The sequence below is a fragment of the Megascapheus bottae genome, chromosome 30, assembly GCF_031878675.1.
Source record: "Megascapheus bottae isolate mThoBot1 chromosome 30, mThoBot2.hap1, whole genome shotgun sequence".
Classification (NCBI taxonomy): Eukaryota; Metazoa; Chordata; class Mammalia; order Rodentia; family Geomyidae; genus Megascapheus; species Megascapheus bottae.
Window position 1 is genome coordinate 2,777,261 of NC_143538.1, and position 60,948 is coordinate 2,838,208.

Here is a 60,948-nt window from a genome sequence, read left to right on the forward strand (position 1 = left end):
CACTGGAAGCAGTGGTGGCCTTCTACCTTCAGGATAAGGACACACAATAGTGGTGGATAAGACAGAGCAAGGCCGCTCTCACGAATCTGGTGTTCCAGCTATTTGTGGAACTGCCTGGCCTCTCAGGGCCCCTGCCTCCCCTCAGACGGGACAGTCCCCTTTCCGAGGTGGCCTTGGGACACCCCCAGAATGTAATTAGGACGGTCCAGATAGAAGCTGTCAAGCAAGCACTTTCATGAAGAGACAATCTGGATTTAATTAGAGTGAGGATTCCATTAACCCATTATTCAATCAATGGAAAGGCCCTCTAACCTGGAAATTTGGAATGCAAATGGAGGCACACACAGTTGGAGAGTTTTTTGTTTTTTGTTTTTTAATATCCCAGAGTCCAGGGGTCAGAGTACAGCTCGCCCAGCCTCTTCTCGGTAATTACTGCAAAAAGCTCTGAGATACCTGGAGCCTAATCACAGTGCCAGGAAAACACATTAGACTGTACATTAATTACGTTGGTTGCTGAAAATATGGGGGGTGGGGCAGGGAAAATGACTGCGGAAGGGATCAGGGCCTGGAGACGGGGATGGGAAAAACAAAACAGGTCTGCCTATTTTTTGTTTTGTTCTGTTTTGTTTTTGTTTTTAAAAAAGCAAAGCAGAGAAGTATCACCTGAAACCCAGATGGTCCAGGGAAGAACAGTGCTGACAGAGGGGTGAATGGTTAGAAGAGGATTCTGGAAAGCTGCTGAGCCCAGCTCCTGCAGGAGCCCCATCAGGGAGATACAGCCTCCGCCTCACAGATGCCCCCATGGGCCACAGGAGACCACCCCAATCCTCACGCTTCACCTGGCCTTAGGAATCAATGAGCAGGATGCCATCACGGAGGGCGGAGAGACACCTTGATCAAAGCCTACCTGAGGCCCTCCCACGTGAGGTCACACTGGTAACTGGCTTGGTGCCACTCACACACCCCATCACTTCTGGTCACTCTCCCGCGTTCTTTTGTCTCCTATAATTTAGGAGGAAATGTCTGCTTATCCCCAGGGTCCCCACCCACTTGCTGACTCCGGTCCCAGCTTCATACCACTTCCTGCCACTTTGTCATTCTGAACTCAGTTCTGGTGTGACTTCTCTTGAGGAGCTAACCCAGCTCTCCCTCTCTCCGGGCAGCGGGCAAAGGTCCCCTCCACCATGTTGATCTTGAATGGCCTTGGGTAAGGATCAGATCCTCAATTAGCCTTCCACCTCCATCTCCCCCTGCCACCCCCTTGGGTGTGACCGTCAATAGCTATTGAGGTATTTCCTCAGACTAGTCTAGACCTAGGAAATACAAGTGTGTACAAGGCCACACAGCTCCGCACCCCCCCCCCCCCCACACACACACCAGAACCTCACATTCTGTGTCTTTTAGATCAGGCTCATCAGGCTTATTGGACCACTGAGGGAAATGAGCTATTAGTGTTGGGGGCCAAGAGAACGATAAAGTATCCTGGAGAGGACATGTGCCTGGGTGGGCGCCAGTGGCTCACATCAGTCATGCCAGCTACAAAGGAGGCAGAGATCTGGTTCAAAGCCAGCCCAGGCGGGAAAAATCTATGAGACTCTTCTCTCCAAGGAACCACACCAGAAAACCAGAAATGGCACTGTGGCTCAAGGTAGTAGAGTGCTGGCCTCGAGCAAAAGAGCTCAAGGGTAACAGCCCAGACCCAGAGTTCAAGCCCCATGACCAACAGAAAGAAAGAAAGAGAGAGACAGAGAGACAGAGAGAGAGAGAGAGAGAGAGAGAGAGAGAGAGAGAGAGAGAGAGAGAGAGAGAGAGAGAGAGAGAGAGAAGGAGGGAGGGGAAGGGAAGGGGAAGGGAAGGGAAAGGAAGGGGCAGAACCTGTAGTCTGGATGTGGAGTGGGGAAAATATGGGGTCTGTGCTTTTGCAAACGGTGAGGGAAGGGGACCAACCCAGCAAGTCTCTGTTCACTCATAGTTTTGCAAGAAGATTCTGCCGGGCAGGTTGATAGCTGTGGGGAAGACGCAAAGCAGAGTGCATGCCCGGGGCTGGGGTGTAGCTCAATGGCAAAGCACTTGCCTAGTGAGTGCAACATCTTGGGTTCGATCCCCAGTACCAAAAAAAAAAATACAGTTAAAAACAAACAGAGCACATGCCCAGCTGCACCTCTACCCGGTGAGGGAGGACTGCCTCTGGGATGTGGCATGTCCTTGTCACACTTCAGCCACGGTGCACAGATAGGCCCCAGGGAAAGGGAGGGAGGAGGAGAGGCTTTCTCATTCTAGGCCTGCTTGGTCCCTTTGGGTGTGTGAAGCCCTCCCTTCCCCTAGCATCTCCTTAGCCAGCACCCAGAGGCACCAAACAGCTTCCCTGTCGGGTCTGTGTGGACTGATTTGAGTGTGGGTCTCATTCAACAGTTTTTAAGTACTGGGAAGGTAGAATGCCCTTGTGTGTGTGTGTGTGTGTGTGTGTGTGTGTGTGTGTGTACCTGAGCACTGTCCCTGAGCCTTTTCTCTCAGGGCTGGAAAATCTACCACTGAGCCACAGCTCCACATCTGGCTTTTTGCTGGTTACTGAGGAGATAAGAGTCTCATGGACTTTCCTGCCCGGGCTGGCTTTGAGTGATGATTTTCAGATCTCAGCCTCCTGAGGAGCTGGGTGAGCCACTGGCACCTGGCCCGTTTTTATTACTTTTCACTGTGTATTATGAAACACTTCCAACATTAAAAGGTAGAGAGAAGAGTAAAAATGAACCTAGCACCCTTACCGCTTAGCTTGGGCAATCATGAATATTAATCCTTGCCAATCTGATCTCATAAATCTCCCAGATGCTTTACATTTTTTTTGGCTGCAGTATTATAAAGCAAATCCCAGACATCATTTCATCTCATCCATAAATATTTCAGTATTAGCTGCTGACTTTTTAAAATGACCATAATGCCACTATCACATCTAAGAAAATTAATACACAATTCCTCTATATCTTTTTTTTTTTGGTCAGTTGTGGGCTTGAATTCAGGGCCTAGGCATAGTCCATAGCTTTTTTTTTTTTTTTTTTTTGCTCAAGGCTGGCACTCTACTACATGAACCATAGCTCCATTTCCAGCTTTTTGATAGTTAATTTGAGTATAATAGTCTCATGGACTTTCCTGCACAGATTGGCTTTAAACCATGATCTTCAGATCTCAGCCTCCTGAACAGCTAGGATTACAGGTGTGAGCCACCAGACTCTGGTTTGTTTTCTTTCTCTTTTGTTTTGGCAGTTCCAAGGGCTTGAACTTGTGCTCTGTGCTTGCTAGACAGGTACTCTACTTCTTCAGCCCTGTTGTTGATGATGGCAGGATGGTGGGGAAGAGAAGAGTTGGTGCAGATAATCACAAAACCATTTCCCAAAGGGAGCTGTTGTTTGAGAAGAGTTTCTACTTACTTTGCTTCCTCCTCTTCCTCCTCCTCCCCCTCCCCCTACTCCTCCTCCATCATCTTCTTTTTCCTAGCAATTTTGCTATTTTCTCTCATTCTTGAGTTAGCGTCACAAGATAAGTCAATGCCAGCGTCTGGACTAGTAGGAGTCGGCAGTAATATTTAGAGTTCTATTTTGTGATTTTTATGGGAGCTACTGAAAAGGTCGAGAACATAGCTTTAAATGTCAATGGCCTGAGGGCCCAATTACGGGGAGGGAGGGGGAGGAGGGAGGGGGAGGGGGGGGAGGAAGGAGGGAAGGCATTCTTGGGAGAGGAGCTTTCACATCCTGCAGAAAGGTATAGGAGGAGGGAAGTGGCAAGGGCTGGTGCCAGGCATTCAGGGGACAAGGTCTTGGCACAGCCCAGCAGGAAGGCAGTTTCTTTTTCTCCCCTTTGTGTGTGTATGTGCGCCAGTACTGGGGCTTGAACTCAAGGCCTAGGTGTTATCCCTGAGCTTTTTCTGCTCTTAGACTGGTGCTTTTCCCCTTGAGCCACACACCTCCACTTCTGGCTTTTTGGTAGTTAATAAAGAGAAGAGCCTCATGAACTTTCCTGCCTGAGCTGGCTTTGAACCACCATCATCTCAGATCTTGGCCTCCTGAGTAGGTGGGATTACAGGCATGAGTTACTGACATCCGGCTTCAGATAAGTTTTTGCCAAAGCTGTCTCCACCCTCTCCTGTAGAAAGGGACTTGCCACATCTCCTCATGAGGCAGAATCCAGGGTCTTCCAGAGCCCAAGGAACAGAGGGTACAGAGCCCCATGCTTAGCCCAAAGTCCAGCCCAAGTTCCTAGAGTCCTCTGAGTAGACCCCTGGGACTGGCCAGACAAAGTCCAGCAGTCTACAGCCCATCTGTTCAAAGTCCTGAGCAGCTGTGATCAAACCTCAGGAACTATTCCTCTGTCTCTTCAGGAGAATGAGATCTGAGGAGTAAGGTTCCAAGCCAGCTGGAGCAGAAAAGCCCTAAGAGTCAAACATCCAGTTAACCAGCCAAAAGCTAGAAGCGAGAGGTGTGGCTCAAGTGGTAGAACACCAGCCTTGAGCGAAAAAGCCAAGTGAACCCGACACATAACTATAACTCCTCTGTATACTACCTTTGTAATAACAATAAAAAACAAATTTAAAACTCTATCCCTAAAAAGAAAGCCAAGTAAGACTGTGAGGCCCTGAGTTCAAGCACGAATACCCACACAAAAAGGAGAAGGACAAGGAAGCAATCTCACTGAAAGCTGTTAAACAATAGGAGGTGGTGGGGGGAAGACAGAGGATGAGAGGGCAATAGGATTATTCTGATGAAAATGTATGTATGTGTGAAATTCCATGGTGAATCCCCTTAGTATACACTAAAAAATGAATGATAAGCTGGACTCCAGGGGCTCAGGCCTGTACTCTTAGCTACTTAAGAGTCTGAGATCTGAGAATCACAGTTCAAAGCCAGTTCCTGCAGTCAAACCTATGGAGATTCTTTATCTTCACTAAACTACCAAGCCGGAAGTGGAGCTGTAGGCTCAAGTGGTAGAGCATTACCCTTGAGTGAAAGAAGCTCCCAGGCTCTGAGTTCAAGCCCCAGGACGAGCAAAGACTTAAAAAAAAATTATGGAACTCCAGAAAATAGAAACAATGTTTTTTTTTTTCCCTTCATTGCTGATTTTCTTCTTTTTTTCCCCTCATTTGTTTATCTGCCATTGGAGGGAGCACAAAAATAGAGGGACAAAGGATGAGCAGCTGCTACACTAGATACTACGTGGAAAATGATTCTAAAACTTGTGGTTGGGGAAGGGAGGGAAAAAGTGACAGAGCAGCAGAGAAGGAATGACACTGTCTAAAAAGAAATGTACTCATCACCTGACTTATGTTACTGTGACCCCTCTGCACATTGTCTTTATAGTAACGATTTAAACTTTTTTAAAGAAAGGTTGAGACGTTCCGGAGGCCTAGCAATGTGCTGGCTGTTCCTTAGGTGACTCTCAACCCTTCTTTTGAGCAGGGTGTGTTTGCATTGTCTACACCCAGCTCCTCTATAAAAGGACAGCCTGGGTCCTCACCTCCCAAGGTGGCTCCTTTTGTGCTGAAACATGTACAAACAGAGCTCTGTACCTGACCAGTCCATACTCCATCCATTCCCTCTCCTCGCCGAGAGGATGACACAATCAGCATGTTCCAGAAAACTTGGGTGTGGGGGGGAAGAAAGCCAATCAGGGGGTCCAGGTGTCTGAGAGTCACATGGGGTGTCAGAGGCCCAGAACAGCTGGCCTCAGTTCAGGGCTGCAGGATCCTGGGCAGAAGCCAATCCTCAGAGCCAGCATCCCAAACACGAGCCAGGGAAATTTGGATGGAGCATTGGCAAGCTCAAAATTTGTTATTTACTCAGATCCAGGAAGGACACCTTTCCTCTCCACTCTCAGGGAATCACTATGAAAATCACTGGGCTTTCCTAGAGATGCAGAGGCCCTGAGAGCCAACAAGGATTGGGGAAGGAAGAAAAGTGAGGGATGGCAGAGGAGAATGGAGGGGAGGGGAGATGGAGATCGTGAGGAGGAACCTGCAGGAGACCTATCTTTGTGTCTTGGTCAGCAGTTCCCTTCCTCTCCCTGCAGGTACCTCTGACTTTGGTCTCTTTCCTAGACATCTTTCCAACTTGGTGGCAAGAACATCCAGGCTGCAAAGTTGCTCTTTCTTGTGGGTAAGGGGGGGGGGGCAGTGTGGTTCCTCAGGCCTGCATGAGGATCGCAGAGGAGGCCAATTTTAGGATGGAGAGAACTAGGTTCTGAGATCCCACAGCTGGTCCAGCTGCAGAGGAAGCTCCTGTGAAATGAGGGTGGGGTAGAATTAAATGTGGCCAAATAAGTTGTACTGGGGAACTCTTAATGGGGCTGGGGGGAGTAAGACTAGCAAAGAAAACAGTGTCTTGCTGGCTTCCTCTCGCTCTCTCTCTCTCTCTCTCACACACACACACCCGCCACCATGGAGAACCCTGCTTCCTTCTGGCTTATAATGAACTTTCCAGAGAAAGCCCAGTAGGAAGTGTCATGTCTATAGTTCTGGAAAGACTGGGGGGTTCAGGAAGGGGAGACTCATCTGTTCAGAACCCTATGGCTGGTGGCTCATGCCTGTAAATCCTAGATAATCAGAGGCTGAGATCTGAGGATCTCAATTCAAAGGCAACCCAGGCAGGAAAGGTCCCTAATTATCAAGCAATAAGCCAGAAGTGGTGCTGGGGTTCAAAGAATGGAGCACTAGTCTTGAGTATAAAGAGTTTAGGGATAGCACCCAGGCCCGGAGTTCAAGCCCCAGGATCCACAATGAAATAAAATAAAAGAGCCCTAGGGAGTTAGTCTGCCCCTTCTGCCTTGTGTGGACACAGGTACAACTTGAAAGAGGGCACCCACCAGAACCTGACTGGTGTCAGACTGGTGTCTGATCTTGGATTTCCCAGCCTCCTGACTGTGAGAAAGGAACTTGCTTATAAGCCGCCCAGTCTAAGGTAACTTGTTATAATAGCCCAGACTATGATATCTTCTCTGATCACCCAGGGGAAATCATCCTGGACGTGAACTCTTTCTGCATAGCTGGTCCTGGTAACTTTCACCTGTCTAATTATGTTTCCTAGACACAGAGCTATCTTTCTCTCCACCATCTTTGCCTTCCTTTCCTCCTCCTTCTCCTTCCTCTCCTCCTCCTCCCCCTCCCTTCCCTCTTCCTTCCTTCCTTCCTTCCTTCCTTCCTTCCTCTTTATCCTCCTCCTTCTTCCTGCCACTCACTTCTCCCTTGCCCTTCCTTCCCAGCCTGCTTCCCTGGCAACTAAAGAGACGAGACCAGGTCAGTGTTCTGGTGCATAGCTCTCAAGTCCTGGCCGGTTTTCAAATTCCAACCACATTTCTGCCTCCTACCCAGTAGAGAAAAGAGAAGCCTTGGAAACCCACATTACTTAGAGAGATGGAAGCACTAGAAGAACTTAGCTAGGATAAAAAAAAGATGGGGAGGTCTTAATGACTTTCTATCCTGTGGGGTTGACTCGGGGTGAACAGCCTTGGCCTGTACCAGCAAGTGCACAGAGCTAGGCCTGAAGATATCAGAAGCACAGGACCTCTCACCCAATGTAAGGAAGAAGAGGGGTGAGCAATCACTGGGTTTGTTTGCTCAAACACCTATAAACAGCATCCCATCCTTACAAGAATCTGCCCTACCATAGGCTATATGGTTCCAATATGGCTGCCACTCAGCGTACACTCTCTTCTTACTCTTGGGTCATGTGACATGAACTAGCCAATCATAATGACCCTCCCATGGTCACGTCCACAGTGATTGGCTCAGGAATGGGCATATGGCGCCAAGCCTGGCCAATCACATTCCCTCGATGTATGCTTGGCCCCCTAGGAGAACAGCTTTCTTTTCCAGTTCACTTAGACAAATATTATGAGTTAACGTAGTTGGACATTGTTGGTGGCCTTGCCCCAATTTCACAGAACCAAGAGTTGGAGAGAAAGAAAAGTCCTAACAACATTGCTTGGATCCAGAGCCTTTAAGGTCACCTCTACTTCTGTCTTTTCCAATTTCTTGGGCCAATAAATCCTCTTCTTCAGTGACTCGGTGAGTTGAATTTCTGTCACTTCCACTCAACAGGATTCTAGCTGATGTTAAGAACTTCCTCGCAGTCGGAGCTGTCCAAATGGGGGCTGGACCGCCTCAAGGAAGAGCCGGACAGCCTCCTGCTAGGGACACTGCAGAGGAAATTTTGGGATTTGGTTGTGCTAGATTACAGCTACCATTTATCAAGGGCCTGGTGTTTTGTAACCAACCCCTGCTGGGCTTCCCCACAGGCCCTGGAGGGGAAGCTTTCTCACTCCCCCCACTTTCTAGATGAAGAAACAGTCTCCAGAAAGCTCAGCGCTTTCTGAAGGTGGCATGGATGGAGGGTTAAAGTAGACATCTTTTTGACTCCAAGGTCCTTCACCCACACTCTTCCTCAAAGCTTGGACACTTTCAGAGGTGGGAAATGCAGACCTGGTTCCAGCAGTCAGCTGGACAGCTCTTAAATAGGGCAGTCGATAGAGGCTTGGTGCTGCATCCAGGTGAGCAGAGAGGCGCGCATGCATCAGCCAACTCTGGGGACAGGCTGTCTGCAGAGGCAGAGGAGCGGAAGAAACCCAGAAGATGGAAGGGAGTCTCCTGGGAAGGGAGCAGGGGACAGGAGATGTTTTTCCCTCCCAAGCCCCCGGATCAAGGGATCTGTGGTTGTTGCCTTTGGGAATCCAATGGGACCCTGTAAGCCTTCTAGAAACAAAGACACATGGGCAAATATGAGATTGTGTGTGTGTGTGTGTGTGTGTGTGTGTGTGTGTGTGTGTGTGTGTACATGTGCTGGGGCTTGAATTCAGAGCTTAGACACTGTCAGCTTTATTCATTTAAGGCTGGCACCCTACCACTTGAGCCACGTCTCTGCTTCTGGCCTTTTGGTGATTAATTGGGGAGAGAGTCTCAGGTACTTCCCTGCTGGGGGTGGCCCCAAGTCATGACCTTCAGATCCTCACAGCTATCTGGGTAGCTTAGAATTGCAGGTATGAGCCACAGGTGCCAAGCTCAAATATGGGATGTTTTGCACACAGTTTCAGGGGCATCAGAGGTACACCCTCCCCCTTCCCTTGACCCAAGCCATGCATGGAACCCCAGTAGTCCAGTTTAAAAAGGCCTTGTCAAGAAGTAGAAAAAAATGCCCAAGGCTTTCCCCAGGCCAAGTCATAGGAATCATAAAATCCTTGACAAGCGGACCTGCCTCTGCTGATTATTTTATACAGCATGTCCAGCTAAGGGAGACAGTGGAAACATCTTCCTGCCTTCTCCCAGCTGGGAACTCTCCTATTTCCACCTCCTGCAGAGCCTCTGCCCAACAGAAGCAAAGACACCTGCCTGCCTTAGCCTGGCTTGCTAGCGCTAGTGGTCCTGTTCTGCCTCTTCCCCATACCGCTGCAGAAAAGGCCAAAAGGTTCCGTGCAGGAGGATGGAAGAAAGGACTCGGGCTGGACTGGTGAGAGATGAGGGTGGGTAATTGACCTGGTGGAGTCAGCAGATGGGAGGAAAGAGAGAAATCGAATCAGAGAACAGGAAGACAGCATCTTCCTAGATCAGCTTTGGTTGCAAAAACCAAGACTGAAGTTATCTGTCATCCTAGAAACTCAGGAGGCTGAGACCCAAGGATCGTGGTTCAAAGCCGGCCTAGGCAGACACTTATCTCTGACTAAGCTCCAAAAAGCCAGAAGTAGAACTGTGGCTCAAGTGGTGGAGTGCCAGCTCGGGGTGGAAAAACCTAAAGGATAGTACAAGGCCCTGAGTTTGAGTTGCAGGACCAAAACAACACACACACACACACACACACACACACACACACACACACACACACACCCTAGAATCCCAGAATGGCTGCCTGGAATGGGAGGTCCTGGAGTTCAGACCTCTCCAGCATTCTCCCAGCATTCTCTCTCCCCTCCAGCATGCCCTTGCTCCCCGGCCTCCATCTGGCACCGAATCCTCCAGCTGAGCAGCCTGTCCTGCCTATCTCCCCCCTTGCCCTCTGAGTGTCTCTGTTATCGGGGAGAGCCTGGTATCCAGCACTCACACACAAGTAGGAGGCAGATTAGTCTGGAGTGCTGGGGATGGAGCCAAAGTGCCTGGGGGGAGACTGTGACCCATTGCAAGCTCTCTCCCTCTTGACCTTTCACCGCAAGGCTGCACTAGACACCCCTTAATGCTAGGTGGGTGTTCTTTATGAGAACTGGCTGATTGCTTGGCTGCCTGTCTCCTTTCCTGTCAAGATAACACCTGCTTCGCATTAAGTCACCAGCACTTAGCATCCTAGCTGGTGTGTAGTGGGTAAGCCACATCTAGAAGATTTATCCATTCATTCAGGCACTCTACCATCTGAGCTATGACCCCTAGCCCTTTCTGTGAGTGAGTGAGTGTGTGTGTGTGTGTGTGCGTGTGTGTGTGTGTGTGTGTGTGTGTGTGTGTGTGTGTTGTCCCTGAGCTTTAATACTCAAGGCTAGTACTCTACCATTTGAGCCACAGTGGAATTTCCTGCTATTTCTGTGAATGTGGTACTGAGGAATAGATCCCTGGGCTTCATGCATGCTAGGTAAACACTGTACCATTAGGCCATGCTCCCAGCTCTCCAGCCCCTTTTCTTTGGGTTATCTTTTGAAATAAGATCTGTCCTTAATATGACTGAGCCAGCTTGGAATGTGATCCTCCTATTTACATTTCCCAGGTAAGCAGGGAGTATAGGTATGCAGGGAGTATATGTCTGGCTTTGAACTGGTTAACTTTTTGTCCAGGTTGACTTCGAACCACGATCCTCCCAAATAGGATTACAGGTGTGAGTCACTCCATCTGGCCATTAAAGGACATTGATTATGCCCTGTCATTCTGGGAAGAAGGTCCCAAGAGGCACTTTGGAAGTGATGACAATGCAGGGGTGGAGGGAGGGGGGCGGGAATCGTAGCGCTTGGCAGGCAGGGCTGAGAGTTTGCCTTAATTCACCAGCCTGTGGCTTTGGGCATTCCTTTCTCTTTCTGGATATTCCTTTCCTATCTTAAAATTTGGACTTGAGTGGACTTGAGAATTCAAGTGCTCGTGCCAACTGCAAGCTTTTTAAAGTGTCATGATTAATATATACAAGTTTTGACTCACAGTCCAAAACTGTGGCAACTTAACCTTTCATTTCTACTCATGGTCGGCCATGTGGGTGTTTATATCTATAGGTCCCCACGTCTACAAAAGAGCCTGTCTCCCCCAGGCAGCCATGTAAGGCTCTGTGCCCACAACATTAGCTAATTAATGAACGCACGCGCTCGCTCCTTCAGTCATTTATGGAATGCTTGTCATGAGTCAGAGCTAAGTGCCCACTTCCCTCTCTGTCTTGGGGAGAGGGAGAGAAGAAGCGCAGAGAGATGAAGGTGGGTGCTGGGGCTGGCTCAAATTTTCATGTAGTGGGCACCCATACCTGACCTGATTTATCCCTTCCACTTTGTACCAAAAGTGCTGCTGCATGGAGAAGGAAGGCCCTTCGGTGCTGAGTCTAGGACCTCTAGCCAGCAGAGGGACTGGATTCCCCTGAGGGGGAGAGGGTAACAGGTGGTGACCTCAGATTCAGGGCTCAAAAGCTCAGCGATCTGGGAAGAGCCAGGGTGGGGAAATTCCCAGGGAATGGAAGAGATGTCGCTTTGACAAAAACCACCCATCACTTACTTGGGTTCACGAATTAACTACAGCCAGGAGAACAGCCTGGCATTTTCACCTCCATTCTTAATTAATTGATTAATTGATTAATGTTTTGATGCCAGCATTGGGGCTTGAACTCAGGGCCTGGGTGGTATCCTTGGCTTTTTCACTTGAACCCACAGCTCCACTTTCACCTTTCTGGTGGTTCACTGGAGATACAGTCTCATGGATTTTCCATCCCTAGCTGGTTTGGAACTCATGATCCTCAGATCTCAGCCTCCTGAGTGGCCAGGTTGACATGTGTGAGCCAACGGCACCTGGCTCTGCCTCTTATTTTGTATGTGATTTTGCCCTAAGCCATTCTCTCTGGTGTCATTTTGTAATCCCCTTGGAGGAAGACGAAGGACAGGACTCATCACTGATTAATACAAGCTTCATGGGATCCCAAACTACCTCTAAGGAACAGCAGAACCTCCTGCCAGGCAACCATGATAGTCATAATAACTCTCCCCACGCAAGGACTGAAATATGGCCCAAACATGACCATGCCTGCACTGAGGACTGTTTAATCGTTATGCCTACTTTTTTCCCTAGTTCTCTCTCTATAAAACCTTTAGCTTGCCTGGTGCCATTGGCTCATGTCTGTCATCCTAGCTACTTGAGAGGACTATAGTTCAAAGCCAGCCCAGGCAGGAAAATCTGTAAGACTCTTATAGCTAATAAATTACCAAAATAAAACAAACAAACAAAAACAAACCGGGAACCGGAGCTGTGGCTCAAATAGTAGAGCACTAGCTTTGAGTAAAAGAGCTCAGGGACAGTGCCTGGGCCCTGTGTTCAAGGCCTAAGACCGACTCAACAAAAAATCAAATTAAAACCTATAGGTGTGTCTGAACCCCAGGATGACTGAAGGTGCCCGGAAGTGCTGTCTTATGACTGCCATGAAATAAATCTTTCTCTGCCCTGCACCAGGTCTCTTTATTTGGCCCGTGGAGGCAAGTGGCCAGATGTGGAGTTTGAGCCTGAGGTCTGATCTATGGTTTCTGCTCCCGCCCCCTCCACCAGCCGTGATTAGAAGGAAGCACCAGTTCGACGCCTCTGGGCGTGTCCCCAAGATTCCCTGCCACCATCCAGGCTGGATGAAGGTGCCAGCATCCGGCCAGACTCCGTGGACTCGGCCTTCCCTGAGAGCTGGGCTCTGCCCCATGCCTTCCCTCCAGTGCCTGGGGTAGGGGGTTCACTCTCCTTCCTCCCCCAGGCACGTGGGTTCAAACATAGCTTCGTGCGGGACCCCAAAACCCAGCACCCCCATAACCAGAGCCACAAACTCAACACCCGAGGAAGCAAAAGCGTGAATCCAGCAGCCGCACAACCAGAGCCTGGAAAATACCCACCATCTACTCGACATCTATGGCCGCACGGTCTCCTCCTTCTCTGAAACACTGGTGCGCGCTCATGGGCTCCACTCACTCACCTCTGCCCGGTGCTGAGCAGGACTCAGGAAGGAGGACACTTTCACTGATGTCCTCAGGACCCAACAGGCCAGAGAGTGGTGTGCAGAGCTCGGGGCTAGGAATGCAGGCAGCAGCTCCTCCCGAATAGGACCTGGTGACCTCTGAGCCACAGGCTGTGTCTCCTTTGATCGATGCATCTGTGAGCTGCACCTCCTGAGAAGAGCTGGAGTCAGGACCCCTCAACCTGAGGCACTGGCTGTTGGGCAGATTCTTCCTCCCCTGGGGTCCCCTTATAGCTGGGGGGGCAATCCTTAAAACAAACAAAGGACACCTTAAAATTAGACTTCCTAAGTACAAATGCAAGCTCCTTGTAGAAAGCTTAGAAAATAAAGGTAAATAGCAAAGAAGCAATCACCCACAGATCATTCACCCAGAGACACCGATGGCTAAATTGGTATATAGTCTGTGATCTTAAATCTGTCCATAGAGAGAGCTAGGACACAATCTTGGCAAAAGTCTTATTATTCTGTTTATACTAGTTTTTTCTTCAATTATTACATCCCTTGAATAGTTTTTCATGGCATGAAATATTTTTTCCAACATCATTTTAGATGCCTGCATATCACTCTATTTATGATTCTGTTTTATCAAACGGTATTGTAAATTAGACAGACTTTTTTTTTGGTTGGTCATGGTACTTGAACTTACTTGAGCCACAGCTCCACAGAAGACCCTGAATTCAAACCCTAATACCACACACACACACACACACACACACACACACACACACACACAGTTGCCACCATAAATCCCAGAAAGTAACATCTGCATCTTCCCAGCATGGCCATGGCCCCACACTGGCAGTGTCAGGACAAGCAGAGAGGCAAAAGAGGAATGTGGGCTCCTTGTGCCAGGGAGAAGGCGCTAGCCGAAGGGAAGGCAGCAGACATAGTGGCTTTGAAGCCATAAGCAGCTTATTTGTAGGGGCATTCAGCTCTATCCCGCGGCTGGTGAATTCATTGAAGAATTGTAAGCAGATATCACCAGATTTACATTCTGAAAACCCAACTCCAGCAGCAGGAAGGATGAGGGGTTCCTGGGGAGGGGGGGAGGGCTGGAGGCCGGGGGGGGGCAGTTCAAAGGCACTTGGGGGTGGACACACTTGAGAAGGATTTTGAAAGGCAGAGCAGGGCTTCTGGAGTGACAGTGTGTGGGGCTGGAACTGCTGCCTGCCTTCTGACTTGGGTCACTGGGTGGATGGTGGCTTCCCTCCCAGAGGAAGAGAGGTGGTGTTTGAACTCTTGGAGAGTGAAGTGCCCCAGGTGGGACGTCTAAGAGGCTGTGAAATAAAGAGGTGTGGGGAGGATGGAACCAATGGGGAGGGCACAGAGGGTGAGCAGAGCCAATGGCCTGGGTGGGGAGGGTGTGTCTCATGGGAAAGGGCAGGGGAGGAAAAGGAGGAAGAGGAGAAGGAGGAGGAGGAGGAGGAGGAGGAAAAGGAAAAGGAGAAGGAACAAGAGGATAAGGAAGAGGAGGTAGTGGAGGAGGAGAAAGATGAAGAAGAAAGAGAAGGGAGAAGAAGAAGAGGAGGAGGAGGAGGAAGATGAGGAGGAAGAAGACGAGGAGGGGAAAGGAGGAGGAAGAGGAAGGCGATGGAGAGAAAGAAGAGGAAGAGGAAAAAAGAGGAAGAGGAAGAAGATGAGGAAGAGGAGAAACAGGGAGAGGAGAAATGAAGAGGAAGAGGGGAGAAGAAGAGAAGAGGAGGGGGAGGAAGATGGAGAAAGGGGAAGAGGAGGAGGAAGAAGAAGAGGACAGGATGGGAACCAAGGGCTGGCCTGAGACTTATAAAGAAAACAAAAGACGTTGTTTTCATGAGCCGGGAAATGGCAGTTCAAGGGAGAAATGTATATGGTAGCTACCACCAAGGGTCTCGGTTTGAGGCTAACAAGGCAAACAGCTAGCAAGGTCCCATCTCAATAAATAAACCAGATATGGTATATTTTCTTTTTTTTTTTAGGGCCCATGTCCAGAATCCCGGTGTGCAGGAGGCGTGAATAGAACTATAGCACTGTCCGACTGAGCCTAAACTGTAAGGCCCTACTTGTGTTGATGGCAGATTTCAGCGAGTACAGCCATAACACAACAGGAGAAAGTCCAGCATGGAGCAGCTTGGCTTCTCCATAAGAAAAGCCAGGAAAGGAGCATGCGCAGAACTGGGCGATGCCGTGGAGGGCGTGAAGGCTGGGCAGGAAGGACAGGCATTCTCTGTGTTACCTTGCCCTCCCTCACTCCCACAGAGTTCCACAGAGCTCCTATCAGAAAGCCTGGACTACAACCAGCAGTGAAGCCCTGAGCGTCCCTGGATGAGCTATGAGGGGCTGCCCTTATCCAAGGCCAGGCAGAGAGAAGCAGGAGAGGACATCGAATGATCACAGTCCAGGCTGGCCTGGACATAAAGCAAGACCCTACTGAGAAAAAAAAAAAAAGAGGTGGACTGGGGGTGTGGTTCGAGTGGTAGAGGGCCCCATCCCCGCAAGCAGGAGGATCTGAGTTCAAACTCCAGGAGGGAAAAAGAAAAAAGAAGGAAGGTTCATTTGGGCGCAGTTTCATCCATACGTGGTCTAGCTGCTCTGGAATTGCTGTGGCATGGGGTCCTTACAGTCTCCGCAATGGCACTGGCAGGGGGACCGAGGCTTCAGGACATGCCCAGCATGTCTGGCGGGCCTCACCGGCCCCGGGCCTCCCCATCCCTAGTGGCTGTAGCCCCTGGTGTTCCACGAATGGCTGTTGCTGCTGCCACTGCCAACTGCTCCCTCAGTGTGGGTGTGTGGGCCTGTGTGCCAGGAGCTGTTGTCCCAACTCTGACTGTCGTTCCCGATTTAGTCACACTTCTGTCTCATTCCCGCCCAAGCCCCTGGCACAGCCTTTGTCTCAGCCCCTGTACAATCTCTGCCCCAGCCCTTGTCATGCCTCTGACTATTCCTGTCCCAGCCTCTGTCCCAGCCTCTACCACTGTTCCTCTCACAGCCTCTGTCACCTTCCACCACAGATCTTGTCTCAGCCTCTGTCACAGCCCCAGTCACAGTCTCTGTCCCAGATTCTGTCTCAGCCCCTGGTACAATCTCTGTCCCAGGCCTGTCTCAACATCTCACATTCCACCACAGTTCCTGTCACAGTCTCTGTCACAGCCTCATCACAGCCCATCAGGGTCTTTGTTACAGCCCCTGGGACACAGTGGAATTGTCTGTGTCTGGAAGTCCACAGCACCAGAACCATGGAACGGCAGCTGATCAGATTGGGGGCCTGTGGCAGGGGCTGGGTGCAGAGCTCCCAAACCAGGCGCCCTGCCTGGCCAGGGGCTGTGTCATTTTCTCCCAGCACCGCTGAACATTAGGCACAACACTGGGTCCAGCAGTTTCCTTTGCCTCAGAACCAGCCCACCTGGCTGTGCCAGCTCCCGGGCAGCTTCCCCACCCATGGCTCTCCTGGGCTGTTCGCTGGGCAGTGTGCCCTTAACCTGGCATGCCTCCATTTCTCCAAACCACACCTGCCTTCTTCAAGGACCCCCCGCCCCTGGGGCTCCTCCTCCTCCCTCTCCTCTCCAGCCACTTGTCCCATCACCTGCCCCGGGTCTCTGCCTTCCTTCTCAGAGCTCTGGAATTGCTTCAGTCTTACTGCCACCTGCAGGTGCCCAGAGATGTGTACGTGTGTGTGTGGGGGGGGAGGTCTTATGGAATCATAGAGTAATTAAGTGGACAAATGAGTGAAGGATAGAATGAATTTATATACACACACTCATATATGTGTGTGTGTGTGTGTGTGTGTATAAAAGAGCCAGGCACCAGTGTCTCAGGCCTGTCATCCTTGCTACTCAGGAGACTGAGAGCTGAGGATCATGGTTTAAAGTCACCCAGGCAAGGAAATTCCTTGGGTCTCATATCTCCAATTAACCAGCAAGAAACTGGAAGTGGAGGTGTGGTTCAAGTGGTAGAGAGTGTCAGCTATGATGCCATGGCCCTGAGTTTAAGTGCTCTCTCTCTCTCTCCCCCTCCTTCCCCCTCTCACACACACACACACACACACACACAACACACAACACACAACACACATGCTATTGCTGCTGCTGCTACTACTACGACTAATAAAATAAAACATGGAGTTGAGGGTGAAGAAACATAGAGATGGACAGAGGGGCGGGAACTACAGCGATGATGGAAAGACCCCCCTCCCTCCCAGCTGCATTCATGGGGAACCGCGATATATGTCCACTGGGCCCTGTAGAGACCCCAGGAAAACTCCATTGCCTAGCTACCCGCGCCCTTCTTTCTACTTCCGATCCTGCCCTATTACCAAGCCCTTTCCTCTCCCCAGATCCTTCCTCCCTCCCTCCCTGCTTCCTTCTCTCCCTCTCCCTTGTTTCCTCCACCATGCTTTAGCTTAGGCTGTTGAAACCACTCCTTGTGAGTGTGTGTGTGCGCGTGTGTATGAGAGAGGGAGAGAGAGAGAGAGAGAGAGAGAAAGAGAGAGAGAGAGAGAGAGAGAGAGAGAGAGAGAGAGAGAGAGAGAGAGAGAGAGAGAGAGAGAGAGAGAGAGAGCACATTTCAGCCCTGAGAGATGGTGAGTTCCAGACTTGGGGCAGAGGCGGCTCTGGTACTTATTTTTGGCAGCTGGGCTCAGCGGGCACCTCTGAACCTCCCCTCCCCAGTTCCCCCCCCTTTCCAGCCTGGCTCCCAGTCCAGGTGACCCAGACGTCCTGGAGCCCTTGCAGGACACAGAGACATAGTCCAGGCCTTGCTGAGCTGTCAGCACCTTTTTTCCAACTTCCATTGGTGGGGGCCGGGGCATGAATTCCCACTCAGCATCTGGCCAAGTCCCCAACCAGCAGCAGTTGGGCAGGATGGGGCGGGGGGCAGGAGAGGGGGAGACCAGTGTAGCCAAGGTTGGCCTGGAGATGAGAAACCCCCAGGGCAAGGGGGTGGGGGGAAGGGAGGAGGGGCTCACAGATGGGGACTGGCCCCCAGGGACAGCATGGAGTGCAGGACAGTGCAATGGCTTCTAGATCATCAAGGAAGCCAGCAGGACTGGAAAGAAAGCAGATGGCAAGCCAGCAGGAAGGTTAGCCCTGATGGGCTTTCTTGTTCAAGAGGGCTTCAACAAGATGTGGGCTCCCAGAGCTTTTTATAGCCGGAGCTGGGGAGGGGGGACGGGGGTGTCAGGAAGATGCACTGCTGGTCTTGTGTGGAGACAGAGAACTTAGTGGCCTCGAATTGGACATTGTTCCTAGCCCACGCCTGTGAATGACCCCGAGAGAAAGGCATGTTCATTTACATTCACACATGCATGAATTCACACGTGTACATGCAGTGCATGCATGCACCATTGCATACATTAACATGTATGTATATATATATGGGAGGCCTGGGATTCCTGGGAGGAAAAGAAAAAAGCATGCCTCCTGGAGACCCATCCAGAAGTTGCCAGAAATGACCAGGAATAGAGAACTGAACCAGCTTTCGAGAGGAAGATACCCTGGTCATCTCAACAACATGTTTTGTTTTGGGAACACTGGAGCTTGAACTCAGGCCTTTGTACGGGCAGATACTCTTCTACTTGAGCCACAGCCTTAGCCTTTGTTTTAGATTTTTTGGGCGAAGTCTCGCCTGTCTCTCCCACCCACCTGCTTAGACCGCCATTCTTCTAGCTAGCTAGGTCATGCACATCTTCTTGAGGTGGGATCTGATTAACTTCTTCACGGAGATGGTCTTGAGCCACGATTCTCCCAATCTCTAGCTCCCAATTAGCTGGTATTGCAGGTGTGAGACACTATACTCAGCTCCACTGTCCCCCCCCCCCCCGCGTTCCCCCCCCCTGCAATGTTAGAGACCAAGGACATTTCCCCTTCACTGGCTAACACAGGCTCATCACATCTGTGTTTATGGAGGTGCTCACTCTGTGTTCGTGGTAACCTGTGAAGGGGGATCTCACGAGCCCCACCGCACACTCTAGTAAGCTTGAGAGCAGGAGACACAGGAGACACGGTTTCTGTAAACCATGCCATGGTTGGCTGCTGGGGTCTCAAAACTTTTGGTATTCACACACTAGTAATGTTCTAATAAAGATGGGGGGAGAGAATCCCATAGAGCTTCTATGCCAACGTGTGTGTGTATGTGTGTGTGTATCCTGGGGTTTGAGCTCAACTTAGGATCTGGGTTCCCTGAGCTTCTTTTGCCCAAAGCTAGGGCTGTACCACTAGAGCCACAGCACCACTTCTGTTTTTTGTTTTTGCCAGTCTGGGCTTGACCTCAGGGCCTGAGCACTGTCCTTGGACTTTCTCAAGGCTAGAGCTCTACCACTTGAGCCTCAGCATCATTTCTGGCTTTTTTTCTATGTATGTGGTACCGAGGAATCGAACCTGGATCTTCGTGCATGCTAGGCAAGCACTCTACCACTAGGCTAAACTCTTGGCCCACTTCTGGGTGTTTTTGTTTTTGTTTTTTTTGGTAAGTTTATTGGAGATAAGAGTCTTACAGACTTTTCCTGCCTTTGAGCCATGATCTTCAGATCTCAGCCTTCTAAGTAGCTAGGATGACAACAGTGCCTGACCATGCCAACTTTTTATTCTCTCCCCCAACATTACTAGTGTGTAAATACCACTAAAAAGTGGGGGTGCCATCATTTCAAGCTAGGTGGAAGGGAAAATCGGAGGATGTTGGCTGGCCATTGGATCCTAGTTACCCCTGGAGGCTGAGGTCTGAGGAGGGAGGTATAGACTCTTATCTCCTACCAACCAGCAAATAGCTAGAAGTGGAACCGAATGATAAAAATCTAAAGGACAGCACCCAGGCCCTGAGTTCAAGCCCCAGTACTGACACCAAGTGAGTAAATGCATATATAAATAAAGATTCAGTTCATGCCATCCTGGGCAAAATGTGGGATTGTGTTTGGAAAAAAGAACTAAGGAAAGTCAAAAGCATTTGGGGGTGTGGCCAAGCAGTTCCATTCAAAACCTCAGTACCTGGATGGAGGTTGAGGCTTGTGAAACTGCCAAAACCGTGTCAAAGAGCAACCAAATTAGTCCCAACAAAAACGACAGCTTCACTAGGGTTTGCCAATAAAGCATAAAGGGTGTCTCCTCCTAAGCTAGATCCCCTTTCACTAGGGCGCCCTCTCTGCTCACATCCACAGTCCCCCTTTCTCAAAGCCTGTGGGTCTGCCCTGTCCTGTGGTTAATTCTCTCCTCTGGTCCAGAGCCCCAGTCTAGCACTGGGGGGCTCCCCTCCTCTGCTGTCCCCCAGCTTGTTGACACACAACAGACATACCCTGGGGAGACAGATGAGGCCTGGCCCGCTTGCACCATGGATGCCAGGAACCAGGATTCCGACCATCCTCACCGTCACCTCCCAGGGTCCTCTTCAATGTCATTCGCTCTCATGCTGGACCTAACCTGTCTCCCTGGGAACTCAGTACAATAGGGGGCTTGCGCTGTGTTGCCCACCCATCTGGGAAAACGAGCTCCCCGAGGAGAGGGTGCCAGGCCCCGCAGGGGCTGCCTTCCTGCAGCTGGGTTGGGACAGATGGGCCTCCCTACCCCACCCCACCCCCCCACAAGACAGTGGAAAGGAGTCAAGGCAGGGAGAGGTCTTGGGCAGAGTCCGGACGCCAGGCCGGGCAGGGCTCTGGGCCAGTTCAGCACACTCCACGTCAAGGAGACCCAAGGACATGCGGGGATTAGGTCTCTCTCAGCCTCTGTGCACGGAACTGTCAGCTCGGAACTGCTCAAAAGTAGGAATGCCAACCGCGGTGGTGATGTCATCTCCCTAGCCCGCCCCTCCTCCCCGGTACCAGCCTTGTGGCCCGGTGGGTAGAGTTCAGCCCCCCCATCCCCACGAGCCCCCCATCCCGCTTCCAGAACACTGCGCGCACGCGCGCGCACACGCGTGTGTGTGTGTGTGTGTGTGTGTGTGTGCTGGGTGGGTGGGGTGGGCGGTACGTGTGTAGTAAGCTAAGAATTCAAATGGAAAGCAATCATTCGCAGGGAAAACTTCAGGCTGTTCCTCAGAGTCCCAGCACCTTCCCAGCTCCCCAGCTCAGCCTTCACGAAGCCAGGCCGCGGCCCTCCCCGCGCCCACCCTGCTTCTGGGAGGGACCCTCTCCACGCGCCCCTGCCCACTGCCCAGCGGACGCGGAGCCAGGGCACCTCGGCTGGGTTTGGGGGGTGGAGAGGGAATGTCCAGAGGACTGAGCAGAAGTGGGGGTTTCCAGACCCCCGCCCCGGGCTGGTGTCCCCATTGGGCAGGAACCCTAGCGGATTCCAAGCCAGCCCGGGAAACCTGGGTGCCGGCGGCGCCCGGCCTGCGGTTCCCCACGGTGGCTGGGGAGTCGCCCCGAGGGGACTAGGGGGGGGGACCCGGCGCGGGGGATCCCGCGTCCGCATTTCCTCGAAGTCTTACCTCGAAGGGCCGTGCGTGCCTCGGCGTCCCCCCCCTCCGCGTCGTTCCCCGCGGGGCGGCCCCGGGGAGCCCCGGCTTCGCCCCCCCCCGCCACCCCCCACTGCGTGTCAGGAAACCCCGGGGTCCGCCCCGCCGCGCCTCCCGCAAAGCCCTCTTCCCGCGGAGCGCCGGGCCCGCGAGGCCCGCCAGGCCCCCGGGCGCAGGGTGCGGGGTTCCCGCCGGCGCCTCCCCGCGCGCCCGCGGCCTCGGGGGAGGGCGGGTCTGAGGGGGCGCGCGTGGCGGGGCCCGGGTCGAGGGGGGGGGTCCGCACCCTCCCGCCCCGCCCCTCCCGCCCCGCCCCGCCCCGCCCCGCGCGCGCTGCCCCTTTAAGAAGCCCAGGTAGGCCGGCCAGGCTGCGGGAGCCGCTCCTATGGCAACCCGCGAGCTGCGGCGGCTTCATGAATATTCCGGGGCGCGGGAGCCGGAGCGCGGCCGGAGGGCGCACCGGGGGAGGCGGCCGCTGATGTAAGGCGGGCGGGAGCCCCGGGACCGGCTGGAGGACGCCGGGCGAGGCGAGCTTGCCGGGTGCACGCACGGACGCCGGGTCCACCCCCCTTCCTCCGGACCCCACCCCACCGAGGGTCGAGGCGCGGGGTCGGCGGCCCCCGGGCGCCCGGGGCGCGCGCGCCCCTCCGGACCCCGCGGATCCCCGGCCTCCCCCCCCCCCCCCGCCCCCCGAGTGCGGGCGGCCGGCCGCCGAGCCGCTCCCGCCGGCGCCCATTGTTCCCCGCGGGGGCGGGGCGCCCGGAGCCGGGCGGGGAGGCGGCGCCCGGGGTCCCCCCCCTCCCCTGGCCATGGGCTCCTGACGCGGCCCCAGCCCCGCCGCGCCCCGCGCCATGGACAAGCTGCCGCCGTCCATGCGCCAGCGGCTCTACAGCCTCCCGCAGCAGGTGGGGGCCAAGGCGTGGATCATGGACGAGGAGGACGACGCGGACGAGGAGGGCGCGGGCGGCCGCCGGGACTCCCGGCGCCGGAGCATCCGCCTGCGCCCGCTGCCCTCGCCGTCGCCCTCGGCGGCCGCGGGCGGCCCGGAGCCCCGGGGCGCGGCCCTGGGGGCGGCGGACGGCGGCGAGGGGCCGGGCCGCGGCAAGTCCAGCACCAACGGCGACTGCCGGCGATTCCGCGGGAGCCTGGCCTCGCTGGGCAGCCGGGGCGGCGGCGGCGGCGGCGGGTCCGGGAGCGGCGGCCCCGGGCACCGGAGCGACTCCGCCGAGGAGCGGAGGCTCATCACGGCCGCCGAGGGCGACGCGTCCCCCGGCGAGGAGCGCACGCCGCCGGGCCTGGAGCCGGAGCGCCCGGGCACCGCGGGGCCGCCCGCCGCCGCCTCCTCTGCGTCCTCGCCGCCGCCCCCAGCGCCGGACACCGCGATCAAAGTGGAGGCGGGCGCGGCGGCCGGAGCCGACCAGATCCTCCCCGAGGTCGAGGCGCGCCTGGGCCAGGCCGGCTTCATGCAGCGCCAGTTCGGGGCCATGCTGCAACCCGGGGTCAACAAATTCTCCCTGCGGATGTTCGGCAGCCAGAAAGCGGTGGAGCGGGAGCAGGAGAGGGTGAAGTCGGCCGGGTTTTGGATCATCCACCCCTACAGCGACTTCAGGTAGGAATCCCCCCCCCAGCCCCCGGCCCCCCGCAGTCCCCCGTGGGGTTGGCCCGGACGGCGGGCTGGGGTGCTCCCCAGCCCCGGAGTGAAACTTTCCCGCTCCGTGCCGCCGGGGAGCTGCTCGAGAAAGCGCAGGAGGTCTGGGGGTTGCCACGCCGGCCGCCTGGGGGCGGGGGGTGGGGTGGAAAACTTCGTGCTCTCTTGTTGCAGCCTGGGCTGGAAAAGGTTAGTTTTGGGGAGCCTTTGGCCTAGGTTTGTCTGCAGCCAGGATGGGGCTGCGAGCCACGCGCCATCGCCGCACCCACCCCCCTCCCCCCCGGGGCTGCAGAGTCCGCGGTGGCTGTGCCCAAAGGCTGCCGGAGTCATCCAGCCCCGCGAGGAAGGGAAAGAGGACATCCCCCCACACACACACCCCTTGGTGGCAGTGCCTTTGCGGGTGTTAATATCCACGCGGAGCCCCCCCCTCCCAGCTGTGGCTAGACCACCCCTCTGGGGAGGACTGAAGTCCACCCGGGCTTCAGGCCCAGGATAAAAAGCCCCTCCTGCAGCCCCTGTAACCCTTCACCCTGGGCCCAGTGGTGGACCAGGAGCTGGTCCCATGGGCTTCCAGGCGGGCAGGACAAATGACCTTGCTTCTAGTGGCCAGCACAGATGCCCAGTGACCTGGCTGACATGCCGCCATCCTGTGATCCCCATGTTGGGCCGGTTCCCTCTCTCTCCCCTCCCCCACCCCCTGCCCCCTTCATGGCCGTAACCCAAGCTCTGGCACCTTCAGGGAAGAGGGGGGGATGGCTCTCAGTGGTGGGTCTGGAAGAGGGACCCTCCCCCTTCCCGTGTGTCACCTGAGTCAGATGCTCCCAAATTGCCCGTGCCTCTGGGGACTTGAGGACATACCGGTAGGGAAAGGAGGGGTGCTGCCGCATCTGAACTTGGGAATTGGGGAATGTCCTCAGCCCAGTCAAGGCTCTGGGGTCTCCGAGCACACCAAATGGACATGAGGATTTAGGAAACCTTCGCTGGATTTGTCACATCCTCCCCCCACACACCCCAGGGCTCTTGTCCCCTATTTCTCTATCTTGCCCTGCCCACCTTGCTTGCCTGCCTGAGTCCCTGAGCTTTTTTTTTTTTTTTTTTTTTTTGCCAATCCTGAGTCCTCTTTGCAAACTCCAGAGGAGCTGGATTTGTAATGAGAGCAAAGCTGTTTTCCATCCAATGAGAGAGATTGCTGGGGCTAGGAATGACCAGTCAGACAACACTTAAAAGAGGTGGTGAATAGAGGCCCCCCTCTTTTTTCTTTCTTTTGAGGGACTGCTCTTTCTAACCCTCATACCCAATACTTGCCCACAGGGTAGGTGAAACCCAGCTGTGTCATTACATCAACTTGTGAGAACCATCTCTGGGGATCGGGGATCTGGGACCACAGGATCTGGGACCTGGAAGACGGACACGGGTTGTGGAGGTTTCCTCTACTACTGGGGGTGTCCTGGGCTTCTCTTCTTCCCCTCTGAATGCCGCAATGGTAGCCATAGACTGTTCCAGTGAGATTGCCAAGGGACGTTCCCCTCTCTGTGCCAGAGGCTTCCCTCTTGTCTTTATGTCAAGGCAGCTTTTGTTCAGGGTGGGATTTTTATTTATTTGTATCTGTTGGTCACCAAGCCTGTGCCTTTCCCAGGCCTGCGCAGCCTCCACTGATAACAAACCCCCGATAGAGGACCGTGGGGTTAAGGCAGGGCACCAGCCCTCCTGGCTTGCCATACCTGTGATGGTGGAAAGCTAAGATTGATGGAGTTCATCCATCCAAAGTAGCCTTCTCCCTTCCCGCCTTACCTGGGACCCCAGGATGTAGTCTTCAGTTCCTGTGTCTCCCAGGATGTGGAAGGGGATGAGAATGGAGAGAGGGTGGACGTAGCAGGACTGGCAAGTGGACAGTGCAGGAGCTTTGAATATGGCTGTTTTCAACAAGCCTCAGGGACGTTCGGCCTGGTAGAAGGAAAGACATGTAAGAAAGACCATTTGCGCCTGTCAGGGGGTGAGGTGAGTGTGGCTGGGGGCCAGAGGTGGAGGTTCTGCCTCTTCTGCCTCTGGGATAGAACAGCGGGTTTAATTTCGGAAGGTCAGGGAGGGCAAAGGCCTAGCCAAGTCTGCTGAGTTTAGAAGACCTACCACTCAACCCAATGCCCCCAAGAGTTTTGGCCACTGGCCTTGGGCCTCTCTCTGCAGTCAGTCACCAAGATCCATCCGGTCTGCCTACAAAGCGCTCGCCCAGGTCAGTTGCAGTTACATTCATCATGTTGATGGACAGGACACATCTATCCAGTAGAATTGGTTTAATAAAGAATCACCAGCAAAGCTATGATAGATTGAGTGTGTGGTCTGCCGTTTTTAGGGCTGTCTTGAGAGGGAGAGGGATTGGGGTAGGGCATTTCTGAAGGACCCCTAGAACCTGAGCCATGACTGGTAACAGGCTGGTTTTTCTTTTGAACTGCCTTGGCTTCTTCCCTCTGGTACCCCATCCCAGCATCTTGTCCTAGTTAATTCCCACGGACACAGGCTCACTGGTTTGATTCCAAGAGACTGACCAGGCCCCGGGGTGGGTGGGGATGGGGGTTCCCCAGGCATGCATATGTTGGCATCTGTCTGGGAAGGCATCTTGGGGCTCAAGTTCCTATGGGTGATGTGATTTATTTTTGGGGATACTGCTGTGCCCCCAGACACCACTTCAGCCTTGGGAATGGAAATGGTGAAGCTCTTCCCTGCACAGTGTCTTGGAGCCTGAAGGAAGGGAAAGGAGGAAGGTCTGGAAAGCATTATTTTCTTGGGTCACAAACAGCCAGGCTGTGAGATGGGAAGCACTGGGGAGGATGAACTGGGAGCACTTACAAGCTGCCTTCCTACTGCTGGGAATGTGGGGGGCAGGAGCATCCCCAGAACTTCCTTCTTCCCCAGTCTTACTTCCCACGAGGTGCTGCTTGAGTGAGGAATCTTCTTTCAGCATTATTTTCCCCCCTTGACTAGAGAATAGGACTCCTCTGGTCTAGCCCCATGTCATCCACGAGTTGTGCAGCCACAGTCACATGGTCAGAAGCAGCAAACTTCTCACTTATTCTAGTCACTTCCATTGGTCCCAGGCAGATCATAATGGCCTCTGTCCTTGGCTCCGAGAGGCCAGGGGCTCTGAACCCACTTACAGACATTGTAGATGGCATAGCCACAAAAATATACAGATGCATTCTGGGAGTGTGGAAGAGCTTTCTTGGATGGACCGTCCAGGGAGCCTGCTTTGGCTGGCAGTGTAGACAGCTGGGTGAAGGGAGGGGGAGAGGCTTTTGTGCAGAGGGGAATTCCAAGGTGAGCTCCTACCCCAGCAATGCTGTCAGCTGGCCCCACAGGGAAGTGAATTCTCAAGCCTAAGGCCTGCTTCACCTCTGAGGTGGAGTCCAGAGGCTCCGCTGAGGCCCCTGTATCCAGAAACCCAGGACACTGGGTCTGTCTGCCTGGCTCCATGTTCTTTACGTTCTTTCCATGGCAAGGCTCCGTGTCCTTGGTCCAGTGGCTAGACAGCAAGGACGAGGGCAGCTTCTCCTCTCTATCCCTCCAGGGCTTGGGGAGCCCCTCCAGCCTCCTGACAGGCATCCTGCCTTATAGAGAGGGAGCCAGCAGGGCCAGTCTGTCCCTCTGTCTGGCCTGTCTGTCTGTCTTATTCTCCTCTGCTTCCTGGTTCTTCTGGGAGGCCTCTTGGGCCCCATTGGCCACTTCCCTCCATGGCCTCCTCACTGTAAGGTCACCCTCACCCAGGGACCTTGTAGAATACTGGCTCTGATGCCGAAGGTCGTGGGTGGACTCTGAGGTTCTCCATATCTGCTGGCCTTTGAAGGTGGGCGGCCCACATCAGGAGCCAGGACTGGACCTGGACACTGAGTTAACCTGTGCCTGCCTCGCTCCCCCAGCCCACTGTGGGCCGAGCTTCTGGGCCCAGTCAAGCCCCTGAAGTCCCTAGAAGGTGTTGGGCTTGCAGCCCTGCACCTCCTCCCTTTCTTTCTGCATGGCTGCTGGGATCCTGCCAGTCCCTCTTGCTGGCTTCTAGGGTTGGGGTGAGAGGGTTGGCCACAGGACCTTCTCTAAGCCCTGTTGCCACAGGGCCAGCAGCTCTCCCATCTGAGGGGCAGCGGGCCAAGACCCACAATGGCTATAGTATTGCAGAGATGTTTCTGGAAAGCTGTCAGGGAGAAAAATTCAGAGGTGACAGGGCAGGAAAGCAGGTGTGAGAAGGAGGAGGTCAGAGGCATGCCAGGGGACAGCAGCCTCCCCCATCTTCATCCCAACCTTCTCTTGCTTCTCCCTGCCCAGCAGCATCACACACCCTCCCCCCTCCAGGTAGTTGCACTGGCCTGTCACTTCTCCCTGCCCCCCTCCTGCCCTGGAAGGCACCAAGGGCTGACAAGTGTCTAAGCAGCTGGCCTTTGTGTCTGTCACAGTTACTGGTCATCCACAGGGAATTCACCCAGAGCAGAAGGTCCTGGCCAGTCCCCTGGGGGCTCCAGGACTCTCCCAACCCAGTGACTGCCAGTTGCTAATTAATAGAAAGGCTACTGGGCAGGCCAGGCCTGGCCCTCGGGAATGCTGAGGAGTGCGGATTTCCCAGCCCAGCGTGTATGGCAGGGCTTTTGAGAGATTGTTCTACTTCCAGCCAGACTTTTGTACCCAGAATGCATGGCTAGAGCTTTAAAAATGACAGGATATAAAACAACAACAACAAAAAGGGAGAATGTGTGTTGGGGTCTTCCCTTGAAACAACTAGAAATTGGTGGCCTGGGCTATAGCTGGAGGCTCAAGATTATATGAGCCCCTCCGCATCTCCCCATTTGCTGCCCTCAGGGAGTTAGATCCAGAGGCTAAAGCTGGCACCACCCAGCCTTCAGTGGCTGGGCTGCGCTGAGCTGCTCCCCCAACCCTGCCCAGTGTTTCCATTTCATTCATTCATTTTTCCTTACTGCTGTCCCACCCTGCCCCCCAAACTGTGCTATTAAAGTTAAGGTTGTGATAAGAGTTGTCCTAAATCACAGAGCTGTGAAGTTAGCATTGGAATTCGACGCAGGTCTCTAGGACCTTAGATTAGTGCCCCCCTCCCTCCTTTCTTCCCTCTCTCCCTTCTTTGCTCCCTCTCTCATTTTCTTTTCTTCTCTACCTCCTCTTCACCTGCATCTCCCTCACTCTTCCTCCCCCTTTCTTTGCTTTGAAAAAAAATTAATTACATAAGTAGTTCAAGAGAATATTGTCTTACAGATTAAAACGCAGAGGACAGGCTCTGGGCGGGGACCCCTTCCTCTCCCCAAATGGAGAGGCTTTAGCAAGGTCTGCCCCAGCCTTTCTTGTGGATGGGGATAGAGGAACAGAGAAGCCCAGCCACTGTCCCAAGGTCACGAGGAAGTCATCACATTACATGGCATGACCCAGGGACTGTCTGGGAAGGTCTAAAGCTTTGCCCCCTCCCCCTTTTCTTTCCTCTCACCTCCCAATTGCCAGACTGAAGGTTTATGAGGGAGGGATTCTCCTGGTCTTGTCACTTGAAGCTTCTTCCGGTCACCTGGGCCTCATGTCCATCTTTCTGGGTTGATATTTCCAGGGTGTTCTCCTTAACTTGGGTTTGGTTGGGCTACAGATACAGTTTTGTGGTGAAGTGTGCTCGTGACACATGGAAGGTGCTGGGTTTTATCTCCAGAACTTGGGGAGGGGGGTGGGGGGAGAAACAAAAGCAAAGATTTAGGCTCATGTGAGAAAGAAGTCTTCTGAGGATTGCTTATTTATTTTGGGGGGCTGGTTCTGGAGCTTGGACTGAGGGCCTGGACACTGTCCCTTCACTTTTTTGCTCAAGACTAGTACTCTACCACTTAAGCTACCTCTCTACTTCTGGCTTTTTTTTTTTTTGGATGATTAACTTAAGAGATAGTCTCATGGATTTTCTTGCCCAGGCTGGCTCTGAATTAAAATCCTCACATCTCAGCCTCCTGAGTAATTACTATGACAGATGTGAGTTACTGGTGCCCGGCTTAATTCAGATTCAGAGTATGGTGGGTGATTGGTGCCACTCTGACTGCCCTGAGGGTTCCCTGCTTTTCCCTGACTTCCCCTGCCCCCTTCCCCTGCTGAAACTTGACTGCTTGGGAACTGCTGGCACATCTGGGTATCACCGATGCCCGTGTTCTTAGAGGGGTGGGGCGCAGGTTACTGAGGTGTCTGAGGTCTCCAGGGAAGTAGACAGTCACACTGTCTCCTTTCTGTGAATGAGGGCTGCATGGGGGCTCCTGTGACAAGGGTCAGGGCTGAGCCTCTCATGAAGATCAGGGGTCTGGGTTTAGCTTATGTCCAGGATCCGGGCTCCTTCTGAGACTACACTCAGGGCTCAGCTTGCATCCAAGATCAGGGTTTAGTCTGTGATCAAGACAAAGGCTCTGTCCAGTGTCTGAGCAGGGAGTTCTTGAACAGAGGGAGCCTTTGGACCAATCATCTCCCCTTCCTGTGGCCTCTCAGCTTGAATGAGGGTGGGCAAACTGCCCAAACCCCTCAAGCCTGTGTGCTCTAGTTTTTTTTTATTTGTTTGTTTTGCTTGCCCTGGGGCTTGAACTCAGGGCCTGAGTACTGTCTCTGAGCTGCTTTTGCTCAAGGGCCACAGTGCCACTTCTGGCTTTTCCTGTGAATGTGGTACTGAGGAATGGAACCCAGGTCTTCATGCATGCTAGGTAAGCACTCTACCACTAGGCCACTCAGCTCCCCTCCAGTTTCTAGTCAGCCCTCCCTTCTTCCCTAAGCTCTCCCTTCTTCCCTGAGCTATCTGCCTATGGGGCCTCTCTGGGAGGCAAGGTATAAACTCTAAATAAATGGCAGTGCCACTTCAGCCAATGCTAGGTCCTCCATCGAATCTCCAATCTCTCCTGTGATCTCACTTCACCCCCACCCCGCTGTGCTCCCATGATAAGCTGCTGTCTAGGGTTCCTAGCCAGGCAGAGCTGTCTCCCCGCCCCCTTCCGCGCCCAGTGGACTCTCCTCCATCCCCCGCCCCCCCCCCCAGGTCTGATGGTCCTCTCAGCTGTGGGCTCCCCCCTCCCCCATAATTGCGCTGATGATTTTGAATCTGTCTAAGCATTTACCCAAGTGGGTGGATGTGTTATGCCTGCGTGAATGAGGCGCTGAGGAATTAATGCACCAGCAGGGTTGGGCTGCCGAGCCCATTGTGTTCTGGGCCAGGGGAGGGGCAAGCCTGTCCCCCAGGAGACTGGGGCTCCCACAGTGGGGGAGGGGGGAGATGAGGAAGTAGGAGTCTTGCTCCTCTTCGGTTTTCTGGGTCTGGATGGGTGAGAGCCCACCAGTCCCCCAAAGCAGGGGTTTGCCGCCATGCCACTGGCCTGGCACTGTGTGTGCGTATGGCCTGGAGCCCAGGAGTAATCACCTACAGGTAACTCGGATTGAGGGCTGGGAGAGCTCCTTTTCCACAGCTACGGCCACGGCCACAGGCACAGCTGTGGCTTTTCCCACCTACAGAGGACGTGAGGTGCCCATTCTCCTCTCTGGGGACAGGGAAGACCCACCACCCCTTGTGATCTTGATGAAGGGGTGTGTGTCCTGTAGAGAGGCCTCTGCTGACCATCCAGACGTTACCGGCAGGTCTAGACGCCTGGTTGTTTTTAATCACAGACTCACCTAGACCGAATGTACCCATTCAGACTTGTCCGTGTGTCCCCTCCCAGCCCTCCCCTCTGTTGTCCAGCCCTGGTCCTGCTGCGTGACCCCCGCCAACGCACTTCCTTGCCCAGTGGCCAAAGTCAGGGCCCAGCAGAGGCTGAGAAGAGAGCAGAGCTAATTGGACAAATGGGTATCGAACCTGTAATCCTGACCCCATTAGAGCAAATGGAGCCAGCGGGACCCAGGACAGCCCCGGTCAGATAACGGAACTAACGAGACTCGTGCCCTTCTGCCATCCAGGGGACGCCAGCGCATCCCAGGTGTGACCTACAGTGCACAGCCTCTGTGGTAGAGCAGGTGACGGTCTCTCACTTATGGGGGGCCTTGCTGTGCAGGCTTGAGCCTACCCCGCCCCCCACAGCATACTGGGTCACAATGGTATGGCCATGGACGGTTCCCTCCATTAACCCCTAAAGGCCAGCGGGGCTCTGGTGCTGTTTTCTGGGTATGCTGTGCAGAGCTGAGTGTTGTGCATGTTGGGGTGAGGGGGTGTGAAAATGCTACCCTCCTGCAAAGACGCCCCTCAACTCTGCGTTCTGCCCCACCTCTAGGGGTGTTGTTGTCCTGGCCTGTAAGCTCCTAGCTGAGGGTCCATGGGCATGGCAGTTCTTCTAGGGGACTGGTCAGCAGGGCTGCCCACTCTGCAAGCAGCCAAGCAGGGCTGGACTCCTACACGGGCACAGGGCAGAGGGCACAAGCCCCCTTGCATCACAGAGATCATTTCCACGGCGTGGACTGAATTTTCACTTTCAGAAGACAGGCTGGGTTTTAGCAGCTCCTGGAGCCTGATGGGTTGAGCTGTGGGACCTCTGGGGGTTTCATGCCATTTCCATGCCTGCCCCTCCCCACCCCAGGGTGGCCTGGTAGATGCAGTTTTTAGGGAAGCCCTTGGGTGATTCTGAGCCCAGAATCTGGGGTATGCTTCCTGCCTCCACCCCCCCCCAAATCCCTTCTTCCTTCATGTCTGCAGCTCTGATTGCTTCCAGAACAGGGGTGTTGCGGGGGGGGGGGGGGGAGACAACAAAATCCTGTTCAACCTCCAGGCCCAGTGGGGATGGGCCTTCCTCTCCAGTCCTGTTCCCCTTTTCCACACAGGTTGGTGGAAGTCTCGCATACAATTCCCGGCCTGGAGGGAACCTGGCCCTCACTCATTTTCCCTGCTATAGCTGGATGTGTCAGAGACCCATCCCTCCCAGGTGCTCTGAGCCACGCTCACCCCTCACCCCCCAACCCTGGGACCACACGCATCCCAGGGGACCCTGACTGCTTGACTGGCTCCTCCCCTAGCTGTCCCATGGCCTCTGTGGCATGCATTCCCAGATTAGCACTGTCTGGTCTTAGGTTATTCTGTGCCACCACCACCCCCACTTTCCTGACCCAGGCGGCCTCTCCTCCAGTCCAGCAGGGAGCCGTCCTCCCAAATTTCCCCAGAGACTGTGCTCACATGAGTGACTCAACAACAGTGTTCTATTCTTGTTGTATTCTCCCTAGGGGTAGAGCAGGATTCTGGGGAGTGTTGTTGAACTTTTTTTTTTTTAATTTTTTTGGTCTTTTATGTGAATATGCTGACCTAAACTCTTCTCCTATTAGCCCTTTCCCGCAGATGGTCTCAGGTGGGGGAAACTCAGAGAGGTTAGACCACTGGCCTGAGGGAACACAGTATCTTGACAGCTTGGGGCATTGTAGAGCAAAGCAGCTGTCACCTGCTGTGCGAGCGTGTGTGTGTGTGTGTGTGTGTGTGTGTGTGTGTGTGTGTGTGTGTGTGTGTGTGTGTGTGTGTCGCTGTGTGTGTATAAACAGGGGCTCCCGAGGGCTCCAGCACACCAGACAAGCAGTTACCTCACTATCTCTTGCTGTGTCCTAACTTCAAGGAACTCTTCTTCCATAGCTCCCATGGGCTCCCAGAAAAGCTGTTTCTTTTCTCTTTGCCAGTCCTAGGGCTTGAACTCAGGATCTGAGCACTGTCCTTGGGCTTTCAATGCTAGCTCTTTACCAGTTGAACCACAGCACCACTTCTGGCTTTTTCTGTGTATGTGGTACTGGGGAATCAAACCGGGGTCTTCGTGCATGCTAGGCAAGCACTCTACCACTAGGCCAAACCCCTGGCCTGGGAGCTGTCTGCTTTGTTTTATCTATGCTGTTTTTTATTAGACTTCAGAACCTGCCACGTGTAAACCACACATCCATCCTCTTTGCAGTTGGTGATCAGCCTAGAGACAGGGTCTCCCTTTATGCCAACCTAGCAGGATTGTGATTCTCCTACTGGTGCTTCCAGGATAGCCAGGGTCACGGGTCATTGATTGAGATGGAGGCTCAAGGATTTTCACGCCCTGACTAGCCTCAGACTGTGATACTCCCATTTCCATCTCCTAAGTAGCTAGGGTTGCAGGCTTAAGCTACTGTGAATTTTTCTCTTTTTGTGGTTGTTGTGTCAGTCATGGGGCTTGAACTCAGGGCCTGGGTGCTTTCCCTGAGATCTCCAGCTCAAGGCTAGAGCTCTACCACTGAGCCACAGCACCACTTCCTGTTTTCTATGTAGTTCATTGGCGCTCAGAGTCTCACTGATTTTTGTGCCTGGGCTGTCTTTGGACCAAGATCCTCGGATCTCAGCCTCCTGAATAGCTAGCGTGACAGGTGTGAGCCACCGGCACCCGGCTTACTGTGAAGATTTTTTTTTAAACTTTTTGGAAGAGTGTGGAGCTATGAGGCTGAACCCAGGACCTTGTCTATGCTAGGAGAGCATTCTACCTCTGATCCAGGCTTGCAGTCTCTGGACCTTGGGCCTTCGTAAGCCCTGCCCATTCAGCCACCAGATATCTTTGCTGTGTCTGTGACTGTGGGACCACGCAAAGGGAAGGGTGAGGAAGGGAAGGTTCCCTCAGTCTCAGGATGACTCCCGGCAAGTGGCCTAAACTCATCCTGGCTGTAACCAAGACTTCAGCCTAGGCCAAGTCAGGCCCATAAGAAAAGGTTCCACCCATCAGGCAACCATATTTGGGTTCCTATTACAAACCAAATAAATGCTTGTTTACCAGGGAAAGAACATGATGGGAACATTTAGCAAAGAAAGCTCTATATCTAAACAAGCCAGTGCAGAGGCAGGTGCTAGATGCCCTGGGCTTTTGAGTCTAACCTCCTCCCTTCCTGCTGCCAGCCAGCTGGGCTACCTGGAGCCCTGTGAATCTGAGTCAGAGATTTTTGAGGTGGGTTAAAAATAGAGCCGTAGTGGCCAGGCGGGGGTGGGAGGAAGACAGCAGCTCAGCTATTGTTATGGGGGAGACCCTGGGGCCCTGAGGGGAGGCTGAGCCAGAAGGAGGCCATGATGATTGGGGGGGGGGGGAGTGTCATGAACCCAGCCTGTCCTGGGAGCAGCCTGCTCAGCCTCAGATCATGAGCAGGGTTGGGGGGGGGGGCTGTGGATTTTGCTGGTGGCAGGGTACAGGGGCCGGGAGGGGGTTATTCTGCCAACACTGCGCCTGCTATAGGTCAGATGGGAAGCAGCTGGGCTGTGGCTGCAGTCTAAATGTGAAGGTCAGTGGGAAGGGGGAGGGGGGATAAAGGGGAAGGGGAGTGATGCCCGGTCCCTGGTGGAAGGCTCCCTGGTCTCCCTCGGCCTAGAAGGAGAGGAAGAGGATGAGGGAGAAAGAGAGGAGGAGGAGGAGAGGGGATGCATGGTGGCAGGCAGAGGAGGTCCATTCTGGAGGGCTTGCTCTGGAGGAGATGGGCGTGGGTTGATGCCTGGATGGCGAGGGGCGCGTGGTATCTCCGGGCTTTAGGGAGCCAGGGGCAATAGCCACTCAGGAAGAATGGTGGGAAGGTTGCCTGGGTGTCCCGGAAGGCCAGGCGTGGGGAGGATGGACACAGGGTATCCATCACCCAGGGTGACTGAGTTTGTAGTAGGAGAGGCCTGCAGCCCACGTGGCCATGCCCCAGAGGATGACACTGGGAGGCTGGCTGACAGGTGTCAGCTCTGGAAGGATCTGGCAGACGTGTCCACCCCAGGCAGGAAGTGGAGGATGAAGGAGCGAGGGTGCTGGGACAACCCTTGGCCTTGGGAGAGCGGCCTTGTTCTAGAATGGAATGAACATGGTGAGAGAGTGAGGAAGAGGACGAAGGGTCGGCAGGAGAGGCTGGGGGTGGGGGGACAGCCCCAGAGGAGGGAAATATCCCAGGCCGGGCTCCTGTTTCTGTAGAATGGCTAGAAAGTGGGACTGGAGTCAGGCTGTTCATAACCAGGTTCTTTGATCTGCCACATGTCATATGTGTCTCGATGTCCTTGTCTGACAAAAAGTAAACACCACAGTCCACATAAAGTGCTTCAGTTAGTACCCAGCAAATAGAAAAGCTGCTGCTTGTTGTCTTCTGTGCATGTTTGTGTATATGTGTGTATGAGATACAAACTCCAGGATCTCATACTCCCTTTTTCACTAAAGGCTAGTACTCTACCACTCGAACCACAGCTCCACTTCCAGCTTTTGCTAATCTATTGGAGATAAGAGTCTCACGGACTTTTCCTGAGTGCCAGGCCATTTACCTTTCGGGCAATGTCTTTGCTGAACCTTGCGAAATGAAGGTGGATACAGGAATGGAGGGAAATTCTGGACTCAAGAACACAATTTGGAAAGATAATGTGGAGGGCTTGTGTAGTAGAGGAAAGAGAATGGAGGCTGGAGACCAGGGAGGAAACAGAATCCGGGGCCCAAGTGAAAAAGGAGGAAGGAGTTAGAAGGAGCAGCCATCAGGCTCAGGCTTAGAAATCGACATTAGGAAAGCCAGGCCTGTAGCCCTGGTGCTCAGGAAATGAAAGCAAGAGGGTTGGGCCTCTTAGGGAGACCAAGCAATAAACAAAAACCAACGGGGCACTGGTGGTGACTAAAAAGTTTGTAATCTCACTCAGGAGGCTGAGATCTGGACAGAGGTTGGAAGCCAGCCCAGACCCAGGGGGAGGGTGGGGGGAATTCACAAGATGCTATCTCTAATTAACCCATCACAAAGCCAGACTGGGGGTGTGACTCAAGTGGTAGAGCACTCCTAAACAACAATAAAACCCAAAGGGTTCTTCCTAGGAGAGAGAGATGAGACTTGGTAATTTCCCGAGGGAAGGTTGTGAAGAGGGGTCTTGGCGGGGGAGCAGGAATCAGAAGGCGGGGAGACTTTGAACCTGTAATTGAAATGTAGTGTGTGCCTTCCAGCTTGGGAACACGCAAATGCGGAGTCCCACTCTGACTCCCTGGCATCACCCACAGCCGGCTCTCCAGGTGGACAGGTTTTACTGACAGGTGGGAATACAGGTGGGGTGCTAGGAGCTGAGTCTGTGCACTGGGCTGCAGGCAGCACATGGGTAGGTGAAGCTGTCTAGATAGATGGGACCCTGCCCTTCAAGCACCCAGAGGAGCACTGAAACCAGAGCTCTGGTTGGGCTTGAGGTCAGAAGGGTAGAGAGATGCAGGTAGCTGTATAGATATGGTAGGAGGGAGACGATTTCAGGGGGGGGAGGGGAGGTCATGGGGCTTGAACTTGGCCTAGGTGCTGTCCCTGAGCTCTTTAGGTCAAGGCTACCCCCCTATTCTTGAGCCATAGCCCCACTTCCCATTTTCTAGAGGTTAATTGGAGAAGAGTCTCAGGTCCTTTTGTGCCCAGACTGGCCTTGAACCATGATCCTCAGATCTCAGCCTCCAAAGTAAGGTAGGATTACAGGCGTGAGCCACCACGCCCAGCTTGAGGGAAATGATTTTTAAATTCAAAATGATGCCCTTTTCTTTCTTTCTTCTAGCTAACAGGATTTCCTGGGCCTATCATTTGGTTTTGTTTGTGTTTGTGTTGATGCCAGGGCTTGAACTCAGGGCCTGGGCGCCGTCCCTGTGCTCAAGGCTGGCACTCTATCACTTTTAGTCACAGTGCCACTTCCGGCTTTCTGGTGGTTCATTGCGGGTGAGAGTCTCGTGGACTTTATCCTTCCTGGGATGGCTTTGAACTAGGATCCTCAGATCTCAGCCTCCTGAGATTAGCTAGGACTACAGGCATGAGCACTGGGCACCCGGCTAGGGATATCATTTGTACTAAACTGTGAAGTGGTGTGCAAGAAAGTTCATGCTTACCAGATCTCAGATGACAGGCATTGACACCGGTCAGTAACTGTCTGGAGAGGGAGCATTTCACCCAGAAGAGATTTGGGCATGATGTAAGGTGTTAGCAAGGCTTTGTCTGCCTCAGAGGTACCTGAGAACCCGGAGAGCTCAGCTGCCAGGGTCCCATCTTGCCCCAGGCTCCTCATTTGCAGTGTGGTCTTGGACAAACACTTGAGCCTAGGAACCATCTGCAAAAAACAAGCAGCTGCATGTGCCGTCCTGGGGTGAGGGTTGGGGAGTTTGATGAACAAAGGTTGCCCAGCAAACATGGATGAGTCACTTACGATGCCTCTGAGCACTAGGATTGAGGATGAAGAGGAACCAAGGAGGAGGCCTGGTGGACATCTTTGCCAGCTTCCCCGGGCTGGCCAGCTTTCAGCAGGGCTGGCAGGCGTGACGGACGCTGTCCGTGGTGCTGAACTCAAGTTTTGGCTCGAGCCTTGGCCAGGTTTTCGGAGATCTGCGAAACCATCTGGCAAAGAATGGAAGGACGGGGTGGGCTACAAGGCCAAGGGCAGATCCCCCTTCCCATCGCAGGACCCCCTCCCCTCCCGTTCCCCTGAAGACGCCTGGGCCTGCAGGCAGGGATGCCTGACAGCCCCCAATCCCCATCCCCCAGCTTTAGCCACTGGCTCTCCCTCATGCATTGAGCCCCCCACCCCACCCCCTGCTCCAGCCCTTCACCACTCTCTCTTCTCTGGAGAGTTTAATCTTCCATGCAAATCCATGGGGTTTTCATTTTCTCACTTCATAATACAAGGCATAGGTCAGGACATTATGGATCTCAATTCATTTCACCCTTAGGATTTTGCTAGTTAGGTATTGTGATTCCTGCCCCACCTCACCCCCAAACACACGCCAAGGACTGAGGATTGAATGTAGGACTTTTGTGCTAGATAAGCAGATATGCTACCACTAAATGCCCAGTTCTTTTGACTTGTCTTTTGTTGTTTTTGTGCTGGTCTGGGGGCTTGAACTCAGGGCCTGTGAACTGTCCCTAAGCTTCCTTTGCTCAAGGCTAGTGTGTAGAGCACTTGAACCACAGCTCCACTTCCTGCTTTTTTTTGAATAATTTATTGGAGATATGAGTCTTACAGATTTTCCGAGCTGGGCTGGCTTTTGAACTGTGATCCTCGGATCTCAGACTCCTGAGTAGCTAGTGTGATCCACATGCATCTGGCTTATTTTGTTATCCAAACAGGCTCTTCCTCATTCTGATCTCACCATGATCTTACTCATCTCAACCTCCTAAGCACTTAGAGTTTCCAGGTGTGCACGCATCCCCAGGCCTGACTTCTGATTATCATCATTGAACAAATGGGGAAACCGAGGCACACAGAATCGATGACGGCATGGGAATGGAACTGGTGTGGAATCTGGCCTCAGATCCATGTTCCCTCGTCAGGTTCTGCTACACTTCAAGCTCTTATGGGGAGATCCGAGACAGGCAAGGAAGTTTGAACATTCAGACCCCAGCCCAGCTCAAGCACCAGAAATAACTTGAGCATCTGGAGACACGAGATTGAGACAATTAGTCAGAATGTAAGGAAATGGGTGTTTTTGCCTCGTGTAATTTAGTTTTATGAAGACCACTAAATGCAAACATTCTCCTGTTAATTACTGTCTTGAATTTGGTCTGTAATTGAGCGATCTGGAGCTGGGGGTGGGGCGGGGGGGGGTTGGAGCAGCAGGCTGGAGTGGCAGTCCCGCCAGAGTCAGCATTGCCAGCCGCCTTGCGCCCAATCTGTTAATTTTAGAAATTCTTCTAGCCTGGGTGTATTATTAGCTTTATGTACAGGGGAGCACGTGGCCCTCCGTGGCTTCTCAGTGATACAGTGTTAGTTATTTTTTGTTTTTGTTTTTTTATGCTTCATGTTTTCTTTTCCCCAGGAGATTAAATGGACAGAAATGGTGGTGGTGTGTGCACAGGGCTGTTTGCACACTGTGTGTGTGTGTGTGTGTGTGTGTGTGTGTGTGTGTGTGTGTGTCAGTGGCTTACCACAGAGGCTTCTGAGCAGATGTGGCTGCTGCTGAGTGGTGTGCAGGCATCTCAGCAGTGTCTCCAAATCCAGAACATTCCATAGTAGCTAATGCCATTCTCTTAGGCCCCAGGACTCGTGGGCTGATATGATGTTTGCCTCAGGAGGGTGTGGAGGCTGGGGGGTGGGGGACACGAGTGTCCTCAAGGCCTAGTGGGCTCCCGGAAAAGGAGTTGGGCATTATAGGCCTGGGAAGAGAAGCCCCCATGAGATGCCCCTATCTTGAGATCCTCAAGGGCTTGACTCTCAAAGAAGCATTCAAAAAGCTACCTCTGGATGCCACCCTTCTCCTGATCTGGGCCCGGTGGGGCAGCCTTGTGGGCCCCCTTTATTGAAGAATGCAAGGGCAGGGGCAGGGCAGAGAATGAAAAACCTCTTCCAACCTGTCATCCTAGCTACTCAGGACGCTGAGATCTGAGGTTCACAGCCAGCCTGGGCAGGAAAGTTCGTGAGACTCTTCATTCCCCAGTAAACAACTCAGAAAAAGCCAGATGCAGTGCTGTGGTAGAACACTAGCCTTGAGCACCAAGAGGCTCAGGGACAATGCCCAGGCCCTGAGTTCAAGCCCTAAGGCCAGCAGAAAGAGAAAAGAGCCTCTTCCTGGGTCATTTTCTGGGCCCCTCCTCCATGAGAATGCACACGCACACACACGACTTCTCCATCTCCCATCTCCAGTTGGCTCGCCCTTGGCGCAGCCTCCCTTGGCCTCTCCCCTCTCTCCTGGTGACTCCAGTCCTGTGTTTCCCCTCCTCCCCCCCCCGCCCCCCCCCGGGCAGATTTTACTGGGACCTGACCATGCTGCTGCTGATGGTGGGAAACCTGATCATCATTCCCGTGGGCATCACCTTCTTCAAGGACGAGAACACCACGCCCTGGATCGTCTTCAACGTGGTGTCGGATACCTTCTTCCTGGTGGACCTGGTCCTGAACTTCCGCACGGGGATCGTGGTGGAGGACAACACTGAGATCATCCTTGACCCGCAGCGCATCAAGATGAAGTACCTCAAGAGCTGGTTTGTGGTGGACTTCGTCTCCTCCATCCCCGTGGACTACATCTTCCTCATCGTGGAGACGCGCATCGACTCCGAGGTCTACAAGACCGCCCGGGCCCTGCGTATTGTCCGTTTCACCAAGATCCTCAGCCTCCTCCGCCTCCTGAGGCTCTCACGCCTGATCCGGTACATTCACCAGTGGGAGGAGGTAAGTGAGGGGAGCGGGGGAGAGGGACAGGGACAGGGAGAGAGAGTGTGTAATGTAATCCCTCAGAGAGTTGGACCCGGGCTGCCCGATTGTTGCAGGCATACCTTCTCCAAGAGGACAAATGTTAGTAATTTCTGGACTACGATTCTGCCCAAAGGGCTCTGATACACACTATCTCACTTAACAGCAACTATAAGGGGTACCCTGTGGGTGCGTGGAGAACCTGCTTTTCACACAAGGGAACTGGAAAGTGAAGTGATTTTTTTTGTTGTTGTTGTTGGTCCCGGGGCTTGAACTTGGCCTGGACTCTTCGACTCAAGGCTACTCTCCCTGCAGCCACAGCACGACTTCTGGTTTTCTGGTGGTTATTTGGAGACAAGAGTCTCATGGACTTTAGTGCCCGGGCTGACTTTGAACCACAGTCCTCAGATCTCAGCCTCCTGAGTAGCTAGGATTGCAGGCGTGAGCCACCACACCCTGCAAGTGAAGTGATTTTTTTTTTTTTGCCAGTCCTGGGCTTGAGCTCAGGGTCTGAGCACTGTCCTTGGACTTTCTCAAGGCTAGAGCTCTACCACTTGAGCCTCAGCACCACTCCTGGCTTTTTGCTATGTATGTGGTACCGAGGAATCGAACCCGGGTCTTCATGCATGCTAGGCAAGCACTTTAACCACTAGGCCAAACTCCCAGCCCCCCAAGTGAAGTGATTTTTAACCCCCTGGTTACATGCCTGATCCTTGGTGAACCGGCACACAGAAGCCAGCCAACTACAGATCCACACATGGGATGAAGTACTCTAGGGGCTGTATAAACACCGAAGGCTGACAAAGGGCCCCTTGGAGGGAGGGTTGGCGATGTGGGGTCCTGAGTGGGAAGAGCTGGAGGATACCCCGACCTGGATCAAGTGGCCTGTGCTCGTCCTCGGCTGCTTGTTGCTGTGGCGGTGTGGTCTCAGGGTTGCTCGAGCTACAGATTCGGTACAGTGAGTGCAGAAATCAGATTTTGGTAACATTTGGTTGGCAGTGGTTTAGATTGGGCAGCCCAGGAGAGGAGGGTTTGTAAGATTGTTGCGGGGGGCAGGAGGGGGAGCAGCAGGGAGAGCACCCCAGGGAAATCTGAGTCAATGGTGGCTCATGCCTGCCATCCTAGCAACTCAGGAGGCTAAGTTCTGAGAATTGAGGTTCAAAGCTAGCCCGGGTAGGAAAGTCCATGAGATTCCTTCCTCCAGTGAACCACTAGAAAACTGCAAGTGGCGCTGTGGCTGTAAGTGGTAGAGTGCTAGCCTTGTGCACAAGAACTAAGGGCGAGTACCCAGGCCCTGATTTTAAGCCCCAGAACTGGCAAAACTGCAAATGGGTTTTGAAGCACCCTAACTCATTGGTGGGCTGGGCGCCTGTCTCTGGAGGAAAAGATGGGGTGGGTGGCCTTGTTGGGTACATGAAAATGTCATTATCATTACTGAGTACTTGTTGTGGCAACCTCAGGCCAGCCTGGGGCTCTGTGAGGCTCCCCCTTCCCGTCCAGTGGGCGTGGAGAGGGCTGTATCTTCCTCAGTGGCTCCCGCTGAGGGTCACCCAGGCCTCCAGAGTGACACGGGATCTACAGCCCCTGCCCACGCCGCTTCCCCCTCCCCACGTGGCTGACAGGAGGGGCGCTTGGCAGATTGAGGTCACAGGCATTGTAAACACGCGTGTCTCTGAGGAAGTGCCCACACCAGCTCAGCGGAATGGCTCCCTGGCAGAAGCACACTTCTGTGGCTTGGAAAATTTGCATGATTCCTGGTGATACACAGGGCCAGTGACTCACTCAAGGTCAGGAGGAAGGACGGGCGGGAGTCAAGGTGGCTCTCCTGGCTCCCTGGAGGATGGCAGTCCCTGGTCCATGTACTCAGATCCTGATGGGTTTTTGTTGGTGGTGGTGGTAGTGGTTGTAGGGCTTGAGCTTGAAGCCTGGGGCGCTGCCCCTAAACTCTCTTTGCTCAAGGCTAGCATTCTGCCACTTTGAGCCACAGCTCCACTCTGGTTTCCAAATGGTTCATTTGAGTCTCATGGATTTAACTGCCCAGGCTGGCTTTGAACCACGATCCTCAGATCTCAGCCTCCTGAGTAACTAGGATGACAGGCGTGAAGCCGCCATTGCCCGGCCCCTGGTACACTGGAATGCTGGAATGGCACCTTTGAGACTTGACTTAACCCCAGCTTCACACTGTGTGAGTGTGTGGCCTCTGTGCTCTTTTGGCTGTCTGAGCATGTCCTCTTCATCTGCAGAATGGGGGAGGTAGTATTTGATGTTTGTAGCAACCTTCACTCAAAACCTGCTGGAAAGGAGCCATTTAAAGGAGTGTGGCCTAGTGGTACAGTGCTTGTCTCTCATGCATGAAGCCCTGGGTTCCATTCCTCAGTATCACATACATAGAAAAAGCTAGAAGTGGTGCTGTGGCTCAAGTGGTAGAGTGCTAGTCTTGAGAAAGCTCAAGGACAGTGCCCAGGCCCTGAGTTCAAGCCCCTAGTCCTGGAGGCCATTTAAAAGCCAGGCCCTGATGTAAAGAGCCATTAAAAAGCCAAATGCATCTGATGCTACACACGCTTTCTCTGCTGGCCAGGCTGGCCCTCTACTGCATGCTTGGCTCCCATTCAGTTGGGTAGGCCCTTGCTGACCTGCATGAGAACACAGGACCAATAGGACAGGGTGACCCTCAGCTATGGGGCAGACAGCAGGTGGGACTGTGTGACAGGATGGGCTGGAGGTTCCTGAGAGATGCAAAGTGTGGGTCTGCGCTCAGGCCTGAGAAGAGGCAGTATCTGGGACTGGGGTGGGGAGGGGGAAAGTGACCAGCCGGCCCCCTGTGAATTCTGTGAAGGAAGGAGGGGGGCATATTTCCCAGAATGCCTATCCCAGGAGGACATTGGAGACCCTGGTAGCTCCTCATACACTTGGAGCCACTGCCTGGTTTGTCACCAAGGGTGGACAGTAGACGCCTTCCTTCTCAGGCATCAGTTTGTCTCCAGGCCCCAGCAGCCCCTGGAGGCTAGCTTTGCTTCCCACGTAGTTCTGGGCCCTGGGCCACCATCTCCACTCCTCCTCCTTTCTGGCTGCCAAGACCTGGTGTAGCCTGGGCCTTGTCGTTGGGAAAGCAGAGGCCCCAGGAGGCCTCCGGGGGACCCTGACCTGGACACTGCTACTCAATCTAGTTGGCAGGCAGGGAGATCCCAGGAGGCCAGATGGGGTGGCTCTCTGCCCTGCTGCCTCAAGTGCACCCTTATCTCTCCTACCAGCTGCAGAGGAAATTGCTTTGAGCTGATTTTTTTTCCAGCCATGCACAACCCTGAACCCCTGGGATTGGACTGGGCTTTCCCAGCTGGCCTCAGGAACCCCATCCCCGGGGCCTTGACAGCCCTCCCCTGACCCCAAGTTTCTCTCAGGCTCAGCTTGCTGAGAGGGGGGCTGGGAGGGGGGCCCAGATCACACCAGGGCTTTGATCTCTCTGCTCCTCCCTGGACTTCTATTTCCTCAGCTGTCAGTATGCTGGTGTTTTCTGAGGCTGTGGCCCCCCCCCTTTCCCCCAGCTCAGGCCAAGTATCTCTTGGTATAAAGCAGAATGGGGTGTTAGCCGATCCTGAGGTTGTGCTTGTGGCTTAGAGGTAGGTGTAGCCAGGTGTGTTCTTCCTGGCAAAGCAGCAGCGTCCTGAGTCTTCTGACTCCAGGCCTTGGCTGTCCACTCAGACCGACATACTAGGTCAGAGATGTCAGGGGCTCTAGTGGCAGGGCAGGCCAGGAGAAGACGGGTACTGGCAGGGCTACCAGGGCTTTGTCTCTGTCCCAGGAGATCTAGGTCACCAGCCTCCTGGCCCAGCCTCCCCCAGCCAGCCTCCTCCCTCCCTCTGAGGTGTGAGCTTGTTACAGGCTATTGTTAGAAACCCTGGTTGCCCCCCCCATACTTCCCCCTTCAGATATTCCCCTGCAGGGCCCAACAATCCTGAAGACCCATTCTAGAAGCTTCTGGAGGCAGGATGCCAGGCCTGAGCAGCTGAGTGGATCCTGGTCCCTCCTCCTGTGGGTCTTGAGGCCTCCAGGGAGAAGTAGGGAGTGGGCCTGAGGGTGGGGATGCCCTAGGAAGGGACCCCCTGTAACCCCAAGTCTGGCCATGGTGCACCTCTGGCCTTAGATTGCAGATACTAGTTCCTGAGATGTGGGGGAAGGTGAATTGTTTTCCTCGAGGTGAAAGTGAGGCTCTGGGTGGGAATGCCTACAAGTGCAGCTTGACTGTCAGGCTTCCAGTGCTGGGAGAGAGAGGGAAGGAAAGGCACCTACTATGTGCAGCCTTCCTCCTGGGTGTGCCACATGGACAGGATTCCTTCCGATAGCCAAGGCAGATATAGGAGTTCACAGCTGGTGACCCATTCCACAGAGGAGGAGACTGAGGCTGGGGAGGAAAGGCGTTTGCTGGTGGCAGTGGTGGTGGCTTGCCAGTGGGGGGAGTGGGCGTGGCCTCCCAGAGTGGGCAGAGTCTGCAGAGGAAGTGCTCAGCTCAGAACCCCTCCCTCCCCAGGCTGGGGGAAGGGGCGGAGAACCAACATCGTGAACACAAGTGTTAATGAAAAATAAAGAGCAGGGCAAATATTGACCCACTGCTGTTGACTGGCGGGTGGCGGGTGGCCCCAGCCCATGGCCAGGACACACAGCCTCCAGCAGTGTCTCCCAACAGCAGCTGACCTGGTCCTCAGCAACCACATCCTGGGCGCTGCCCGGTGCTTGGGGATGCGGCCAGTAGCGCCCTCCTGGAAGCTCAGATGCTGCCATGGGGATCTGCAAGGCTCTGCAGTCCAAACCTCACACCTATCCCCCTCCCAAGGCCTTCTTCACCTCCCAGTGGGGGCCCTTCCCTGCGCTGTGTCTTCCCAGCCCACTCCCCCCCCCCCATTCCCAGTCACCTTCATGTTTGCCACTGAGCTGCCTGCAGATGCTGAGACTCCGCCCCATGCATCCTGCCACCTTCCACAGCTGCATTGGTGACACAGGCAGAAGAGACACCGTCTTGGAAGATCAGAAAAGGAAAAAACAAAATGTAGACAAGGAGAATAGAAGACATTGCATGAAAACAGGCTGGTCCTAGTGCTTCTTTGTCTGAGAGCCAGAGCAGCTGGTAGAGAGGAGCTGTGATTGGAGCCAGACTGTCATGGTCCTGGGTTTGCTTTGCCTCCTGTACAATGTCCGTTCATTCATCTCAGCCTCTGCACGGACTTGCAGGCGATTAGCAAGTATTTCAGAGGCCTCCTTGCTAAGCATAGAGAAATAGAGAAGTGCACTAATACAGGAAAAAACTCTTATAGAGTAGTTATACCAGTTAGTAGATGTCGGTTTATCATCATCATCATTATTATTATTATTATTATTATTATTTGGGGTTGTGGGGTGCTGTACCACACACCGCCAGGCCTTTTTGTTTGGGGGTTTTATTTTGTGTGTACAAGTACTGGGGCTTGAACTCAGGGCCTCCAATTCTCACTTGGCTTTTGCACTCAAAATTAATCCTCTACCACACCTCCACTTCTGGCTTTTTTTTTTTTTTTTTTTTTGCCAGGCTTGGGCTTGAGCTCAGGGCGTGAGCACTGTCCTTGGACTTTCTCAAGGCTAGAGCTCTACCACTTGAGCCTCAGCACCACTTCCGGCTTTTTTCTATATATATGTGGTACCGAGGAATCGAACCCGGGTCTTCGTGCATGCTAGGCGAGCACTTTAACCACTAGGCCAAACTCCTGGTCCTGGCTTTTTTTTTTTAGCTCACCCTCCTGAATAGTTAGGATGACAGGCAGGTGTCACCAATGCTTAGCAGTTAGGCCACTTTAAGAAAAAAAAATCCTCTCTGTGCCTAGATCTCCTGCTCCTCTGAGTTGCTGGGATTATAGACCAAGTGCTACCACACCTGGCAGTAAATGCCAGAGAGGAAATGAATCACACCCAGAGTCCTTCCCAGGGAGGCTGGGACAGAGCAGCAGGGCCTGCTTCTCACCGGGGTGGACGGGGCAGGGAGTTGGAGATGCTTTCCATGAAATGGTGAACCAGAGATGGAGCAGAAGGAAGGACACACAACAGGTGGAAATAAGCTAAGTATTGAAGCGAGCAAGAACTAGCTGGGGCAGTATAGGACACAGCCAGGGCAGCTGCAGGAGGGGATAGTGAACAGTCAGAATCCGTGTCACCATTCCAGGAGGGGGAGGTGGGCAGGGGCACTGGACGTGTCCACCCCGCCATACCGCGCCACCGTCTCCCGCTCAGACCCTCAGGATTGGAAGGAGCTGGAGGCAGAGGCCAGGGCCCCCCAAAGTGCTACCATCCTTGACTCAAGTCAAAAAAAAAAAAGAAGAAAAGCCCAGCTTGGTGACTCATTCCTATCATCCCAGCTATCCCAGCTATGCAGGAGGCTGAGATCTGAGGATTGTGGTGCAAAGCCAGCCCAGGCACTATAAAGCCAAGAGACTCTTTATCTCCAATTAATCACTAGAAAATGGGAAGTGGGGCTGTGGCTCAAGTGGTAGGGTGGTTGACCTGAGCTGAAGAGCTCAGGGACATCGCCCAGGCCCAGAGTTCAAGCCCTATGACCCACAAAAATTAAAAAAAAATAAAATAAAAAATAAAGAGAGCATTGCTACTTACACATGCTAAGTGAAGATTAATTATTAATCACAACTTAGCAGTTCATTATGGCTTGTAATTTATCCAATACCTCTTTCCTCAGCATTAAGTAAGTACTTTTTATGTATAATTTAATCTTTTTGACAACACATTCAGTTAAGACATTTTTATCACTATTTTCCGGATGACAAAGAAACCCACAAGCCAGGCGCTGGTGGCTCACGCCTGTCATCCTTGCAGCTCGGGAGGCTGAGATCTGAGGATCCCTGTTCAAAGCCCGTCTAGGCAGGAAAGTCTGTGAGACTCTGATCTCCAGCAAACCACCAGAAAACCAGAAGTGGCGCTGTGGCTCAAAGTGGTAGAGCGTTACCCTTGAGCTGAAGAGCGCCCAGGCCCTGAGTTCAAGCCCCATGCTTGACAAAAGAAAAGGTATCACAGACTTTCCTGTCTAGACTTGCTTCAGATGGGGATATTCCAAGATCAGCCTCCGAAGGAGCTGGGATTACAGGCGTGAGCCACCAGGCCTGACTCATCTCTGGGTCTTAGGTCTTCTCAGACTGTGCCTGGACTACCCTGGGCAGGCAGTCTCTTCCCTGTGACACTCTCCTAGGAGACCCTGTGCCGATCCCAGGCCAGAATCATCTCTCTGGGACCCCACAGCGTGTAGTCATCCTTCTTTGGGGGCTCGGGCCCCAGTGCTGTTCCCTTGGGTCCAGCTGGTGGAGGAGGTGGCCGAGGGGCAGGAAAAGTGGTGCCTGCGCCCTCACTCCGTGCCCCGGCCTGCAGATCTTCCACATGACCTACGACCTGGCCAGCGCGGTGGTGCGAATCGTCAACCTCATTGGCATGATGCTGCTGCTGTGCCACTGGGATGGCTGCCTGCAGTTCCTGGTGCCCATGCTGCAGGACTTCCCGCACGACTGCTGGGTGTCTATCAACGACATGGTGGTGAGTGTGCCCCACACCAGCCGTGGAGAGCAGGCATGATGGAGCCCTACGGCTCGGTGACCACTCCGGGCCTCAGAAGCCATGAGGAAAAGCCACCCCCCCCCCCAGCCCTGCTTTGGGCAGGAGCAGCCCCCGTGGAGGCAGGACCCCTCCCCCCCCACTTCTAGGCAGTGTGGCTTGTTTGGTCTGAAAGCAAATCTCTGGGGCCCCAGGGGAGGGAAAACTGTCTCTGGAAGAGATGAAAGAGACCCCAAGGTCTTCCAGCATCCAACAGGCCTTTGCAAAACAGTCTTTTGATGAGCTAAGTGTAAATGAATCGGCTGACCAGGCCTGGGGGTTGAACCTCCTCCTCCCCCCTCCCCAGAGGTTCAGCCTGTGAAGCCAGCAGCTTTGATAGAGGAGGCAACCTGGGTGTGGGGGGGGGCTGCCTCTGGGCTCCCCAGATCCCTTCCACCCCTGGGAATGAGCTAGCTCTGCCCACCTGCCCTTTTCTGAAACTTTGTTCAAGGCCAAGTGCTCAGCTTTGCCCAGGGCGGTTGACCTTGAACTTGGCCTTGGGTTCTGAGGCTCCTGGGCTTGCTGTCCTCCAGGTGCTGCCTGCAGCCCGATGCTACGGGAGTTCTAGGGGCTCTGGGCAGGGGCCACGGGCGGCACACTGTCTTGGGTTTCTGCCAGTGGGGAGGGGGCAGGTGTGTGTGTGTGTGGGGGGGTTCATGGGTGACTCCTCCTGAGAGGCCCGTGCCCTCTGGATGTGAGGGGGACAGGCCCATGATGCACTGCATTCGGAAGTGGCTTTTCTGAGCTCATGTTCCCACCCCCAGCCTTCTTGGCCATACTGCCTGGCTTTGGAGACAGAAATAGCCAGGAGTCTCATCTCTACCTCCCCCCCCCCCTCCTCCTCCTCCTCCTCCTCGTCCTCCTCCTCCTCTGCAGTGTACCTCTGGGGCAGTGAAAGCAGAGCTAGTGGGGTTGGGGTGGCGGGGGGTTAACTTCTACTTGAATCATCCAAGGACCATCCTGACTGCCTGGCTGCCCCTCCCTCCCAGAGGAAAAGTCTCTGAGTAGGGATCTTTTGGCCAGCAAGGGACAGCAGGGCGACTGAGCCTGCAGAACTTGTTACTCAGTCAACAGGCTCCAGGCCCAGGCCTGCTAGGGGGCAGTGAATCTCTAGGGGCCTTTCCCGCCCCTGGCCCAGCTCGTTCACCCCGGTCCCCCACCCGTCCACAGAACAACTCGTGGGGGAAGCAGTACTCGTACGCCCTCTTCAAGGCCATGAGCCACATGCTGTGCATCGGGTACGGGCGGCAGGCACCCATGGGCATGTCTGACGTGTGGCTCACCATGCTAAGCATGATTGTGGGCGCCACCTGCTACGCCATGTTCATCGGCCACGCTACCGCGCTCATCCAGTCCCTGGACTCCTCTCGCCGCCAGTACCAGGAAAAGGTAGGCTGGGGGCTTGGCCAGAGGGAACAACACAGTAACGGTTAGCCCCGTCTGCCTCCAGGCCCGCAGGTGCCAGCCCTGTCTGTGATCCAGGCGGTGGGGTAGCACAGGGACAAACTCCATCACCTCCCTCCCTGGCCTTGCACTCCTAAAGGTCATTGTGTGCATGTTGTGCGTGCACGCACATGTGTGCACCCATCCTGGGGCTTGAACTCAGGGCCTGGGTGCTGTCTGCTCAAAGCTGGTAATCTACTACTTGAGTTACCACTCCAATTGTGGCTTTTTTTTTTTTTTGGTAGTTCATTGGCCGTAAGAGTCTCACAGATTTTCTGTCCCGGGTTGGCTTTGAACCACAATCCTCAGATCTTAGCCTCCTGAGTAGCTGGGATTATAGGCGTGAGCACTGGCACCGGGGTTCCATCAGTGCCTTCTTACCTGTGCCTGCCTTTCCTCCTTCCATAGGGTTTTCTGTCTCTCTACTTGAAGGGGGCCAGTAGGTGTCTCTGGGTCTTTTTTTGTTGTTGTTGATTGTGAGACTTGAACTCAGAGCCCTGAGCTCTTCAGCTCAAGGCTACTGCCCTACTTGAAACCGCCACTTGCAATTTTCTGGTGGTTCACCGGAGATAAGTGTCACAGAGTTTAGGGTTTGGGCTGGATTTGAACCACAATCCTCAGATCTCAGCCTCCTGAGTAGCTAGGATTATAGACATGAGCCACTGCATCCCGATCTCCTGGGTCTTTTAGGCCTGTCAGTGTTTAGCAGGTCCCAGTTCTTACGTGGCTCACTCAGTTTCCATGACGGTCCTCTGGGTTTCCCTTCCTCCCCGCCCTCCTCCCGCTCCTCCTCAGCTGGCCTCTTCTCCCACAATCAGCTGCCTCCCGGCAGCGGGCCTCTCCCTTTAGTCCATCCCAGCTGCGACCCCAGGCCACTGCAGCAGCTTTGGAAACTACCTTGGCTGAGAGCTGAGGCCTCGATGAGGCTGCCTGGGGGCTCAGCCTCACTTGTGGACTAAGCCAGCACGGACTTGTTACCTGTCTGTGAGGCAGACGGGGTGACAGGCGTTTGTTCTCTCTCAGGGTTTGTGAAAGGAAATATGAGTCAGACCCTTGCTGCTATATTGACACAGTGAGCTGTTCAGTGTTCATAAGCATGGCAGCCATTTCTCCGCCACTCCACTCTTCACACAGCAGTGCTCCGGGCATGGTGGTCCAGACCTCTAATCCCAGTGCTCAAGAGGCAGGAGGATCCAGAGTTTCAGATCAGCCTGGTGACAAAGCAAGACCCTGCTGTCACAAAACAAATACACAAGGCTCCTGGGGTTCTCACCTGTCACTCCAGCTATTCAAGATGCTGAGATCTGAGGACTGGGGTTCAGAACCAGCCTGGGCAAGAAAGTCTGTGAGACTCTTATCTCCAGTGAACCACCAGAAAACTAAAAATGGCACTTTGGCTCAAAGTGGTAGAGCCTTGAGCAAAAGAGCTCAGGGACAGCGCCCAAGCCCTGAATTCAAACCCTATAACTATTACCAACAAAACAAATCAAATGCATGCAAATGATTTATATGCAAAACTCTCCAGAGTGTTTACCTTGTTCCCGGCACTAGATGTGTTTTCTCAGCCAGGCATTTAAGGTGCAGTCCCTGCCTCTCTCATGTTCAATTTGGGCCTGTCCCCACCCCCCTCTTCTCAGCTTCTCTCCCTTCCCCTATGGCCTAGGCAGGCTCCCACCTAGGCCTCACCTCCCTTCCTTTGGCCTGACAACTTTCTCACACCTCAGCCTAACCTAGGCCCCCACCCCCACCCATGTGATTCCATGGCGTCTGCTGTCATCAAGCACCCTTGACTCCCCTGTACCACTTCTTTCGTTGTTGGTGGTGGTGGTCATGGGGCTTGAACTCTGGGCCTGGGTGCTATCCCTGAGCCTCTTTGTGCTCAAGGCTAGCATTCTACCATTTTGAGCCACAGTGACACTTTCCAGGTTTTCATTGGAGACAAGAGTCTCATGGGCTTTCCGGCCCAGGCTGGCTTTGAACAGTGGTCCTCAAATCTCAGCCTCCTGAGTAGCTGGGATGACAGGCGTGCGCCACCCGTGCTGGGCCTCTGTATCAATTCTTCACCCACAGCTGCGTGTTTAACGTAACATCCACTGTCCCTGCCCGGGCCATGAATCCAGAGGACAGGGCTCAGCTGCGGTGTTCTTCTCATGGAGCACAGAGTAGGGCTCTGGTGGATATCCTGTTCCACTGCTGCCCCTTGGTGGATCGATCCACAGATGGTATGAGGGCCCAGGGCCACACGGAGAGTTAGGATAGCCTGTAGAGCCCGAGTGGGCTTGCTTTGGGGAAGCAGTGGGAGGAAACAGTGGAAGAGAAGGGAAAATCAGCCAGGCTGGGCGTGGTAGCTCACGCCTATAAACCTGGCACAGCAGGGGAGGCTGCGTGGAGGTGACAACCTTTCCTCTTGCCTCCCTGACTCACAGTACAAGCAGGTGGAACAGTACATGTCCTTCCACAAGCTCCCGCCCGACACCCGGCAGCGGATCCACGATTACTATGAACACCGCTACCAAGGCAAGATGTTCGACGAGGAGAGCATCTTGGGCGAGCTGAGCGAGCCGCTCCGAGAGGTGAGCTGGCAGGTGGGGTATGGGGGGACTGGGCGGGAGAGGGGGGCAGCGTCCCCTCACTCCACCCCTCACCTCCTCCTTCCTGAATCCCAACTGGGCGCCCTCTCCCCCCCCTCCCCGCAGGAGATCATTAACTTCAACTGCCGGAAGCTGGTGGCCTCCATGCCGCTGTTTGCCAACGCCGACCCCAACTTCGTGACGTCCATGCTGACCAAGCTGCGGTTCGAGGTCTTCCAGCCCGGGGATTACATTATCCGTGAGGGCACCATTGGCAAGAAGATGTACTTCATCCAGCACGGCGTGGTCAGCGTGCTCACCAAGGGCAATAAGGAGACCAAGCTGGCCGATGGCTCCTACTTTGGAGGTGAGCTGGCTAGAGGGGGGCACGCCCCCTCCAGCCTGGGTTCCTGGTGGCTTTAGACACAGCTCCAGAGGCTGGGGTTCTGTTGAGGGTCCTCTTCCTGGTCACAGATGGGTGCCACTGTGCTGTGGCTCTCATAGAAACAGAACACAGTACCCTGTCTCTCTGGTTTCTTCCTAAAAGGGCACTGATTTTATTTATTTTTGTCGATTGTGGGGCTTGAAGTCAGAGCCTGGGCACTGTCCCTGAGCTTTTTTTACTCAAGGCTGGCGTTCTGCCACTTTGAGCCATAGCTTCCCATCTGGTTCATTGGAGAGAAGTCTCAGGGACTTTCCTGCTTGGGGTTGGCTTCAGACCTCAGTTTCCATAGTAGGATTCCTAGGATTACAGGTGTGAGCCTCCAGTCCCCAGCCACTTCATCAACTTTATGAGGGCTCCATCCCTAGGACCCAGCCACCGCCCAAAGCCCCACCCCAAGAGGAGTGTGGAGAGAAGGGCAGCCTGACACCAGTGCGGTAGGGGAGGCGTTCGTGTCTACTGTCGCTTCAGCTTAGGAACGGGGCATGGAGGGCCCGTGAAGCCTCTGCACCAAGCAGTGGGCCTCAAGGTCCAAGTGGAGGAAGCCCTGGTGTGTTTCCCATGCTGAGTCCTCCCGTCCTGGCAGAGATCTGCCTGCTGACCCGGGGCCGGCGCACGGCCAGCGTGAGGGCGGACACTTACTGCCGTCTGTACTCGCTGAGCGTGGACAACTTCAACGAGGTGCTGGAGGAGTACCCCATGATGAGGAGAGCCTTCGAGACCGTGGCGCTGGACCGCCTGGACCGCATCGGTGAGGGGCTGGACGGGAAGGGGGCGTGGGGTGGAGCCCCTCCCCGCTCCTCATCTCCTCCCGGCTGGGGCCTGAGCCCTTCCCTCTGGCCCCCCTTGTTTCCGTGGCCCAGGCAAGAAGAACTCCATCCTGCTGCACAAGGTCCAGCACGACCTGAACTCGGGCGTCTTCAACTACCAGGAGAACGAGATCATCCAGCAGATCGTGCAGCATGACCGGGAGATGGCGCACTGCGCGCACCGCGTGCAGGCCGCCGCCTCGGCCGCGCCCGCCCCGACGCCCGTCATCTGGACCCCGCTCATCCAGGCGCCCTTGCAGGCCGCCGCCGCCACCACCTCCGTGGCCATAGCCCTCACCCACCACCCTCGCCTGCCCACCGCCATCTTCCGTCCACCCCCGGGGCCCGGCCTGACCCACCTCGGAGCCGGCCAGACGCCCCGGCACGCGCGGCGGCTGCAGTCGCTGATCCCCTCGGCGCTGGGCTCCGCCTCGCCGGCCAGCAGCCCCTCGCAGGTGGACACGCCCTCCTCGTCCTCCTTCCACATCCAGCAGCTGGCCGGCTTCTCGGCCCCCGCCGGGCTCAGTCCCCTCCTGCCCTCGTCCGGCTCCTCCCCGGCCCCCACGCCGTCCTCCGCCGCCGCCGCCTCCTCCTCCGCCGGGGCCGCCGCCGCCGCCGCGGCCAGCCTCGGCCACTTCCACAAGGCGCTGGGCGGCTCCCTGTCCTCGTCCGACTCCCCGCTGCTCACCCCGCCGCAGGCCGGAGCCCGCTCCCCGCAGGCCGCGCAGCCGCCCCCGCCGCTGCCCGGGGCCAGGGCCGGCCCGGGACTCCTGGAGCACTTCCTGCCGCCGCCGCCGCCCTCGCGGTCGCCGTCCTCCAGCCCCGGGCAGCTGGGCCAGCCCCCCGGGGAGGCGCCCGAGACGCCCCGGGGCGGCCTCAGCCCCCCCAGAACTTTCCCCAGCGCGCCGCCCCGGGCCTCCGGCTCGCACGGCTCCCTGCTCCTGCCGCCCGCCTCCAGCCCTCCGCCGCCCCAGGTCCCGCAGCGCCGGGGCACGCCGCCCCTCACCCCGGGCCGCCTCACCCAGGACCTCAAGCTCATCTCAGCCTCGCAGCCAGCCCTCCCCCAGGACGGGGCGCAGACTCTCCGCAGAGCCTCCCCGCTCTCCTCGGGGGAGTCCGTGGCCGCCTTCCCCCTCCTGCCCCGGGCTGGGGGGAGCAGCGGGGGGCTCGGTCCCCCCGGGAGGCCCCATGGTGCCATCCCCGGCGGCGGCCAGCATGTCACTCTGCCTCGGAAGACATCCTCAGGTTCTCTGCCACCCCCTCTTTCTTTGTTTGGGGCAAGAGCTGCCTCTTCTGGGGGGGCCCCTCTGACTGCTGCACCTCAGAGGGAAGCTGGGACCAGGGCTGAGCCAGTGCGCTCCAAACTGCCGTCTAATCTATGAGCTGGGCCCTCCCTCCCGCCCTCCTTGTGTTTTGTTTTTGTTTTTCCTTCCTCCCTCTTTTCTCCCTTCAGGTTTAACTGTGATTAGGAGCTATACCAATACCAATAATAATGATCATTTAAAAAGAGAGGGAAAAAAAACAACACCCCACCAATATCCCAGAAAACAAAAGACAGCAGAAAATAACCAGGCATTCCTAGCGCCGTAGATTTTTGGTCCCTTGCTTTTCTAGACAATTTTAATACTCATCATGAGAGGGAGGGAGGGAGGGAGGAAGGGTGGAGGAAAAGCCAGAGGAAAGCAGGTAGGTGGGAGTGCAGGTGACTGTTTGGGGTTTTCTGGAGCAGGTCTGTCATTGTATTGGTTTTGGAGCAAGCAGCCCCTTACCTGTGGACTTTGGAGGCCATTCTACTGGGGGACCCCCACCCAGATCCCCAGAGGAGGGGGGCAAGCGTGCCCCCTACACCCCAGGCCTCTGAGGGCCTTGCATTTTTTTCTACTGTAAACGTAGCAAGCTATGTATATGAACCTGTATATGTTCCCATATGTAGGATGTGAATATGTATAGCTATGTAGCGCTCTGCAGAGCCATGTAGATAGCAGTTCCATGTGCACACGTGTGTATGTGTATACGTGTGTACGTGCGTGTGCGCCATCTCGTTTTAACCCCACGGACACCAGGACACCAGGTCACCTTACATACTGCAATCACGTGACCCATGGCTGGGCACTGCAGGGTTTGGGGAGGGGGGGGCTGAGGCCCTTCCCCCCCTCTCTCTGAACACCCCTGTCTCCATCTCTGGGCACAAATCCTGTCCCAGCCTGACCTCTTACCGCATGGAGGCAGAAGCTTCTGGGTGAGCCTCTTGCTTCCCCGCCCCCCCCCCCAGTAGGGCGTGTCTCCACAGTGGAGGTGAGGAAAACTTCCATGTATTGAGTCTATCCTGTGTCAAGCACTGGTTTTGCACTTTATACCCGTGAACAGATTCATACACTGTGAGGTAGGGACCCTCCCGGGGTCTCCCATTTCACAGAGGAGGAAATCCTGCAGAGGAGGAGTGGCTACAAGTGAAGGCTGAGCTGAGCTGGGTAGGGAAAGGCTGAGTTGGCTGGTGCTCAGGCAGAGGGTTAACAGTGCGGACGTGGGTTCGAGTCTTAGCCTGCCACTTCTTAGCTGTGTGACTTTGGGCAGGTTAACTGACCCGTGACCTCATTTGTGAAATGAGAACAATGGGGGAGCACTGCCTCACAAAATATGTGAAATGCCCAGCCCAGTGCCTGGCACACAACATAGTAGGTGCTCAATAAATCACCCCCATTCTGCACCCAGTCCATGATATGACTTAAGTGAGCTACAGTGAGAACCCAGCGGGTCTTTGGCTGAGGGTAGCTCCAGGAGAAATCTCAGGACTGAGGTCAGAGGGAAGGGGTATGGTTACTGGTGGGCTTTAGCCGGAAATAGAGAAGTGGGAAGAAGAATGGGAGAGGGGGAGGGAAGAGGTGCGGAGTTTACTGAGGCCCACATGGGATTGTAGAGCCTGGCTTTGAGGGAAGAGCCATAGGTTGGGATTTAGGTAACAGGTTTGGGGTGATTCGAAAGGCAATGAGGAAACAGTGGGGGTGTGGGCTCCATTCTCTTTCCAAATAGGACCCAAGATGGAGATCCCCTCCCCTTTACCTTTTGTCTGTGCAGAACTCTCCATGTTTGGCAGGATGGTGGCAAGGTCAGATGTGCGCCTGAGCTGTGCTGGGACATGAGACAAGTCAGTCACTCTGGATGGGGCTGGAGAGAGAAAGGGCAAACGTCCTGGGGCCTTCATCCCTGCTCATCTGTTCAGGCTCAGAGAGTCCTCAGAGCTAGGATTTAAACCCCACCTTCCCCAAGGCCGCAGCTCATAGGCAGGAATCCCCCAAGCCCACAGCCCGCCCTAGGGGTGGCAGGCAGTGTTGAGCAGGGCCAGGCCTGGCCGTTCTTTTCCACTCCCATTTTATAAAAAGCTCTTGGTGGCTCCTTGGCCACTGTGGGTTGGCCGGGCCCGGGTCAGGTAGTCCCCTCTCCGTCCCTAGCACCCCACAAGCAATTTTCAAATCTTCCACTTTTAAAACAGAAAAACGGTCACATGTACCGTCTTGTATATTTTATTTAAATAAAAAAATTCCAGCAAGTGCTGCCTTCTTCTAGGGCGCTTGGGGGCATGGGGGAGATGGTGGCGGGAGGGGAGCAGGAGATGGAAGGTTGAAGTTAATGGGGGACCCTTTAAACTTGCATGTCCCCGATAGGAAGTGAAGCAGTGCATCTCACACAACGGCTCATGGGCTTGTAGGGTCCCTGAGAATCAGGTGGGGGGAAGCCCACGGGCCCTTGGGAGGGAGGGGATTGGGGATACCTGGTGACTAGCTGGAGGTGGCAGAGGATGACACACAGCTGTGGGGTTCCTGTGTGGGGTGGGTCATCTTTGCCACCCTCGAATGTAGTGGAATCTACGGGCTGGCATCCCAGAAAAGGTCAGGAAACCCCATCCTCGGCTCACCATGGCTGTTTCCATGGTAACTGGCGGGGAGTCCCGTTGTTGCTATGGAGGTGACAGCTCTGCCAGCCCCAGCATCCCCATGACGACTGTCCCCTGCGGCCAGAGAGTGGCACTGCTTCCTCTCGGGGGACCCCTGTGGGGCAGCCTGGATTAGAAAGCAGCCTTGGCTCCTGGATGAGCAGAGGTGGATGGGTAGTAGCCATTTGGATAGCTGGGGGACAGGGGGTTTGCTGCAGATTGTGTGGCCACAGCAGCCACGCCCTGTCTCCAACATCGTTTCCTGACACTACAGAGCAAGTGTGGATTAGCTTAGGGCTCCCGTGCTTTCTTGCTTAGTTCAACTGCCCAACGAGTCTTCAAGGTGTGAGCCAATGGACCCCGGGCCTCAGGCAGGGCAGGAACTTACCCATCCCATCAGCTGGAGCTAGAATGCAGCCTCCAGGTCTGGAGATTCAAACTGTCTCTTCCCACTGGCAATGAAGCAAAGGCCAGGTGGCAGTGGCAGACAATAGGTGTTGTGCCTACAGAGAATTCAAAAACAAAAACAGAATGATGGAGTTTGATTTTCCTTACAATGTCATAAAATGCTACCCTCCCTCATGCCTGTGACTGTCAAGATGGTGGGGTGGCCTGAGGTGGCCCCTCTGCCTCAGTGGGGCTAAAACAGATGAAGGATTTCCAGTTTGTTTGTTTGGGTCCTTTGTGGGGCTTGAGCTCAGGGCCTAGGCCCCATTCCTGAGCTCTTCCTCTCAAGGCTAGAACTCTATCACTTGAGCCCACAGTTTCATTCCTGTTTTTGTTGTTGTTGTTGTTTTATTTTGTTTTGTTTTGGTGATTTATTAGAAATGAATCTCAAGGACTTTCCTGTCTGGCTGGCTTTGAACCATGGTCCTCAGATCTCAGCCTCCTGATTAGCTAGGATTACAGGTATGAGCCACCAGCACCGAGTTAAAAAGATTTTTTGCAAGTGGGGAGGCAGTAGTGGAGATTGCATTTATGCCCTGCACTTTGAGCCACACCTTTAAGCCCTCAAAATAATTTTTTTTGCCAGCCGTGGAGCTTGAACTCAGGGTCTGAGCACTGTCTTTGGGCTTTCCTCTAGTGCTCTACCACTTGAGGCACAGCACCACTTCTGGCTTTTCTATGTATGTGGTACGAGGAATCGAACCTGGGTCTTCCTGCATGTTAGGCAAGCACTCAAAGCTTCCGACCCTCAAAAGAAAAATCTGACAATAGAATTCCTTCCCCAGTACCCACCTCTCTTCCCCTCCACTGCCCGCCCCTGCCCCACCTCCCTGCTCCAATGACCTTTCCATCCCTGGAAGTTGCCAATCTGACTTCCCTTTTCTCCCGTGGAATAGCCACAGGGGCAGAGCCCAGGGCTGCTGCTTCCTTGGTCTCAGGAGTGTGAGGCAGGCCTGCTGTCCCAGCCCTTCTCAGCATTGAAATCTCTGACCTCTCCTGTCTGCTCAATCCTAGCTTTAAGGGCTCTTCTTCCTCTTCCAAAGGTTGGTGCTCTGCAGGCCTTGATGCCTATCTTTCAGGGTGACCTCACCCACGCCCGGGACTTCCCCTGGGCCCCGAGGGAAAAGCTCCCATGACTTCCTCATTTCATTCAGGCCCCCAGATTCCCAAGCTTTCTGGGGAACAGCCTGCTCTAGGCAGGAAACATAAATACAGTATTATTCCATAAATATAATATTAAAAGAGAAACAGCCAAGTGCCACTCAGCTGAAGAAAAGACGTGAGGCATGTCTTCGAAACCTTTAACACAGTTGTCCAGCTCATCTGAGTTTTGTTTTTGCGCCAGGACTGGGGTTTGAACTCAAGAGCCTCACATTCACACTTGGCGTTTTCTACCCACAAGAGCCACACATCCCCTTTCAGATTTTTGCTGGTTAATTGGAGATAAGAGTCTCTCAGGTTTCTCTTTCTAGACTAGCTACAAATGAGGATCCCCAGATCTCAGCCTCCTGAGTAACTAGGAGATTTAGGGTGAGATAGCAGCATTCTTTATCTGAGCTTTCATGTCATCATTCCCTTGCTTTTACTACAGAAATAAAAGCCTCTGAACAACGCTGTATTCATTTCCATACTGGATGGAGTGGAGACTGGAAGTTGGAAGTAGCTATGGAGGGTGGGATTTTTCTTCACACTTTTCAGACTTGCTAATGTATGATAATAAAAGTCGGTTTGGGTCTTAGTGCGGTTTGTTATTGCTTTACATTTCATTATAAAAGAATGCATCTTCTTTTTAATTGTCCGCTTGGTACACCCTCGAATAGGAATTGTGCTGTAAGAATTATTTTCTTCAGTTTGTAGTTGTTTTTGTTTTTCTGAAATCCTGTTGATATACGTAGTGAACTCCTTTCCACTGCTGTCTAGCATTCCCTTGTATGAATTGTCACCGCTGGCTTTCACATTCGTGGTGGAGATAGGCAGGAAGTCACTTCTGGTTGTCATGGTTATACATATCGCTGCTACACAAACTCTTGTTCATGGCTCCTAATAAGATGTGTAAAAGGTCTCCAGGCGCTATATCTAGAAGCAGAACATCTGAGTCACTGGGTAAATTAATCTTCTCCTTTACAAGATAATGCCAAGCTGTTTTAAGTAGTCCTATTAGTCCAAACTCCTGCCTGGCAGGGGTGTTTCTCTCATTCCATATTCTTGCCAATAACTGGAATCATCAAATTTATTGTTTCCCAGCTTAGTGCTAATTGTGTTTTAATGTGCAAATCCCTAATTACTAGTAAGGTTGGATCTTTGTTCATATATTTAATTGCCATGTGTGAGAGGGTTTAACTCATGCCTGATTTTCTACTGTCATTTGTCTTTTTATTGATTTTTAAGTATTTTACACACACACACACTTGAAAAAGTAAATCCTTCTATCCACTGGATGTTACAATATCTTCTTCCTGTTTATGGCTTATCTTTTCCTTGTTGAATGGAAGTTTTATACTTTTGAGATGTCCAAGTTTGGTAATGCATTTCAAATTTTAGAAATTTCCCTAACGTTTTATTTTTCCTTTTTTTTGCGGGGGGGAGAAAGTTGTTGTTTTTGACTTAAGAAACCTGTCATATTCTGATGTTATATTGTTCTGTTACTTATTATTTTGCCAGACCTGAGGCTTGAACTCAGGGACTGAACCCCTGTCCTTGGGCTTTCTCAAGGCTAACCCTCTACCATTGAACCACAATACTTCTGGCTTCATGCATGCTAAGCTGGCCCTCTACCAATAGGCCACACTCCCAGCCTTGGTTATTTCTTTTTCTTTCTTTCTTTCTTTCTTTTTTTCTTTTTTTTTTTTTTTGGTAGGTCATGGGGCTTGAACTCTGGGCCTGGGCACTGTCCCTGAGCTCTTCAGCTCAAGGCTACCCCCTACCCTTGAGCCACAGCCCCACTTCCCATTTTCTAGTAATTAATTGGAGATAAGAGTCTCTTGACTTTGTAGTGCCTGGGCTGGCTTTGAACCTCGATCCTCAGATCTCAGCTAGGACTACAGGCGTGAGCCACCCTGCCTGGCTTCAGTTACTTACTTCTAAAAGCATAAAGTTTTGCTCATCGTATTTAAGTCTTCAATCCCTCTGATCTTGGCCTGGTATAAAGGCATAATTTCTTTTTGTCCTGCCAGGTGGGCTATCATTTATTCCTGCATCATTTATTGACTGTGCCTTGACTAATTTACTATGCAGCCCAGTTCTCCTGTATGTCTGATCTGGGTCTGTGTTGAGGTTCTTTAGTCTGTACCATTAATTTATTTGTTCAGCCCTGTTCACACAACGCAGATTTAGTCACAATAACATTGTAAAATCCA

General features: G+C 53.9%; 1 protein-coding gene across 1 annotated transcript; it reads left to right on the plus strand.

Moving 5' to 3' along the window:
- The first annotated feature begins 22,450 nt into the window (after positions 1-22,450).
- On the plus strand, positions 22,451-54,849 carry Hcn4 (hyperpolarization activated cyclic nucleotide gated potassium channel 4). Its single transcript, XM_090321580.1, has 8 exons — positions 22,451-23,208; positions 39,892-40,315; positions 47,732-47,893; positions 49,121-49,339; positions 51,820-51,966; positions 52,090-52,330; positions 52,992-53,156; positions 53,269-54,849. The coding sequence occupies exons 1-8, from the start codon at positions 22,451-22,453 to the stop codon at positions 54,594-54,596; spliced, it is 3,444 nt and encodes a 1,147-aa protein (XP_090177706.1). The 3' UTR covers positions 54,597-54,849.
- The last annotated feature ends 6,099 nt before the right edge of the window (positions 54,850-60,948 follow it).

What these genes read in the sequence shown, in the direction of transcription:
- Hcn4 (XM_090321580.1), top strand. Translation starts at nt 22,451, where the DNA reads ATGGACAAGCTGCCGCCGTCCATGCGCCAGCGGCTCTACAGCCTCCCG. An exon ending in CACCCCTACAGCGACTTCAG is followed by an intron (nt 23,209 to 39,891) that starts GTAGGAATCCCC and finishes CCCCCCGGGCAG; the next exon opens with ATTTTACTGGGACCTGACCA. An exon ending in TGTCTATCAACGACATGGTG is followed by an intron (nt 47,894 to 49,120) that starts GTGAGTGTGCCC and finishes ACCCGTCCACAG; the next exon opens with AACAACTCGTGGGGGAAGCA.